Source organism: Cavia porcellus, unplaced genomic scaffold, assembly GCF_034190915.1.
Source record: "Cavia porcellus strain 051 isolate PalLab524CR breed Dunkin Hartley unplaced genomic scaffold, mCavPor4.1 scaffold_9, whole genome shotgun sequence".
NCBI lineage: Eukaryota > Metazoa > Chordata > Mammalia > Rodentia > Caviidae > Cavia > Cavia porcellus.
The window spans coordinates 64,460,604-64,532,692 of NW_026947492.1; the positions used below are offsets into that span (position 1 = coordinate 64,460,604).

Genomic DNA, 72,089 nt, shown 5'->3' on the forward strand with positions numbered 1-72,089 from the left:
CATATTTCTGTAATCTTAATGTATTTCTCCATCCTTTGTCATGTAAAAATATAGCAATATGCATAATGTGCCAATCATTGTGTGTTTTTGGAAAAACTGATGAGCAACATGTTTTTATTCCCTGTTGGGCATTCTAATGGGATATAGAAATATGATCCAGTAGGAATACTGAATGTTATAAAAGCATGCATAAATTAATATTTGTGTTGCACAGTAAATTTTGTATTACATAAAAATTCCTGGATAGGTATCACAGAATAAGAGACCTAATATTTCAATTTGTGGGCCCACATCCATCTGTCTATTTCTTAGATCTTCTCTTTTTGTTATTTCCTAATTCAATTTCACTTGTCACATACTGTGGAATATTTCCCATGCCTTGTGCCATGCCTGAAATTCAAGCATGGACATAGCTATGTCATAAAAGAAGGAAATTCATGAATTTGGAATAATTCTGTAAATTGATGCAACTGGTTCAACCATCAAGAGAAGAATGAGAAACAAGGAAGAGTGCAGAATTTATTCCTGTGTCCTCACGATAACATAAAAGAATGCAATCGTTCATGGTCCCATTGTAAAGTAGCAATAAAGCAGGGTGTGTTCTTCACAGTGAATCATTAAATTCTCATCATGACCTTACCAAAATATCATGACAGAGGTAGAAACCAAAATGGCACAAGGTATTTTGTCTAGACCTCCTGGAACTAAATCAGGACATTTGAAGTCATTTATTCCAGAACAGTATTTGGAAATCTGGATAAGATTTTTTTCAGACAGTTCACCCACAGTAAACAGGTTCAAAATCCTCTCAGCTTAGTGGCTTTTATGTGCTTTTTACATTATTTTCCATTATTTGATCATCCAGATGTGATCCGATTCACATATATAGCTTGGAGACTTAATCAAAAGCCCTATGAGTTTGTTCTTGTGAGAGCCATTTGGCTGGAATATGGGCATCTGTGTGATATAATTCTATAAGCATTTCTTTTTTGAAGTCAAGACTGGTTTGAAATATAATGTTTGAATGAGCCTGAAGAGTCAATGCTTACGAACTTGAAATATACCTAAACCAGAGGCAGTGAAATGGGCCAGAATCTAATAAGAAAATTCTAAGACACTATAGGCATATGTGATAGCTCTAATTACCTAATCTCTGTAGAGATTAGGTCAAAAGTTTTAAATAAAGAGACACAATTGTGTGATTTGGGAAGGATTTATTAAAGGCTTAGGATTCCCAATAAAGCTCCAATGACAAATACTACCATTACTGTGTTTGCTTTCAGGGGTGTCCTCCACTCACCATGTTAATTTTCAACAACACTACATCCTCCTCCTCCAGCTTCCTCCTCACTGCTTTCCCTGGGCTGGAACTCGTGCATGTTTGGATCTCCATTCCTGTCTGCTGCCTGTACACGGTTGCCCTCTTAGGGAACAGCATGATCTTGGTCATCATTGTTACAGAGCGGAGTCTCCACAAACCCATGTACTATTTCCTCTCCATGCTCTCAGTTGTTGATCTGTGTCTGACCATCACAACCCTTCCCACTGTGCTTGGGGTTCTTTGGTTTCATGCCCGGGACATCAGTATTAAAGCTTGTCTCATCCAAATGTTCCTTGTGCACACTTTTTCCTTCCTGGAGTCCTCGGTGTTGGTGGCCATGGCCTTTGACCGCTTCATGGCCATCTGTAACCCTCTGCAGTATGCTGTTGTCCTCACAGACATGATGAGCCTGGTGATAGCACTCACTGTGTTCCTACGGCAAGTAGTTTTCTTTTTCCCCTGTGCTCTGGCCTTGATCAGTGTGTCTTTCCATGGAGGTCACGAACTTTCCCATCCATTTTGCTACCACCCAGATGTGATCAAATTCGCGTATTCCAACGCTTGGCTCACCAATTTTTGGGGGATGTTTCTTCAGCTCTACCTGAATGGCACTGACTTATTGTTCATTCTTTTCTCCTATATCCTGATCCTTCGAACTGTTCTGAGCATCGTGACCCCAAAGAAGCAACAAAAAGCCCTCAGCACTTGCGTCTGCCATATCTGTGCAGTTACAGTTTTTTACGTGCCAATGATCAGCCTGTCTTTAGCCCACCGCCTTTTCAGTTCCACTCCAAGAGTGATCTGTAGCATTTTAGCCAATATTTATCTGCTGTTACCACCTGTGCTAAACCCCATCATTTACAGCTTGAAGATAAGAGTGATCCGTCAGGCCATCGTGCAGCTGCTCCAGTTCAAAAGTTTAAGGGACACCAAAGTGAGAAGACTCTGGGGAAGGTGGAACCGAAGGGGTATAACTTCTAGCACATAAATTATGGTTAAGGAGGGAAGAAATTTGGGACAGTGTCCTCCACAGACATTGTGGGGACTGAGGATGGTCCAACTGGATCACAGGAGTGAGAAGAACTTTTCCTTCAGTTTATGAAAGAGATTAAAAAACATCATAGTTCAAAACCAAACGAATTGCTTACATGTTTCTCAAACTTTTAAAACAAATACATTAAAATCATTTTAATCCATTGGAACAATGTATCTGCTCAAGCAATAATTCTTTGACAAGACACAAATTATAATAATTTTATTTTTATATTCAATTGAGTAAGATTTGTTTTTCCCTGACATTAAATTTTTATTTTTTTAGGAGACAATGAAAATTTTTCCCTGATCTGGTAAAGGGAAAGTTACATGTGTGTGGAAAGACACACAGATAGACATTTGTAATTGGAAACTTGGAAAATCCTGTGCTCTGTTTTTCATTCTTAGAGTCATTTTTAGAGAGATGTACTGACCGTAATTCTATCTTAATCATTTTTTGTAGCAACAGTGGTACTTTTAAAGTTCTAATTGCTGTTTTATGTTTCCAATAGGTCCATTATAGATGTTCATCTTACCTTTTGTTATTTTTTTATTATTTAAATATTCTAATATATTTCTGATTTTAATTCCATAGTTCATTCTGATTGCAAAGTGTAAGATGGAGAAAATAATAGGTTACAGTTATTTCAATAGCCTTGAAAAACCATCTAGAGGAGCAGAAACAGATTATGTCGGACTCGATTGTTTAGGTTTCAGAGCTGACCTGGCCTTAGGACTGGATCGTTTGTCAAACACACCTGCTGGTTTGCATCTCGCTGTTGGCTGCACCCACTCCCATTGTACTTGTTAATGTAGAGTTTCAGGGTGACTTTGATGCTGTTCAGAAACCTTGACACTATCTTTATTAAGAGTATTTAATTTGTGAAGAAGTAATCTCAGATACCGAATTGATATGATGTTAGGGGTAATTCTGCATTTTTCTTCCATATATATTTGTGAGATGTTATTTATACTCGGGATAACTGATGCCTGAACACAGTGCACTTAGTAGGTGTTCTGATTTGAGTGACCCTCCCCATAAGTCTCATACTCCTTGACAGATAGAAACATGACCAGGCCCAGACTGCTTTGTTTGCACCAGATTTTTATTAATCTGCATTGTTCTGGTGCAACACGGTTCGTTTGTGATTGTGTTTTGCTAAAACTACCACATGCTTTTTATCAAATAATTACCAATAGCAATCACTTACTATTCATAATCAAATAATTTTCCTCAACATATGTCATTGGTATTATACAAACATTCCAAATTGTGTGGAGGAGATCATTATTAAATTGAGAAAACCAAGGCAGAGATCAATATAATAAGCAGTGTAGTTGGAAATAAATTTCAGTTTTCCAGTTTCCATGTCAAACACGACAACCAAAAGCATTTTTGATTTTGTGCACTTTGGAAGTCTTTGTAATTCATTATATCACATTTTAGTGTTTTGTATTTCAAGTTTAACTTCTCATATTGCTTCCAAATAAATATCTCTTTGGTTCTGTTCTCTTTAAGGGAAAACAAAATAAAATAAAGCCCAAAACAAGAAAGTATGAGTATTATGCAAAAGTTGCAGTCTAAGACACATCTTATATCTAGACACTTTCTGCAGAAAAAGGATCAAGGGAGGGTCTCTTTTTTAGACTGATACCTGTTAGTAATCCCTGGATAAAACTACAAGTTATTTTTGACATGACTTTGGATAAGAATTTGAGGGGTGGAATAGGTCAGAGCAGACTGTCAAAGAGTTGGGCATTCAGAAGTGCTGGAGAAAGTTCCTTGGCATTATCTGAGGATGGAATGTGGGCTGAGAATGAGACTTCCAGAGACAGCGTCACACAGTGGCAGACACTCTGACCCTGATGGAGTGGCTGTCTCTCATCAGGGTCTCATCTAAGCATCAGACCATGTCTGCATCAGTTCTTACGGATATCTAGGGCATTGTGCTACTGTGTTTGAAGACTTTAGAAGTTTTTTTTTTTTTTAAATATAGATCTATTATTCCTTATTAACATTTCAGAAATTTAAAAGCACTTAGAAAAACAATTCTTTAATATTTCCCTTACAGTCAAAGTTAACTGGCCAAATACTCTAAAATGAGCTCATGTGAATATAATCGTGGTCACTACTTATTCTACATCATGGGAATGTTCACACATTATACTTCAGAAAAATCGTTTGAATACCAAGTAATGTTTCCAAGACTCTATGGGCTTTTTAATGTATAAAAATTCTAAATTTTAGGAGTTTTAGATGATTGCTTGTGGGAGAGTGTGACTGTCCTACTTTTATCATTATTGGTACCTGAAGCAAACTTCCTTACATGTGTTAGTTTTCTACTTCCCCAAGCATAACTTTTTATAACTTTCTCAACATGTAACCTGTCTACTCTACATCAGGAACATTTTTATAGATGTGCTTTGTATCTATCGTAGAAATTATAAATAAGATAAGAATTTGTGCTTTCTTGTAGTTTCTAATCATACGTTTAATGTATTTGACTTTTCTCATTAGGTCACATTTAATATATATATATATATATATATATATATATATATATAACACAAAAATTTGTGACTACATGAATAAGTATAGAAAATTATTAAAAAGATAAGGATTGTTCACAACATTGCTGATGGAATATTATGTATGACTTGATCTTTTAAAAATTTTTGTTGCACTTGATCATATTTTACTATGTGAATGCATAGACACAAATACATACATATATTTCAGTTAGGATAACTGTATAGTTACATGTATATTTTCCTTATTTTTGTGACTCAATAAATTCTATAAAATCATATTTTATATTAGACTTCACTTCCTGAAGGAAACTTTTAATTCTCCTTTAAAATGCATAATTTATCTTTTTATATGTGCTTGAACTTACCACACTTAAACAGTGAATGTAGTAATTTATTTGTTCTCTCCACCTCTATCAGATGCTTGAAGTGAGACCTGTCTTTTGTACTCTTCTTAATATTTATAGAATATATTACCTAGTAAATACTTCTTAATTGTTAATGTGGGGTTGTACGGGTGAAATAAATGTTTTTAATAATATTTTATCATACTTTATAGTTCTATTTACTACTATTTAACATTTCAGTAACTCGATATATATTTGTGTAAGCATATATTTGACAACACCACTGATTATATTCTTAAATTCCTGTAAATATAAATTATTAAATTTGGAAGAAAGAAAAATAATTTTGAATCTAATATTGACTGAATTGTAGGACTAAGCATCATATGGTCTGGAGTTACATTCAATCTCTGAAAACTTTGCGACTCTATATATTTGGGAACTTGTTAAATGCTTTGGAAAACTTTACTATTCCAATGTTCAGAATTAGAGGAGATAATAAAATCTATTTCCTGTGCTCTTGAGAAAGTTAGTGTTAAGAGAAGTAAACAGCTCAGTGCTTGGCATCTTGTAAATGCTGAATGTGTCTTACTAGTTTTCAAGTCACAACTATGTAAATATTATTTATATAGTTAACTGCATTTTAACACACTTTTCTATTGTTACTTCCTTAGGAAAATGTTCCCATCCAAAGACTATTTATGTCTTGCAGTTAAGTAAAACTGAGAGCTATCATTGTACTAGATTATTATTTTAATTCAGTTACTTGTGTGACAAAATATTAAACATATTTTAAATATGTTATTCTTTCTTACAGTATTATTTGACCAGTGGATTTGTTTTGCTTAATGTTCTGATATTTTCTTAATCACATGTTAAATGTTCACATATATGGTGCATTGGAGTGCATCTTTTACTTTTTTCTGTTGTGCTCATTAATTTATTGAACAAATTATACAATTTTACATCTGTTTAATAAATTTTATGATTATATTGACTGTTTTTATTTATTTATATCCCGTATCTTCCAGTACATTATCATTATTTTGACAATTTCCCAAAATGTTATTCCAAACTTAATGAGAAATTAATGAGAAACTTAACGAGAAATGTGTCATAATTCTACAAAGACTAATTTTTTTTATTGTATTCGCCCTTCTGATCCAGAAGCAAAATTTATTGTCACTTTATGACTTAGTCATTTCTGCCTGAATCAGATTTTAATTTTTGGGTTTAGGTGAACACCAAAAAAAGTATATACATTGTTTCTCATATCTTTTATGCTGATGTTTGCATCTTCATTGATTTGATAGCAGACGAACCATTTTTTGAAGGCCAATTGATTCAAAATTACTAATTATGCCTCATGATTTGGACAGTAGGATTTCCTATTATTCTAGATGCTCATTGCCCTTGTAATTTATTATCACATTTAAAGCTGTCAAAGTTAGTTTTGGGGGGTTTTGGTCCAGCTGTCTCCCTCAAACAAGTTAGGAAATGTGTCAGTCTACTAGCCACATGTCAATTTATAAGCACTGTGGAAGTACTAGTGCTACGCCAATAATTTCAGTTTGTACAAACTTTTAGAAACATTGAGAACAAAAAACAGCAGGAAGAACAGACTTGAACTAAGTACTATAACAAATTTTGATTCATTAAGAAAGAACAAACAAGAGGCAATCAAGTTCAATCCTACATAACTTGTTAGATGGTTATCTACTTAGCATAAGCTCTTGAAAAATGTATTTGAATTCACCCGGAAACATAAAATATACTATTATTTAGTCAACAGAGAAAAACTTTTTCAAAATTGTTCTTTGTAACAGAAATAATATTAATTGTTCAACTTATGCAAGCAGTAACACATTCAGAATTATTAGTAATAGTTTTTCCTCAACTCACGTACAAAATGCTAAGGATTGGCTTATTCTGAACACTACTTATACCTTTGTCTAGTAATAAATGGTCATAAATAAAAGACAAATCATAAAGAAAGGAATTTTATAAAACATTTGAGGAACCCAATCGTCATTAGATGTTTATTTTAAAAATATGGAGTCGTACATGCATACACAATACTTTATATTACATCTTATATGTTTTTATAATGTTAATATTATTTCTAGCTTGTTTAGTGCAATTGATTATATCATAATCAAAATGCTCAATACTCCAACAATCACAAAAACTATTAATTTATAACCAACATTTTACAGCACATAATCAAAATTAGCATTTCCTTTATTTTGCAGAAGTCATTGTCTTCCCTACTTGTTACTCACAACACAATAATCCCTCCTTTTCCATATAGTAGATAGTACTTCTTGCATCTTTTAAATATTTTCAAGAAAAAATGATGTTTTATTAAAAAATGTCACACAGTTCATTATCAAAATTCAAGAGCACGAAAGCTCTAAGAGGTAAAATAAATCCTGTTCATTTCTATTTGATTACTAAGAAGAAAGCAAAGGAGACAATTAGTAACCACTCTTACTTGATGCTAGACTTTTACTAAGATAGAAAATCAGAAATTCGTACAAAGTTAACTGGCATCCCCCAAAAGCTACAGCAAAGCTCAGAAAGAAAATTGTCACTACACATTTTAATCTTCCACTTCTCTGTTACACATTATTAGGGACAGGACCTATTTCCACATGTACAATATTTAACTTTTTGTTGTAAACTAAAATGTCCTTAGCAATGATTTCATTTGTGCTGCACATAATTGTTCCTATCGATACTCATGCCAGTTCTAGGTTTTCAGAACCGGAATTAAGTACCTTGACAACAGGTTGTACTGAAAATAAAGATGACTAATGAAGATAATGAATAATTGATAAGAGTTGCTTAGACAGGTGTTGTTTTCTTCCCTGATAGCTTGGTTGAACCGACCTTATATTTTTCCCCATAGGCCTACTTTAGACCCAGTTTCCCCAGAACTTTTTGCCGAATTTCCCTTGTCTTCACACAGTACACAATGGGGTTCATCAGAGGTGGCACTAGCAAGAATATGTCAGCAATGAGGATCATGGCCAGTGGAGACTTGTGCTTGCCAAAGTGGTGCATGGATGCTAAAGCAATGAATGGCACATAGAAGATGAGGACAGCACAGATGTGGGAGGCGCAGGTGTTGAGAGTTTTGAGCCTCTCCTTATGGGATCCAATTCCCATCACAGTCTTCAGGATGAATACATAGGACACAGCGATGAACACACTGTCTGACATCATGCACAGGGCAACAAAGTAACCATAGAAAAAGTTGACTGCGTTGTCAGAACAGGCCAAATTCCTGACATCCTGATGAAGGCAATAGGAGTGAGAAAGTCGGCTTTCCTTGCAGTATGTTAATCTTCTCAGAGTGAAAGGAAATGGGAGCACTAAGAGTATGCTTTTGATGAGAAACACCAGCCCTGTTTTGGCTACGCTCGTGCTAGTGAGAATAGAGTTATATCTCAAAGGGTTGCGTATGGCCAAAAAGCGGTCAAAAGACATGACTAGGAGCACTAAGGACTCCATATATGTGAATCCATGGATAAAAACTCTGGTGCAATGCAGGCTTTTGGGGAGATTCCTGTAGCATTGAACACAAAAATCCGCAGCATAGTAGGAAGGGAAGAAAGGGACAGAGCTACGTTAGAAACAGCCAACACAAAAAGGAAATATTACGTTGGTGCGTGGAGTGAGAGTTCGGTCCCAATCACAAACAAGATGGTGCAGTTTCCCAGGATGGCCACCATGTACAAGAGGAAGATGGGAAGAGAGAGCCATCCGTGAACATGTTACAGTCCCGGGATTCCAATCAAGAAGAAGGTGGTGATCTCAATGGCGGAAGAATTGAGAATGTGCATGATGGATCAGTTCCAAAGTATTTAGGACACTTGGTGAACGTGTTTATTCCCTTGCTTTTAGCATGTTTTTTTTTTCCCAGAGAAATAAAGTACAATTTTGAACAATTTCAATGCCATGAAATGAAAGAATGCTTTTGCATTTGTTAAGGAAGTAAGCAACAGAGTGCTTCTTCATTTGCCAAGAAAGTAGGCAAGAAGGTCAGGTTAGGGTGCTAAGTCTCTTGAGACTTGATCCACCATGTTGAAAGTTTCCTTTAAGATTATGTTGATGTCTGATATGCAGTTGCCAAACAACGTACTCAGTGTTCCCTGAAAGTATATTGCTCAGGGTGGTCTTAAGGTTTGTAGCAGAATTTACGGTTCCAACAGTAATAGGCAAAATTATTATCCAACCTAGATTAGGAATCAATCCTGCAATTACTGCAGGAAATGTTTCCCTAGAGCATGGCTCAGAACTGTGAATTATCCCAAGTGACTGTTGGAAGTTGCTAATATCTGCTACTGAGCACATATGATTGACTTTCAGAAAAAAGTGCTATTTTTATTTTGGTCATAAAAGTGAAATCAGATGTTTAACATTAAATGAAACACTATGAGTCAATGAAACAGTGAAAGTTGACTGTCACTTCCTCTTTCTCATATTCTTCATGTGAAGAGGAAGTGGTTATGATTGGAAAGTGTCACCAACACAGGACGTCCAACCACCACAGTGGCTGGCTGCTGCCTCAGAACACAAGTAAGGACTCCATTTGTTCCAAATAGATTAGGCAACTACTTTTTACGTGGAGGGTAGTTCTTAGAATTTTTCCGAGTATATTTGAAAAATTTAAATTTCCTAAGTGTTACATAATCGTCTTTGATTTAAAAATGAAGATTCAAATATGAATTATAGATGGCAGTTTGCTTGATGGAATCTTATACACTCATATATACTTTGATTCTTAAATATATATTTTATGATAAATGTAACAGATGTATCAATCAATGATAAACTTTGTCCTTTATATTTTTGTTTTCAAAGTCTTATAAATTTTAATTCAACATCAAAGAACCAAATATTTAATTTATTTCTTGGTCTAAGCATAAACTAATGTCACATATCAAGTAGTTGTAACAGTGTTCTCACAGAATGTAGTAGTTGTCATGGTGAATGGTAGCATGCAATACAGTAGAAGCATCCTTTGCTGAGGTATGCATTTCTTTAGCGTTATATGTCTCTTTATCAGTTTCTTAATGCCATATTTTTATGATAAAACCTCTGAGAAATGACTGAGTATATTATTTCTGAAGCTCATTCTGAAAGAATATTGTTATAGTGAAAACCTGAAGTTCACCACAAAGCTAAAGGAATTATTGATTAGAAATGCTAATGAATTATATTTATTGAGGAAGCACTAATATTAGTCACCCAAGTGCTAACAAGCCAGGAGGGAAGGTGGGAAAGCCCAGATGATCAGGCTGTGGCAAAGAGGAGTGTGTAGCATGGACCACAGTAAAGGGCTGCAGAAAACTGTTCACCGAGAATGTCAGCAGGTGGGTCAGAAGTGGGCAGAATGTGTGAGAAAAACTAAAATGGAAAGCAAAATACTGATGTGGTCTAAGAAAGCAAAGTATATTTCCTGACCACACACAGACTTAAAAGGGCCAATCAGAGTATTCAAAAAATGATGTCCATAACAAAAATGATGTCAATAACAAAAGGCTGTGTTGGTGCTTACAGAGGGGATCCGAGTCTGTGCACAGTTTAAAGGGGAGTTGAAGGCTCACAGTGGTTCAGAATCAGTGCTTGACCTACTATATTATAAAGAGTTAATTCTAAAGCATGGATTTTGTCTGTCTAGTTCTTTTTAGAGCTGGAAATGTAGGCATTCAATGAGTAATACCCGGTTTATTCATGAATAAAGTCTCTAAGACAAAAGAGAAATGTGACATTCCTGCTAAACAGAATGTAGAGTGGAGTAATGCTTACAGGCAAGGAGAATGGAGAAGATCTAATATTGTAAGAATTGTCTTGACCAGTCCTATGACTTTTTTAGCCCTCAACTTAGAAAAAAGCCCACGTAAAGAGCACTAATTTTAAATCGATTCTCTTTTATAGATCTTTGTTCCTCTCCACCCCAGTCAATGACAAAGTATATGTAATCAGAATCAACAATAAAGTGACTCCTTTTGTCTGGTCGAAGTGAGTCTTGGTTTTTTTCAAAGGCAACTTCAGGAAGCATAGTACTTTAAGAGATCAGTGACTGTTTTCTTGAATTTCTAATCTTCCGATTCAAATGGTTTTCAGTCAAGGCCTTGAGATTCTAAAGCGAATTTTACACCAATGATTTGCCAAGGAAGCAGTCTAGAAAATGTCATTATTGTATGGTCAACAATATATGTCAAACAGACTATGAAATTTCCTCTTTGTTGTAGGACAGCATATTACAGAATATATTTGCTATATGTAACATACAACACATATTATATGTGACAGAATAATATATGTAGTACAACATATATTATCATAGGTTTAATGTAGCCTGGTCAACTGAAATACAGCCTAGTAAAGATGGGCATCAAGTTTATATATATGCTATTCTTGTGATGAGCAGGGCTAGTATTTTCTGGACCTTAATTCTCCCTTGATACCATAAGTAGAAGTCACAGAGTTATGGAGAGTGTTTACAGGTGATTCAGTTAACATGATTTTTTTTTTTAATCTGGGATTCAACTCACTACCTAACACTTGCCAGACAGATGCTTCCACCACTGAGCTAGGTCTCCAGCCCAACCATGAATGTTTGACACTTTTTTCATTTGTTGAATTAAATTTATCAATGGTAATGAATCATTAAGATAGGATAAGTAGGGTGGAGGATATAGCTCAGTAGTACAGAGACTGCCTTTCAAGGAAGAGGTCCTGAGTTTGGTCCCAGTATATATATAAAAAAAAAATATATATATATATATATATATATATATATATATATAAAATATGTGTGTGCATGTGTGTATGCGTGCTTAAAAGTTTCAAATTTCTCTTGCTTGGCAAAAGAATATTAGAATTTCTTTCAGAGACTGGACTTTGGCAGAGGACTTGATGAATGAGAACAAGGCCATAAACTTTTTATTTGATGAGTCTTTATGACTCATTAAGGACAAATTCTCTGGTCTAGAGGATCTCATGTCTGCAGTAGCAATACCATGATCTGAAATTTAACCACTCTGTTACTTCTAGAGTGCAGAGGTCCTTTAGGACAGTTATTGGTCATTAACAGTTCTCAGCAAGGATACTTAGCAGCAGCTTGTTCCTAGAAGTCTTCCCATGAGATCACTACAAGCAGGGTTTGTGTACTGTTACTGTAATATATTTCACTGCAATTATGTTAAAGAACTTCTATGACCATGTGTTTACATGTCTACTTCCACTGTAGACAATGAACTCATTAAAAAGAGCCTGTATCATAAGGATCATGATATTTTTATCACAAAGGACAATTCCTGCCAAATGGTATCCATTCAAACATTATTAACAATCATATGAAACTGAATTTTCATTTAAGTGAATTTATCTTTAGAATTATTTTCTTTCTTTGAAGGGGTGATGAGTGTTTTCCTTAGGGATAACATTGATTAGAAGAGTATTATTTATAAGATATTGAAGCACTTGAATTTGAATATAACAAATGATATACATGTAAAAATATGATCCCAATATTGTACTCAGACTTTACAGATATTACTTGAAACAAATACATATATAAATAAAGTCATTTTCAAGCCCGTTTTTGATAAAATTGCACAAAATGTGTAGGATAAAAGGCAGTAGAGATTGATAGTAATAAATCCAATATATGAAGCCAAACTTGAACCAGTAAAAGCAAAAGTATATTATTAACATCTGCTTAGTCAAATCAGTATGTGAGGAAGATAAGAGATGTTTTGGATCTTAGCAAGGTGACGATAGAAAAAGAGATGAGATATATTATAAAAATGGGAACCAAAAAATTAGGTGAAGAACTCTTAAAAATATAGATTTATCTGAGGACTCTTGGCTTATTGCTAAAAAGCAGATTATAAAATAGGAGCATTACTGTGAAGATGAATGATAAATTGGCTGCATCAACCTACATCAATCTGAACCACAATAAACTTCCTATTAGCTATAGTTATAATCAAAAGGCATTTATTTTAAGTCAATGCCTTCCACAGCTACAGTATTCAAGTATTTTTTAAATAAATTGATTTTCTTGAGAGAAAAACAAATTTGACTTCCAATAATTGTTCTTCTGTCTCCATCGGTTTTATCATGTTGTATCTTATTGGATTTTATTATATGTGATACTATAAACAAATTTTTTATAGACAAGGAGATAATATAGTAACCATTGTCCATTTTCTGTTAGTTGGTTGTAAATACCCTGTAATACTTTCTTGAATGGTTTTATACTATCTTGTTATGTTTGGTACTATAGTGTGTGAAGGTATACTCAAATATTTCAAGGCATGAGACACTATAATAGCTACTGTTATGTGGGGTTGTTTTGTGGTGAAACACTATGTTGCTTAAATTGTTCTGTTCTGATGTTTTGTTATATCCTTTTTATCTAAATCTTTTAAAATAAAAAAGTTAAAATTTAAGAATGTTCTCTCTTAGATGATACCTTATATTTCTATATTAATAGTTTGACTTAATTTTCAGAGCATCCTTATGAGGAAGCTACAATGGTTAACTTTGTTTTTAAATTAAGAAAAAGATAAATAACTAGTAGATTAGAAACTGGAATTAAAATCTGGGTCTGTCCCACTGCTCTGCTGAATGCCAAGTAATACCTTATACCCTGTCTTCTGTTACATGCTTTCCAAATATGTACAACTCATTTGGTGTAACTGGGCTTTTCTTTTTTCCTTATTCTAAAGTTCTTCATCCTGTACCTTTAAACCATCATATCATTTAACTGCCTTTTCTTCCAAGATTGAGGCTTTTCTTCTCATTTTTGTCTCATGACTGAGACTGTTATTCTGGAGCTCAGCTCTGGACGTGAGATGTCTGCTTTTCTCTTCCTTGCTTAGGGAGATGAGGTTTACTCTTCTGCCGGATGGGTTGCTGTTTCCTAATCCCTATCATGTGCAAAGACCTGAGTCTAACTTTTATTTTTTCTAACGGTGAATTAAGAATGGATGGTTTCTGAGATGATAATAGGTGAACAGTGTCAGTGCCAAAGAATGGCTAAAAGATTTAGTTCCTTTTAAATTTTCAGAGCTGAGTCTGTAAGTTAAATGTTCCTATTGTCAGCAAACAACTCCAAGATAATCTCCTTTCACTCATCATTGTTTGATTGCTTTTCAATTTTGTGTCTTTTTACATCTAAGCTATTCCTACACCAAAATTTGAAGCTTCTGTTAAAATCATCCTTATTTACAGACCTATATTAGTCTCAGCTTTTACAACATTCACATTTCAGGTACACTTTAGGAGTTAAAGCCACAATAAAGAAAAATAGTAATATGACCCATTTCACTTACCATTTAACCTAACAGGGAAACAGAACTGTGTTTAGGCTAGAAGCTTCTCAGCTATATTGTGATATAGCTGCTGGCCAAGACTTAAATCTGTAGACACAGATTTCTTGAGGACTCAGTCCCCTGAGTTTTGCTCTCATGAGGTATCAATTCCTCAAGACTGGTTATCCTTGGTAAACAAATAATTTTTATCAAGAGATCTGGAAAGCTCCAGAATGAAGCCTTGTTTAAAACCATAGTTTTAAGTCATTGGTTTCCATAGGCCAAAAAAGGGTCGGATCAGAATGGACAGAAATTTTTGGAGAAGTGAGATCCTCAGAGTCAACCCACTGCAGAGATTAGGAAAGGTTGTTGACAATAATAAGAAATGATTTGACACAAATAGGTTGGTATATTACTTTAAATTTACATTTCTTTGTTTCTCACAGTCAAGGAATTAGAAATACATTCTGCAGCTATCTAGCACAGTGTGTGATAGGACTTTAGTCATATGTCTCTTGTTCAATTGTTTGTTCTAAGTTTTTTATCATATGAAGTGATGTAGCATGAGAGCTTATAATGGTGGACTGAATTCTCTATAAAGGCTGGGGTATGAAACTTACTAGGAACAATAGAAAAACAAACCCATATCCACCATATCAATCCACTCTCATGAAGTAGATTTGCTCCTCTTCCATGGTAGAATAGTAGTCTATCAAGTGGCCATTCTCTGCTTAAAGGGTAATATTACATAAGGGGACTGGAGTTGATTTCATATAGTGCTGATTTTATATATAGTAGGAATGAAACTTCACTCATCCTTGTTGAGTGAGAATCTGTTCTTTGGGTCCATGAAGAGAATCTATCTTTTTTTCTGTGGCTGTTCTCTTCAAGCGTCCATTGCCCTAGCACAGAGATGCCTTATGGCAGAAACTAGCTGATACCAATTGCCAGATCCATTCTGGTTACTTGCTAGTTTAGCTCTGCTCCATGTTGTATAGAATTTGATGAATAATGATCTACAATATAATGATCTTTGAATTTTTTCTTACTTCTGTAGAACCATACCCGTGCCATTTTGTTTCTCCTAGTCCCAGTGCTAGAAGATTTTTCTTTCTCTTTGCAGGAGACTGGCCGATCAGCCCTTTATTTGCCAATGAGTTTCTTTTGTGTATATTTATACATTGGGCCATTTATTTTGTGTACCAAAAGATAACCAGATCCATCAAATGAACATCTTCCAATTAAGGTAAGATCTTCTAAATGTCATCTTTCATAGCTACACTATAAAGGATCAATACCATACCTACTGTTTGTTTCCAGGATACCAAGTTTGTCTATCCAGAAAACAGCTTGACCTTTTTCTTCTCCATCAGCTGGTCTTAAGAATTGATTCATGTGGCAACAGGTATGAGCTGAGGAAAGGCACTGTTACACGAGTGGTTCATTCACATCTATGGAATCTGACTCATCTTCTTGTGAATTTCCAGTTATACTGATGTCCCCAGTTTGACTTAGACAGAATATTACTCTTTCTTAGGTTGGCTTAGTATTTCAAGTTTGGACTGTACTACCTCCAAAAACCCAATAGGCTATTAATCATTCTGCTTCCTTTTGATGATAAAAGGTTAAAAATGTGTGAATTTGTTTTCAGAAAGATGGCTTTAGTCTTTCCTATATCATTGGGTCACTAAAAGTTTAACTAATGCTGTGGGTCTTTGAGTTTGTGTGTTTATCTCTACTGTCTCCTACCTCTGGGCACCTTGTCTTGCTAAGATCCTCAAGATACTTCCAGTTCATGCACATGCTGCCTGCACTTTATGCATATGCAACTTTCAAGCATGAAAAATAGCATGTGATGATTAGAGTGTGTGTGTGTAACACCAAGCCATTTGGGAGGCTGAGGCAGAAGGCTTCAGTCCAGAATTTCAAGGCCAGGCTGGGCAACTGAATGAGGCACTGCCTCAAAGGAAAAGTACAGAAGTGATATTATGTCCTCAACAAAGCATAGCTATAGCAAATCTTTCCATAGCAAATCTCACAGGTTGGAAGCAAAATCTGTAAAGCAATTCATGGCTTGCTTTTTGATTCTCTGCTTGATATTCACAGGAGAGAAATCAAATTTAAATGTAATCCAACTTACCGTTCTTTCATGGATTTTGTTTTGATGCTTTATTTAAAAGTTCATCACTAAATTTAGACTCCATATGCTATCTTCTAGGATGTTTTTAGTTTTATGTTTTATATTTATTTTTGTGATTCCACTTTAATTTTTGTGGAAAGTACAATGTCTATCCCCAGTGTCATTTTGCATTTTCATTTGCTTGTTTATCATGTGGACGTCCAGTTTTTACAGCATCGTTTATTGAAGACTTTTCTTTTCCACTGTTTTGTCTTTGATCTTTTGGTAAAGAGTAAATGACTGTATTCATGTAGGCCTGCTCCTTTCCTTTGGTCACCTTCTTTATCCTTTAGCCAGTAGCAACCTGTCATGGTTACTGAAGGTTTATGGTAATTCTGAATTTGACAAGGTTTAGTTCTCCAAATGTTTTCTTCTCTATTGAGAATTATGTTGGCTATTCTGAGCCTGTGGTCTTCGTGTTTAAACATTAGAATCATTTTTTAAGTATTCTCAAAATAGTTGCTGAGACTTTAGTTTGAATTTTACTGTATCTATTGAAGAAATTAGGAAAAATGACATCTTAACAAAATTCAATCTTCTGATTCTGTAATAGACAAATCTGTTTTTTATTTACTGCATCAGAATTTTATGGTTTTTATCATGTAAATCTTGTGCATAGTTTGTTAGGTTTATGCGTATATTGTGTAAATCCTGAGGGAACAATGTGAATGATGTAGTGTTTTATATTTTATATTTCACTGGTTCATTGCTGACACACAAAAAAAGTTGGTTTTTGTATATTAAGCTTGTAAGATAAAACCTTGTAGTAACCCGTGATTAGTTTTAGGAATTTGTTTATTCTTCTTGGTTTTCTACATGGACAATCATGTCAATTGAAAACAATACAATTTTATTTTTGTTGTCAATCAGTTTATTTTCTTTTATGTGGAAATAGAGAACATCCTTATCTGGTGCCTGGTATCAGTGAAAAGCTTTGCATTTCTCATCATCAAATTATGATGTTAACTGTTGATTCTTCATAGATATTTTTGTCATTGTGAGTAAATTCTTCATTTCTTACTTACTAAGATAAGTGTATGCTGTTGTTCTGAGAAGATTGTCAGTTAATTTCTTTTGCTTTTTATAGGTGCCATTCTATCTTCTTATAAAAATAAATAATAATGTTTATTTCAATGTTCATTAGATAACATTTGTATAAAATAGACTACAAGAATCACTGGTAAACAGCTTTATGGTCTGTAAGAACTTTTATGAATATTTGACACTCACATATCTCTGTCTCCATTATTCAAATGATTATATTGAGGTAAAGAAAAGGTAAGTGCAGTGGGTGGGAATTGAGTCTGAAATGATTTAATTACATTTAGCCTATTGTATTAACTATATTTCTCAACATGTTTGAAAACCATATCAAACTTTCTCATGAAGTCTACTGCTTACCATTGCCCTACAATTTGTCTGTTAACTTCCAGGGGAGTCAGGATACCAAAGAGTTGATGTTCTAGGCCAGATCTGTTCTGTATAAACTTACTGGAAGTTCCCACAAGAGTTTTTCTTTTTAATTCTCAGAGGTCTGCCATCAAAGGAAAACAGAAGTAAATAGCATTTAGATGAAGCGGAGATGTTTTCCTTCAAGGACTAGGGCATCTGGTTCAGGTAAGTTTAGGGAGCTATAAATTTCTTTGGAAACATGAAGTTTTGTTATGCTACCTATATCTTAATAGATGAATATAATGTAGAAGAGGAAGTGACTTTAGGGTGCTTGTGTGTGTGTGTGGGGGTGCGTGCATGGGTAGATGGCATGATCTGCAAATTAAGTAGAAAGATCAGCTGTCCCCTTCAAAATATACTTGCCCTGAGTTTGAAATTATGTAGTGGGAAATGATTAAGAGGATCAAAATGCCAATGATTTTTTTTTTTTTAGTTTAACAGATGAAGCTCCATTTATAGGCTATTGAATTTTTTTTTCAGTAAGTATTACTTAGGAAAGGTAAAATCTATCAATTCAGGGATGCTTGTCACAATATTTGCCATACTTATCCTCCAGAGATTTACAAAATATAATATTAACTCGTATTCAAAGATTTCAGTTGGGAGGAAAGAAGTTAATTTCAAACGTTCCATATTTGCTATGGAAAACATGATTTTTTTTCTGCTGTACTTTGTAATTTAAAACTTATACAATGAAGTTAACAAGTCCTAGTAGCTCTAGTCTTCCATGGAATTTCCTTTATCTTTTACATTTTTTCCTATTTTTAAAAAATTGACTTTTATAGGTAAATGGATGCAACTTCAGAACGTACTCATTAGTGAAATAAATGAGACACACATCTAAATATAGTATTGTTTAATTCATGTGAGAAACTGAAAGGAAAAACGAGTATATATATATACATATATATATATATATATAAGAATACACATATAAAGTGAGTTAAGATAGTTACACTACTGATTTCTCTGAGCTCACTAAAGAAAGGATTTGTGCTGGTATTATGTGGACAATTGAATGCAGATGTCTTCACTCTGGATGAATGAGTTGGGGATGACAATGTGCAGTGTATGTTTCATTGTTGCCCCGGACTCATGTGTTTTGAAATTTTGTTGTAGTTGTTTTTTCTTCTACTTCTTTATTTTTTCTTTTTGTCCTGGAAAAAATGGATTTAGAAAAAAAATGACATTATTAATTTTATAATTCTTTCTTTCTTTCTTTTTTATTTTTTTTTTTTGGTCTTTTTCCTTTTTATGGGTACCAGGGATTGAACTCACGACTGCCTGCTTGCAAGTCAGGCGCTTATGCCGCTGAGCTAAATCCCCAGCCCTAATTCTTATTTCTTTATTTATGAGTCTATACAGAAGTCATACTCAATATGGAGAAAGTTTGTGTTGGTTAGGTTTTTGTATTTCTGGTAATTTATGCTGTTTATTCAACATTGGGTCGTATTGAAGCCTGAAACCATAGATAGAAGTTCCAAGGATGCATGTCCTGTCTCTGAAAATATAAAAAGTGTGCTTTTAAAAATATAAATTCTAAATGTAAAATCTTGTTTAATTTACCATGTGGGTGATTTTTAATGTTTGCATTTCAAAAGAAAATTGAGTGGCTTAGATTTTTTTACATTTATAATTTCTTTAAAAATGTGGTCATAGTGATAAGCAATAAAATAGTAACCCAATCTAGATGGATAAAATGAACATGCATATCATACTACAATACAGCTTTAAATTGTACCTTGGAAAAGTAAGTGCCTAACTTTGGAAATGTCACATATAATGCAAGAGTAGATACATGAAGAAATAAGGATATCTACCTTAGAAGAGTGTATTCACTGGTTTGGTGCTATCATACATTCTGTTAGTAACTTTGCATAATCAATATTAATATTTATAGATATTGGTTTGTAATGATACATTTACATCTGTTTGACACTGTAAATATCCATAAACATCAAAATCTGAAATTATATTAATTTTGCAAATCAAAAATGATGTTCATATAGGTTAAATAACTTGAAACTCAAAAAGAAGTGGCAAGCATGCACACAACAACATTCAGTTAATTTTTATACAATCCTTGATAGAATGCATGTATTTTTTTCTTCTGAGATGTGTGTATGATAATAACTTACTTCTCCTTAGATTTAAGAGGAATAGGTTCATGAATTTATTTTCATGAACCAATCTTTATCAAGTATTTTCAGTGACAATCGTTTCAGATTATTATTTGCAATTTTCATCCATGCAATTCAGGAATTTTGTGGCAAATAATATTGTTTGCAGAAAACTTCTAGATATCTCTATAAATTCCATGAGAACAGATTTACTTTAATATTTTTTCTATATGTGATCAAAAAATGTGAAAAACCACCAAGTTAGGACAAATTTTGGGAATGAAATTGTTATGTTGGAAAATATGATTGTGTTTAACAATATATAGTATATAAAAATAAAACAATTAAAAATATATATGGTATGTTTGGAAGATTGCAGTTAATTAACATGCCATATAATCTCATGCACATGACATATGAAAGAATTCCCTATCTTGAAACTGAATTTTACCCAAGATTATAACTGCTGTTTGTTGATATGATTTCAGATCTGGCTAATGAGTCCATATTCCCTATCTCATGCTGATTCCTAACAACTCAGAGATTAAGTTTCTCCTTCTGATTCGAATCCCAGGATTGGATTATGCCCACATGTGGATTTCCATCCCCATCTGCCTCATGTACCTCGTTGCTATCACAGGCAACTGCATCATCATCTTTATCATAAGGACAGAGCCCTCACTTCATGAGCCCATGTCTTATTCCTTGCCATGTTGGCTGTCTCTGATATGGGTTTGTCCCTCTCCTCTCTTCCTGCCATGCTGAGGTTCTTCTTGTTCAATGCAACCGGAATTTCACCCACTACCTGTTTTGCTCAAGAATTCTTCATCCATGGATTTACTGTCATGGAATCCTCTGTGCTCCTAATTATGTCTTTGGGTTGCTTTCTTGCCATCCACAATCCTCTGAGATACAGTTCTATCCTCACTAACAAGAGAGTTGCTAAAATGGGACTAATCTTAGCCATTAGGAACATCCTTTTAGTACTTCCGTTCCCTTTTACTCTAAGCAGATTAATATATTGACAAAAGAATTTCCTTTCTCATTCATACTGTCTTCAGGATATCATGAAACTGGCCTGCTCTGACAACAAGACCAATTTTATGTATGGCTTCTTTGTTGCTCTCTGTACTATGCTGGGCCTGGCATTTATTTTCGTGTCTTATGTGCTGATCTTGAAGACTGTACTCAGCACTGCATCCCTGATGGAGAGGCTGAAGGCCCTAAACACCTGTGTCTCCCACATCTGTGCTGTGCTCATTTTCTATGTAGCTATCATCACCCTGGGTGCCATCCATTGCTTTGCTAAGCACAAAAACCCCCTTGTCACAGTCCTCATAGCAGATATGTTTTTATTAGTTCCACCTCTGATGAACTCCATCGTGTACTGTGTAAAAACTAGACAAATCCATGAGAAGGTTTTGAGGAAGTTCCTTAACATATGTGAGAGATAAAAACTTTAATATACTGTATAAATATTATATTACCAAGCAATGAGTACCTTAGAGCTTCTGTTATGTGTTCAGTGCCGTGGTTCTCAATATCTAGTGGATGACTGGAGCAGGAAAAGTGGAATGTAATTCTGCAGGAGCAGAGAACTTATAATACAACTAAAAATAATGTTTAAACAATAAATGAGAAATAGGAGAAAAATGATATAATTTATAGAGGTTTAATTGGTGCTATTAAGAGGAGATGAAATAAATCTCACATATGATGGAACAGTTATATCAGAGTCAGCATTTGAGCAATGGATAAAGTATGAGAATATAGATAGTATTATTCTATCAGCATTTACTAAGCTTCTTTCTGTAATGTTTAATCTCTGTATTATTAAGGGAGGGGAAATTAGCAGAGCACACAACAGCTATGTCAGATGCTGTTCTGGTAGGGCTAGAGTATGTAATTTGGCAAATATCGAGTGAGTAGATATTGGAATATCTAAAAAGATTTGAAAAATTCAAATTTAAGAAGTATTAGAAATCCATTTGAGTCTGTAAATAGACACCTAGTATGATAAATCAGATTTTAAGGGCAGTGTATGGAACCAGAAGCAAGACAGACTGAATGTGGGAGACAGAAGGAGCCTTCTCTAGGGGACAATGCAATAATCCTGCTGTGAAGCTCTGACTGTAGGGGTGGGTGGAGAGACAACAAAAACACTCAGCTTTCATTGTTATTTTTGCTGTTATCAAATAAACATGCAACTTATAAGAAATTCAAGTTCCACTAGATTGCAAAGAAATGATTTTAAAAACTGATTATAATTTCATATTTTCTATTGTATAGTGTTTCCTGTGTCTTTAAAATAAGGATCCTATGTGTAAACATTGTATTGTCTCCCTAGTGTAAAAAACTGAAAGGTAAATAAGATACAAAATGTACCATAGATATTGTGAAATTAAAAGAGAAAGAAACTGCTCAAAAGGAAAAAACAATTGGGCTGAGAATGAAGGAAAGGAGAAAAGAAAGACAGGAAAAGATTTTATATACATATAAATATAATTGATTTTATACCTATATATTGTAATATAAACAACTAATTTGAAGATAACAATATGCAATACATCAACCATTGTCAAGTTATTATTTTGTTTTGTAATTCTGAATCATAATTTTTAATACTTTTGTGTTTTAAAATAAAAACAAAAACAGAATCAAAAACAAGTACAGCTCTTCTAATATGCATTTTGAAATTAAATTTTTCTTTATTAGTACACATTCATAGTACATGAAGTTTGCATTCACATTGGGAGGAGGCACTTGTACATAACACAGTTAGTTATTATTTTCTTTTAATCCCCTTCCTGTTTCACCTCTCTTTCCCTCCTCCTGTAAGTCTCCTTTCTCCATTTTCATTTTCGTTAATAGTAATAATCTTAGCTCATGTTCATAATAGATACAGTTTCTGTCCGTTTAAGAGTATCAGCTTCCTATGCACAGCATATCTGGGTGTGGCAGCACATGCTTGACTGGAGATGTGGAAATAAATGTGTTTTAAATAAGGTTTGGCCATAAAACAGTGAAGATGCAAACGTATTAAGAAATGTCTCTACTGCAATTTCCTCCCATTGGTTTGTATTGCTGTACATTGTTTATATTTAGAACATCTCAGTGATTCTCAATCATTCTGCACAATGAGACAAAAAATTTCAGTTTTCTAAATTGTAAATTCCACACACTTAAAAATCCCTCAATAGCTATATTTGATAGCAAATCATAACTGTAAGTCTATGGACATGCAGAAAACCTTTTCATCATTTAACACTTGCCTTGCCCCCTGCTTCTGTCAATATTTACTGCCTAGCATTTTAATTAAACAATATAAATCCACCTTGCTGTTCATTACACCAAAAATTTTGTTGATAGTGTGTTTTCTGTCAATAGTATTGGATTAGTGTTTTATTGATGAATTACAAGTTATCTTAAATTTAGTAGTTTGAAACAATACAGATTTATTATTTTCTAGTTTTACAGATTAAAATTCTGACATGGGTAGCACTGGAACCTAATCACAGCATGGGCTGGGATGACCGTGTTTCATTTGGAGGCAAAAAACTGAATCCATTTCCTTGCCTCACCAGCTTACAGAAGTCACTGCATTTCTTGGCTGATGGACCACTTCCTCCTTCTTCAAAGTCTGAAACATTACCTTAATTCCTTGGGCTTTCTTCTGTAGTCACATTGGGTGGTTTAGAATAGAAATGATTAGTGAGTGACCACTAAAAAGGCTGTAAAGATAGGAAATAGAATAATGTGAAAGTTTGTCCTCTTGCTGGTGGTTCTTAATGAATCAGTAATGCTCAGACCTTAGCTGGGCTCATTGGGTAGAACACCTGAATGTGGTTTCCCCATGCTGTCTACACTTGGGGAACAATATGGTAACACATTCCAAAAACAACAATGAGTAGGACAGAAATACAGATGGATTATCCTGCAGAAAGGAGAGGAGAGAAGAGGAGAAGAGAAAGTGAGCTAAAGAGAGAGCAAAAAATATATCAGCTTTTGTAAACCTGTTTCAAAAGAGAGGGTTATTTCTACAACCTTCAATTTATTTAGGCAATTACAAAGCTTTAGTTAAGGGAGAGAAAAACAGATTCCATTTCTTGATGTAGAGTGACAATATTGTGAATTGTGTGTCTATTAAGTAAAAAAGTCACCTCTGTTTCACACATGCAGGATATCATAAAGATAAGTAACTAAGAGTACACATCAGGAGGTCGTATCTCCAAGACTTGATCTCTTTAGAAACAAAAGGCACGGATTACCCGATCTCGGATCTGCTTAGTCTTCACACTGTAGACAATAGGGTTCATCACAGGAGGAACTAGAAGGTATACGAAACCCATGACCACCTGAACCAGATGAGGTGCCTGCTTCCCAAAGCGATGAATGACTGACAAGCCAATCATGGGAGTGTAGAAGAGAAGCACAGCACAGATGTGGGAAGCACAAGTGTTAAGAGCTTTGAGTCCCTCCGATCTGGAGGCAATGGATAGCACAGTGTGCAGAATCAGGGCATAGGAGACGAGGATGAGCAGGGAGTCTACACCCACTGTGGAGACAATGACGAACATGCCATAGATACTGTTGGCCCTGATGTCTGCACAGGCCAATTTCATCACTTCTTGGTGGAGACAGTAGGAGTGTGATAGCACTGGGGAGCCACAGTAGGGAAATCTTTTGAGCATAAAAGGCAGTGGGAAAATGAGCACTACACTGCGGCCCAGAGAAGCTAGACCGATTCTGCCAATGACTGTATTGGTAAGAATGGAAGCATAGTGCAAGGGGCGACAAATGGCCACTAAACGATCAAAGGCCATGGACAGTAGCACGGAGGACTCCAGGAAAGACAGACAGTGAATGAAGAAGAGCTGGGTGAAGCAGGCATCTTGGCCAATACCTCGTGCTCCAACCCAAAAAATGCTCAGCACTGTTGGGAGGGTACAGAGGGATAGACCCAGGTCAGTCAGAGCTAGCATGGACAGGAAGAGGTACATAGGCTGATGCAGGGAGGAATCTGTTTTAATGATGAGGAGAATGGCGCAGTTTCCCAGGATGGAAACCAGGTACATAAAGCACAAGGGGATGGAGATCCAGATGTGCATGTGCTCGAGCCCAGGAATGCCACTCAACAGGAAGGTGGAAAGCACACTGCTGCTGTTAGCCAGGGGTCCAGGTGTCATTGATGGAAAGGTGGGGTAAGTTGGATTCCCTCCAAAATCTTGAGATGAAATGTGGAAACACTATTAATTGCACATAGCAACTGAAAGAAAAAAAGTTAAAATCAAGTAGACCTGTACTGTACTGCTCCTTCAAGAGGATAATTAACTCTTGCCCTGCTTGCTTTCAACATTTTTTTGGAGTAGTCTCAGAAATTGAACAAGAAACAATACATGGAATTTTAAAGTGATTTTCTAAGACTTTGAAACTTGTAAAAGCTAAATTTTTGAACTGGGTATTTTACATCAGATATATATTTTTTTCCTCTGCTCTGAATTCTGCATCAAACCAGCTCCCTTATGCTCTGTACTCGCATATTTTTTGAGGCCAAGTTAATCTTCAGATCTAGAACTCAGCGTACTCTCTTGCCTCAGCCTCCTGAGTAAGTGAGAATTCAGGATCTGCCACCACGCCCAGGCTTGGATTTTGATTAGATTTGATGGGCAGCACCTAGAAGAGGATCACAGGAGGAAGGAAATACAGGTTCTCTGCCCTGGCACTGTGTGTCAGCAGGCATTCCACCACTGAAGACCTGCGCAGCAGTTTTTCTTCTTGAGTTAAAGTAATTGCTCCATCTGCTCCTTCTGGGTAGGAAAAGGGAACTTCTTCATTACTCAAGTTCATTGTAATAACTTTGCCTGCAGTCTATGAAAAGATCATCAAACACTCTTTCCATTCCTCTTTCTACTTGACCTCTTTATTGTTTACCAATTTTTCTTTAATCTCGTCTTCTTTTCTCTTTTTTATCTTTGATATGTTTTCATTACTTTTATTTTCTGGTTTTTTTTTTAACTTCATCATCTATATACAACCTTTAAACCACGATATAGGTCTTTCCCTGCTATTCTGACACGGAAGCCTGGACTTCTCCAGATGATTTATGACTCTGCTCTTCTCACTCTGACTCCAGAGAGAAATAGAGGTTGTGTAGTGGCTCTCTATGAAGCTGTTTCCTAACTGCAGGAGTAAAAATCAGAGCCCTAGTTCTCTAATCAGGCAATAACTGATGTTCCTCAGAAGCCCAGGAATCCAACTGTTATGCTATCTAGGTGGCAGGAGAGACTGGGGTACTATTGGTATGACCACAGCCTCAATCTTAAGACTGAGTCCGTGAGAATCCATGAAACAAAAAGCAATGATGCTAGCTGGGCTCCTTCTGTAGTTGAAGAAATAAGGTCCAGAAGTTTGGTCAGTGGGCTAAGACAACCCGGTTATTAGGGCTTCCTGATTTCCAGACTGATCTCCCTCCTCCCTAGAGACAAACTCAGTGGACACTGAACCCACAGAGAGCAGGGGCTCTAATTTGTTTACCTCTGTCAAGCCAATGCTCAGAATATGCTCAGCATTTTTTCTTACATGAAAGTTTAAGCATTTTTTCTTACATGAAAGTTTACATGAAACTTCAAGTTATTTAGTTGACTATTATTAAATAGACACATATTTTATCTCCTTATAATAAAACCCTATGGATGGTGTTCTACTATAATGTCATGTTATAATTGAGGAAGCTGAAGACAAAATCATTAATATTTCTAAGATCAGTGAGACAAATACACAAAATGAAATTTGAAATAAGAACAAATTCTGTCAAAGTCCAGGCTCTACATAGCTGTTATACTGAAAGCTCAAGGTCAAGTCATAAAATTTAATATAAAAATCAAAGACTTACTAAGCCAATGAATAAAAATTCTCATTCTGGCTAACATTGCAAATAAACTGAGGCAAAGGCATTGGTTCACTGGTACAGCACATGCCTTGCATGAGGGAGGATTCAACACAGCACCACACATACACAATTATCACCCTATCAAACAACACAGCAAAAAAGCTTATAAGAATGTATGTTCTTCTCTCTCACTGCAATACCAGTGACATTAATAGCTAGTATTACCAACTTACTGTCTAGTTGAAGTTCACTTGGCCTACAGTGCTGCTTCTCAACTTATGCTATGGTCATGGCCAGTGGTTACTATTGTCTTCATCTTAATCAAGAAGATAAGATTATCTGTTTGGGAGAGATTTTAATAATAAAAATCATCAAACCAAAGTAGAAATATGTTTTTGACATTAAAGTAGAGTAGTAAAAAAATCTTGCAACTTACTGTTATTATCTCAATTTGCAAACATGGAGAGAGAAGTTTAGAGAATTTGCTAATGTGCTTAGAGTCATCCGACAAATCATTGGCTGAGCAGGCATTCAAACTTAAGTTTCTGGAGCTTCTGAGGACATAAAGGAAATAGAGGGAAAAAGTTCACAATTTTGGCACCTGTTTAAGATAACCAGAAGTGGGTGGGTGTTAAGTGACAAAGGGTAGAGAGACATAGTAATAGCCTTTCCTTCCCACCTATTGTTTGTGACAAGCTGATGCTACAACTTTCCATTTGGAAACTGAGCTTCTTGTTTTAAGAAAAAAGACAGAAGAGGAATCAGAGAGGGGATGATAATTAAGGTTGGAGCAGGGGATTTGAAGTTAAAAGTCAGAATAATGAGTCAGGCAACATCTGCTTGAAAATTATCAGCTTTAGGCTGTTGACTGGAGAGATGCTAGTAAGGTCATTTCCGAAAGGCTTCTTACTAAAGATTTGCAGAAATTCTATTAAAAAGTTTGGAGAGTATGTCTTTGTTCCTGACCACTACTGATGTGATAATCCAGAGTGGAAGGCGAGACTGTAAGATAGATTTAGTGCATGTTATTCCTGCCAAGATGCACTGCCCAGAGATTTATCTTTCCAAAAGACTTGTGCAAGTTTTATGACTACTGATTCTAATATTCATACTCTGTGGTCACTCAGAGAAATACTGCTTTATGTTATAGAAAAGCTTTTCTTCCAGAGGGTCAGGTTGCTTCCTGTCTTACTATCTCTTTACTTCTTCAGAGAAACTGTGGATTCTATTATCTTCATGCTTTAGGGTAAGGAGTAGAGGTCAAGCTTTTAACTACTGAGTTCATCTCATTTTTACACCTTTGCTTTCTGTGCAGCCAGGTTGTCTCCCTGAATCTCTGTGTTCTGAGCTACTGCTGAGAACTGAAGTCAGCAAGCTCTGACTCCAGCGCTGACCACCATCAGCAGGCATCCTGTTAGTGATTAAAAAGGTCCGTTTCTCTTCTCACCCTCCAAAGCTCAGGTTGAGTCTTCTAGCATCTCTTGTTGGTTCCCCACAACTGAGTGCCAAGCAGCCACCTACTGAACTTACTCATACAACACTAAGCACAAAAGGGAGAAGAAATCCTGAAACCAGAGGATGGGAGGTATAAAAGGGAGGTATTTAAAACCCCTGACCTTATGCAGTTTCCTGATGCACCACTGAGATCCATTCTCAGATCTTTAATCATTTTCCTCTTAGGACTGGAGCCCTGGGCCTCATCACCCAGGACTCCAGGGAGAAAAGACAAAGAGAGGAGGAGAGTAGTCCTGTGGGTGTCTGAACAGAGACCCCAGCGTAACAAGTACTTATAGCTACTGCTGAAGGATGCACAGACACATTTAAAGAAACTTCATTTCAGGATAGCAGAGAGTTGTTATGTTTTATGTACGATGTAGCTCTATGATAATTTATGTGCCTTGACTGTTGATGGTGTGGGTGTTAGGCGTATGTAACCAAATGTGGTATTTATAAAGTGTTTTTAGTAAGATGCTGTTATGGCTTGGATCTAGAATGGTCCCCCAGACCTCAGGTATTTGGAAGTTGCTTGGATTATAGAGGAATAACTGACTTGCTATTGAGCCTCAGGGTCTGGTCAGAGGAAATGTATCACTGTGGGTGTGGCCAGGACAGCTTTACTTTTCTTTCTGAATCCTCCTCCTCTTTCTCTTCCCCTTCTACTCTACCTTCTCCTTTTTTTCTTCTTGCTCTTCTCTTTCTCTTCCTCTTCTTCCTCCTCCTTCTCCTCCTCATCTTCTTACTTCTCCTCCTCCTCTTCTTTTCTTCTTCCTCCTGCTCTTTCTCCTTGTTCTCCTCCTCTTCCTCCTCCTTTCCTTTCTCTCTCATCCATGATGCTATGGTGAGCTGTCCTATTCCATGCCTTTCTGCTACTAGGCAGCTGACTGTAGGTTGAAACATGAGCCAAACGAAGCTTTCTTCCTTTAAGTTGTGAATGCCAGGTATTTAATTCTAACAAGGAGAAGGGAGGAAAATACTGTCTGATCTCACTTATACATGAAAACTAAAGTGATTGGTGTTGTAGAAAATAACAGTGTAATACAGGTGCTATGGTTTGAAAACTGGTGGTCAACTTAACGCCAGCTAGATTACATCAGCATGCATTGAGAGAAGATGCTCCACCTGAGGAGGGTTGCCAGGATAAATAGGTGGAGAAGAAGAGAGGTGTTGGGAGAGATTGAGGCGTTATGGAAGCATTGTTGGTACTCCTACGAGTTGCTGTCTGAGCTCTTGGTTCTCCTGGAGAAGCTTTGGTCTTCACATCTAGCATTGCTTCCTGGTTCCAGAGGGGAAGACATGTGCTGCCTGGTCTCCAGGATGAACTCGTCATGCTGCTCCCTGGCCCATACCCGACTGTGCTTGTCTCGGAGGAGCTCAGGGCCTCTGTGTCGCTGAGGACAGCTGTGGTGCCTTTCAGGAAAGCCCCACTCTTTGTTGTGTGTGTGACTTCTCGGCTCCAGTGTAGAACCCTCATCCCACTAGCACAGCTCCTTCATCCTGCAGGCATAGACTTTCTGGCTTCCACCGCTGACCCTTGAGTCTTCCCGGCACGAATCCGTAAAAGAGACTGGTGTGAGTCCTTTTTGTTGGCTCTGGACTTCCAGTTGGACTCGTGGAGGCGTTGTCCTGAGCTCTGGGTTTTTATCTGGACTCATGTGGGACACTGCCGTGGGGTTTAGACTCTTGATTAAATAATCTATGTTGTTGGTGTTGCGGATAGATTTCCTGCATTCTCCTGTATTCTCCTTTGTTAACTTCAGGTGACCATTAAAAAATATTATAAACTCCATGTCCTGATCTGAATTGTTCTCTGTGTACAACCCCTGACTACAACAACAGGGATGGATGAAGGAAGTTTGTTCAATGGTTGCTAAATTATAATTAGATGGATTAAATGAGTGCTTGTACTCACTACACAGTAAAGTTACTAACTCTAACAGAAAAAGATGGACTGAAGGTGTAGCTCAGTACCACAGCACCTAATTAGGACACTTGAGGCCCTGGATTCAGTCCCCAGACCACCTTTCCACCCCACAGACCACACAGTGAAAACCCCAAAAGGGTTGTATATGTTGATACAGGGACATAAAAAGTTAATCATTCATTTTTGGACTCTAGAAAAGCTGATGGAGAAAACTCTTTAGAGAAAGGAGTGGGGAACCATTTTAATGCATTTTTTACCTAGATAATTGGTATCTAGCCTATTGGTTGTCTCCTGGACATGTAAAAGCATGTGAGGTGTGATTGAAACATATAATGAATGTTTAAATTTAAAAGAAAGTGACTGCAGTAAAAGACACAGTGCTGTTCGTCCCCCTCAAAATCCATACTTTGCGTCAAACACACTTATCTCATCTTTTTTTTTTTTTTTTTTTTGGTCTTTTTCGTTTTTTATCGGTACCAGGGATCGAACTCATGACTGCCTGCTTGCAAGGCAGGCGCTTATGCCGCTGAGCTAAATCCCCAGCCCCTATCTCATCTTTCTTGATATTTCCTGAAAAAAGTTCCGAAAATTCTGTTTCAGTCTTTAATTGTACTCCTGGCCCAATGTCTTGAATTCATTTAAAACATTTAACCTCCACAGTCACTTTGTTTTTGAGACAGGGTTCTACTATGTAGTTCAGGTTGAACTAAGCTCACTTCGTAGCCCAGGCTGGTCTCAGTCTCTCCGCAAACCTCCTTCCTTGCCCTTCTGATTGGGAGATTACATGTTTGTGACACTACAGCAGCTCCATGGTCATTTTGACTTAGGGGAAGAACAGATTTCACATGCTGCAGATTCAGTGATTAAGGTGGATGAAGACAAAACATAATTCTTTCACAAGCCTGTTTTTCTATTGGATGACACGGGCAGCACCATTTATCATATTTTTATCATATTCTCTAAGCATACTCATGAATGAGCACTTTCCAAATTGCTCTAGAAAATAACAAGAACCTGAGATAAATAGGTTCAAATTAAAGGGAAGTGCTAGATTTTCAAGAGGGTTGATGACACTGTGTCTTTCATTGAAATAAATTTTAAAATATTTATGGTATACTTTCATCATATCTCATATATATTAGGGAATATACTGGTATTTCTAAAGCAATCACAAGGTCATTCAAGTCACTGACCTTGCTGATCCCTTTGCTTGATCCCCTTCTACTTGGGGGCCACATCCCAGGAAGCTTTGGTTCAGTGCTCTGTTCACACAAATGATTTTGACAAATCATAGTCTACAAAGTTCTGTATCCAAAACTTTTATGATTTTTATTAAAATACAGATTCCTGGGCTTCATTCTTTCCAGACAGAATTAGAAACTTTGATATTTCTGACAATGATAGGGACATTAAAAAAAATCAAGAACATCAGCGCTCTGTGTATATGTATATGTATATGTATATGTATATGTATATGTATATATGTGTGTATCTGTGCTCCAAATGTGTAATGTGACCAACACAGACATGACCAAAACATTTGTAAAGTTAATAAAATAAAGCATGTTTTTCTACCTATCCACAAATATATACGTGTATATATATATATGTGTGTGTGTGTGTGTGTGCGTATCTCTCTCTCTCTCTCTCTCTCTCTCTCCATATATATATATATATATATATATGAAGCAACCAATTCACTTATTTACTGAAATAGTGGGGGCCAAACCCCAGTCTAAATTACCTTTTTTGTAGATTTGAATGAACATTGTTTCAAACTCATATCTTTCTTCAAATTCCCAGGGCCTTTGCTACTTTTCTTAATTTCATGGGTGGGTAATTAGCGGAAAACTCATGAAAAGGCATCACCTGGAATGTGAGAATGAATATATGCAAATACATGTGGTGTGCATAAATGAAAATTATGATTATAAAAAATATGATACAAGTTAAATGTAAAACAGGAATATGATCAGTCAGTTAAATTACTTATCAGAGAATTGAAAGATGAAATGTACTTTTGAGGACTTTCTCAAATAATAAACTTTAATAAATATTGATAATTTGATATTCCTCAAGCACTGTGTTAGTGATTTACATGATTATCTTCTTAAATTTTCACAACATCCCTATGAGAAAAGAAGTTAGTATAATTTTCTTCATGGTCATTCTTCCTTTGAGGACATTAAAGGACAGCCAAGGAATTGCTTTTTTAAGCCTGTATGTTCCACAGTTCACTATTTGCTGTTGATAACTGGCAGCATGCTACTTTCTCACAGCATAGCTAAAGCCAAAGGCTTCCCTCAACAAAAACAAAAGCAAAACAAAAGCATGGTGGGCTTCATGCTACAACCCTCCTTCTTTTATACCAGTTTAATCCTACTGAAAACATCTAAGTGGCTTTCCAAACTCAAATTTCTTGGCAATCCGTTCTCGAATTTGCTTAGTCTTGATGCTGTAGACGATAGGGTTCATAAGAGGTGGAACCAGCAGGTACACATAAGACATCAGAAGATGTACCATACGTGGCAGATGCTCCCCAAAGCGGTGCACCAGCGACAAGCCAATCATGGGGATATAGAAGAGCAGCACAGCACAGATGTGGGAGACACAGGTGTTGAGGGCCCTGAGGCGCTCCTGGCGGGAGGCAATGCGCAGCACAGTGCGGAGGATGAGAGCATAGGAGAGGAAGATGAGCAAGGAATCCACCCCCACAGTGCAGGCCACAACAAAGAGCCCATAGATGTGATTGACAATGATGCTAGAGCAGGCCAGCTTCATGATCTCTAGGTGCAGGCAGTAGGCATGGGCCAGCACATGGGAGTGGCAGTACTGGAAGCGCCTAAGGAGGAATGGCAGGGGGAGGATGAGGAGGGCGCTTCTGAGCAGGGAGCTTAGCCCCATCTTGACGATGCATGCAGGTGTCAAGATGGTGGAGTAATGCAGTGGGTTGCAAATGGCCATGTAACGATCGATGGACATGGAGAACAGAACTGAGGACTCCACTAGAGATAAGGTATGGATGAAGAAGAGCTGAGTGAAGCAAGCAGAAATGCCAATCTCTCTGGCACTGAACCAGAAGATGCCCAGCACAGTGGGCAGTGTGGAAAGGCAAAGGCCCAGGTCTGTGAGGGCAAGCATGGCCAAGAAATAGTACATGGGTTCATGGAGGGTGGAATCAGTATGGATGACATGGAGGATAGTGAGGTTCCCAAGAATAACTGTCAAGTAGATGGAGCAGAAGGGAACAGAGATCCAGCCATGGAGATTTTCCAGACCTTGAAATCCAGTCAGAAAGAAAGTCACTTTTTGAAGACTGCTGTTGTAAGGAAGGGCCACGTCTTTACAATCTTGGACTCACCAACCTGTGATACAGAATGAGATTACAGAAGAGTGACAGGGCTGAATTCTCTCACATAGCCAAGACTAGTGAGCTTTAGGACCACAGTTACCATGAGAGAAAATGGGCAAAGCTGGTCAATTAGCTTTTTCCAGATGGCTTTGGAGGGGCCTTTCTTAATCAATTATCATAGCTCATGACCGCCACGAGATATAGCCTTTTAGTGGTATGTCCACCTGTGTCCCTCTCTTAGAGGATTAATAAAGGCATGTTTCATGTATTTTACCTTAAAAATTACACACTTTAGTAACTAAAACACTTTGAACTAGATTATATGTATGAGAAATTGATACTACACACTTCTTCTCATTATTGCCTACTAGAATCAATATAGACAGTGCCTTTACATGCATTTATAACTTGCTTATGTACTTTTTTTTATTCCATGGTGCCTGTGGAATGGGAAAGATACAAAAAATGTTTAGCTGAACTTCTTGAACTTGGAGGTTGCAACTAGAGTCCTTCATTTCCTCTATCTGCATAACAGCTTTTGGTGAGGAGATGAATGTTGTATGTAAATCTGAAGCCTGGGACTGAGTCACAGGAAAAACTCAGCTCCCAGAAAACACAAGATTAGAGGAAAGTGGGCCTTTGGCAGAGTCCTTGGATACATCAGAGAGGATATGCCAGACCTTCGTGTAATGATGGGAGTGCTGAAGAGGCATGCAATGGGTCTGGCATACAGGAACAAAGGAGAGAAATTTGCGAAACCTATTAAAGCCTCTAATCTTTAATTTGGCATCAGGAAACTAAGCCTGAAGGCAATCAGTGTGAGCTCTGCCTCTGGGCTTTGGACTGTTATGAGATGCAGTTATGAGTTCCTTTAACATCTGAACTGGGTTGCCCTTTGCCTTCAGAACTTCTAATTATATTACAAAATGCTCTATTGTATTCTAGGCAAACAACAGTGGTATGACTACTATGTTATTTATCACATGAATAAGAAGTTTAAAATATAAAACATTTATTAAATATAATATTTGCCAGTTATTTTTCTAAATTCCTAAAATATACTATGCCATTCAATTCATATCAATGCTATCAGATAGGCTGTGTACCTAGAAATATAGCACACATGAGGTAGTTGTGGAGCATAAAGGTACATATAGTGACCCGGGCATAGTTACTTAGCCAGTAAGTGGTGAGAATGAAATTCAACCCTTGATGGTAGAGTCTACACTATTGTCTCTACACCATATTTTCAATTTCTATTGTGTAGCCAACTAGCTGTTTCATGAGTTGGCCAATTAGAAATAAACCTAAAAACTCAATGAGTTTCTTATGTCAGACAAGCCTGTGGATAGCCAAATCTATGATAAGAATAACAATAAACAATGAGGATGATAGCAATAAAAATGAAATGTATTAGGACAGGCTAAATACAAGTTAAACAGAAATACTTGCAGAGAGTATTGAATATTATTATTATTATTATTATTATTATTATTATTGTACTGATCTTTGGTTTGGGTGAGAGCGGAGTTAAAGAACATCTGCCAGGAGTGTAGGGAAAATTATTAGAAAATGCAAAGTGGAAAGTCGGGGGTTAAATTATAACTCTGGAAACAGTTTAAATGAAGATAAAGAAGAAGTAGAAAGAGAAAATGGTGAATCAGGAAAATAAGACGACAAACTTTTATGCCAATAAAATCAAATTACTGTGTTGACTACAAAACTGATGAAGTAAATGTTTTTTTAAAATGATACTGTGTGTAATGGTGAGATTATTGCTGATTCTTCAGAGACTGCTTTAATAAACTGAAGAAAATTTGCAGGCTTAAATTATAGAGAGATGAGTAGGGATAAGTGAAAGGTCTAATTTGTATAATTTTACTCTAAGAAAACCTACAGATTATTGAAAATAGAATTTTTAAAAGAAAAAATAGGTCTCAAAGATATTCTATCAACAGATTTTCATTTTCTTAAGTAGAGAGGTATTAAAGAGTTAGGGATAAAAAAATTTCTAGTAGGTATTTGTCATTGATATTTCAGAATGGAAATAATATGTATTGATTGATTTGAAAATATGATACTCTGTGTCTTTTGATTCCAAAAGAGAACCAAGGAAAAGATACAAAGAGGAAAACCAAAGGAAGATGAAGAAATGGCATAAGACCTAAGGACTCAGAGAGGAGATGAGCTAGGAACAAGAAAGTGGCACTCAGGATTTGTAGAGCATGTTTATCTAGGTTCTGAAACTGAGAACACTAATTGAAAGATTGAAAAACAGAATTTTCAAAGGAAACCTAAACTTACGGAAAATTCCTATACCTTAAGGGAACACAGAAAGAAAAGTTTAAGTATTCATGCGAATTTTCAGCCAGCACTCAGAGTTTACATGCTTCTTACTCTGAACCATTTCACCGACTTCAAGAAACAAAGAAAAATATTGTGAGGTCATCCGTATAAACTCTATATCCCCAGATGGGGAAGATTCACTGTGTCTGTTGAGTGAGTGCTTGAACCCATAATATTCATGTGCAGCTACTATCTATCTCAGTTATGAAATATGTTTCTTGGGTGTTATATGAAGAGACAAGTATGCAAGTATGAGGAAACAAACACAAATATAAAAGAAAGCTATAATTAGCACCAGAGAGATTAATAGGTTGCATCACTAAAGCTCAGAACCTTGTCATGGATTGAAATCTAATAAAATTTATTGAATATATGTATAAATAAATGCTGAGAAAAGAGATGAAATGCCATAGAAAATTAACTGAATAATTTTCAGTGCAACTCCTCTACATTTCTTTCTCAGTGTCACACAGCTCCAGATTAATGGATCAGAGAAAAGCCAGCTAATTCTTTCACTAGACTCTGTGATATTCCCTAAACCATCTGTTATCCCTAACTTATTAGAATGAAAGGATGCCAACTTAGTGTCTATGAAAGAGACTAGGAAATGGACAAGCAATGATCCTGTTTTCATTCTGAACTTCCTGTGACTTGTATTTTTTGCATAATTTAATACAGAGTTGCTTATTGGTATGAATGCTTGTGTTGACAGTGATCCATAAAATTTCACCCTTGTACAAACATAACTTTACATTAGAATAGTTGTTGAGTGTTTCAAAGCACTATAAAATCTGCATTAGTATTTGGATTATGATAATACCAATTTAAGGTAAGAAAGAGATAGCAGTTCCAGTTTTATAGATGAGAAGAGACAGGAATGCAACAGTTTCCTATTTCACACACAATCATAGTCCCAGTTACAGAATCTATACACACAAATCTAGACTGCCACTGTAGGTCTCTCCCAAGTCCATCTGCCACTCAAAATTTCCTGGACGGACCTGCTGTGAGGATTTCCCAAGTATGTAGGGTTGAGAGTTTAATGGACAGCCTGGTTCCACATCTCTGAATTACTGCCTATTCTGTGTGATTCTACTTGCAATACATACCTGACCCCTAACAGCTGAAAAGAAAGGGGCTCATACGGCATACTGCAATCCAGAACTCATCAGATGGTAGCTGTGCTACAAGAATATTTCCTACTGAAAATGCAAAGTCTTTTTGAAATGTTGGGGAGCTTCTCCAGAGGGATCACTGCTGAGACTGAGAATTCCATGGAGACTTCCTCAAGTCTCTTGGCTGAGAATAGCGGCTATGAGAGGCTGAGAAACCCAAGGCTCGACCATCAAGAAGAAAGTCAGGTGTGAAGATCAGAAATGTCTCTTGTCTGTGGGCAAGAGTTATCTTCAAGATGTTAGGATGTTTATGGGTTTCATACTCTAACCTGGATATGAAAGACTGTGAAGAGCAAAAGTCAGAAAGAGAAGGGGATGGGAGGGGAGGGGAAAGGAAGGGAAAGCAAGGGAGGGGCTGAGTGGGAAACAGGGAGAGAAGAGGAGAAGGAGATTTGTTTTGGTTTAAGATAAAAGAAAAGGCTGATTCTTACCTTTTCTCTGAGTCTCACATGTAATTGTGTGATTTAGGACAAATTACTTAATCTCTCTGAGATCTGTTCCTCACATTCTAAGCTCGAGCATCTCCCGTGTTCCTTATTATTCACACAGATTTTGCTAACCTCAGACATTCGCATCTGATTTAGAGTCAGCTGCTGGATTGGTTTGGTTTGGTCTTAGGGAGAGAGAGCGCTTCTCTTGTCTTTGTTCTTAAATTATGGCTTTCTTTGTTGCTGTTGGTGATTTCCTGTGTTTTCTTCCTGGTGCAAGGTGGTTTAAATCACAATTCATAAATTTATACTCCAAATACTTTTAAAGTACCATTGAATGATTCTTTTCATTTTAGCTACCAATATCTGAATCAAGAATATTTCCAGGGTCAATGTTGACTTCTTTTTTTTGGTACTGTGGATTGAAATCATGACCTTGTGCTTGCCAGGCAGATGCTGTGCAGCTGAGCTATATATCTAGACCTCCAGGATCTACTTAAATGATTAGAATACAGGGTTGAACAGAACAGCTGAGTAGCTGAATAAAAGAGCAGATATTTTGTGGCTACTTATTGGGTCCTTACCTAGATCCCCGATCTCCCAAATGAGTGTACAGTGGAGGTTTAAATAAAATGAGCCAAATGGTATGATTTTAGGGCTCCAGGTGGTCAAAACCCTTTAGTTGAGCTCAAGTCTCTGAGGGCTAAGACAAAGACTTCTCTGGAACACCCGTTTTAAATAGGTCCAACAACAAAGGGCGGGGAAACTGAGGAAAGTGCAGGCAATGAGCAGGACCTTGGGAGTCCCTTCAAGGATGTCTCCAAGTAGTGAATCAAGTCAATTAAGTAGAACTGTCTTATCATGAAGACATGGTAGAAGTGACGCAGTAGGAGGAATTCCTGCAGCTGCAGTCTCTATCTACTTAATTGAGGTTTGAGCCAAGTGTCCACACTTGTGGCCTTATCTTGCCCTTCGAGGTATCTCTGACCTCACAGGCCTCTACAGGCCTCAGCAGGGCCAGTGATTCATAGAGGTTCACTCACTGTGAATCAGCTCCCATCACGATGCAAGGGGTCAAGGCCTAGGGCAGACTCCCAGATAAACATAGAAAGCCAGTTAGTTAATTTTATATCCTGCTCAGAGCCGCTTCTTGGTGGTCTCCAACAGCTACTCAGTAAACACTATTAGTAAAATAATTCGTAAACTGAACATAACTCTAATTTTCTACCTAAGCCTAATTTATACACGAAGCCTTGGCTTCCCAACCAGTTTGGAATCTGTATCAGGTTTTCCATTTTTATAAACCACTATAGAGGATTTTATTAAAGCTGGCCAGGAGGGGTTGTTAGGCTTCCACTTCATGCTTCAAGATTCTGCTGCAGCCTCATCATAGGGCATGTTAAGTTCATGTGCAATGATTATAATTATCACTCCAACCCATTTCTACACCTGAAAGAAGACCAGAGATGGTCCATCTCTTTTCCTCATCCATTTTCAGTGTAGCACTGAATTACTAAACAGGCGGGGTGTTCTCCAACAAACTGGAATGTATGGGGTACAAACGTCCAGAAAAAGTTAACAGTTTTCAGCTTCAGTTGATGGTGGTAGATGTATTTCCCTATCCTGGTTTTTCTAGATACTTATAAAAAAATCAACTGCTTGTGTTATTTCTTGAGCAAAACCTGTGATATAAATGAAACTAAAAGTCTTCCTGTAGTCTTCCGTCAGTAGGAGATTATTAACTAAGGAATCAGAAGTTTTGCAGGAAATTAACACCAACAGTTCAGTGTTAATCACATATTAAAATGGATGATATCTTTCACTGTTTATGCTTCTTAGGAAATTTGATCACAAACTAATTACTTTCACAAACTAATTACTTTGCCAAAATGAGTGTCAACATGTTATTAACATGGCTGTTGAATTGATACAATTTATTACATGACAACCAGATTTTAAAAAAGTATCTATGGAAAAAATTTGTGAACTTTTTAAGAACATATCATATTCAATTAGTTAGCATACTGAAGTTAAATTTACATAGTATGCTATGAATTAATACTTTTAAATATAGGTTAATAAGCATTTGCTAAATTTGGTTTTATTCTTTTTTGTTGTAAGTTATTTAATCATCATGGAAGGAGATGATCATTGTATTAACTTCACCTAGAGAGGATAGATTATGTTAATTTCAAATCATTATTCAGATTGTGCAGGTAAAAATTTAGTTACTATACTATACTTTACTACGTTATTTCAGTTCCTTACTCAAAACTTTTGAACATTTATTCTGAATAAATTTCATTCTGTAAAACAGTTAACAATATGCAGAAGTCTATGTTGAATTCAATTAAGAAGTGCAGCATTACAGATACATATACATTTCTTTTTTGATGAAGCAATGATACAAGAGGTTTTGTTAGGGTGTAGCCATGTAGCTAAATAAAAGGGTGAGGGACAATGGGGCTGGGGATTTATTTCAGCTGCACAGCTCCTGACTGGCAAGTGCCAGGTGGTGAGTTCAATGTGCAATATGAATAACAAATTAAAACCAAAGAGAACAGAACAACAACAACAACAACAACAACAACAACAACTTTGTTTTCAAAAAGATACTTGGAATGATTATGGTACAAGTAGAATCTTTTTGAATATAATTAATGATTGTATTCAGGTAAAAATTCTTCCATTCTATTTCTTTTGTGTACATTTGGAGTAATGAAATTGCACATTTTTGCCCTAATCCTTATACTTCATTTAAAAAATGAAAATGGTTAGACTGGAATACACATTTTCTTTCTTTCTGAGATGCTAATTAGATTCTAAATAGTGGAGCCTCTATGACACCAGTTAGTAAATCGGCTCTTTTTGTGTGATAGATGTGAAGGTGAACTACTCAGGTTCCACTTAAAGAAAAAAATTGTTACTCACCTTCTGTGAGTGAGGTTAGCTGAAGAGTGTTTCAGTCTTCCTCAGATTTTCAGCCAAAGTCAACTCTTCCTTGGATAGTTCAATAATGAGCAAGGAATGTGATCCCCTTTCTTACAAATGAGTTTCCTCCACAGTCTTTGGCTCAAGAACTCTTGTTTAGATGAACAGACACTGTTGCCTGCCAATCTTTTCTCTTTTTAGTATTTATGCTGATTTTTCTCCTTCATACATCTGCTTTTCAGAGGTCATGACCTTTTAACTTTTTGGTATTTGGCTCCAAACAGGTTAGATATCTTTTATCAAAGTATTGAAAAGGTAGAGTATCACAAATCTAGCTTTGATATTTTTAGCATATTGAAGTTATTTGCTAATGTTTAATTTACAAAAAGGAGTTGAATATAGGTTTATTTTACATTTAGAGATCATTTATCACAGTGTTATTTCATGAAAACTATTTTAGTGGGCAACAAATATACTAAACCATTAAAATTATGATGTATAATATTTGTAGGCTTGTTTTGCTCAAAAGTGTCTAATTATGAACTTATGTATAATAAGTATTGAAGGAATTCTAAAATGTTTTAAAAAGTTAGAAAGCACATAATTTCAGTACAAGCAAAGTAAGGATAGTTGATAAAGTTAAATTGGATATTAACATTGATATTGACTCTGTTGTCAGAGCGCGCCAGCTTCAAGACATCTTGGTGGAGACAGTAAGAATGAGAAACTAGGTTTTGATGGCAGTACTTTAACCATTGCAAGAAAAAAGGCAGTGGAAGGATCTAAAGTTCATTCTTGGAAGTTAGAAAGACTCTGATCTTGACAACTCTGGAGCTCATTAAGATTGTGCTGTATCTCAGAGGGCTATGAATGGCCATGTATCAGTCAAATGCCATTATAGATAGCACAGAGGCTTCATTGACAGCAAACATGAATAAAAATCTCCTGGGCAAAACATGCAGATTCACTGATTTCATCAGTGCCAAACAGGAATAGCCCCAGTGTGGCAGGGAAGGAAGAGAGGCACAGGCCCAGATCAGAGATGGAGAGCATGGAAAGGAAGTAGTACATGGGCTCATGGAGGCTCCTCTCTGTCTTAATAAAGAAGAGGAAGGAAAGATTTCCCAAGAAAGAAAAAAAGATACACAAAGAGAAAGGGATAACTATTCAGATGTGACTGTTCTCCCGTATGGGGGTGCCACTAAGGAAGAATTTAAGAGCTTTGATCTGAGTGTCATTAAGAGGAGACATGATGTCTTGAAAGGACGTTAACTAGGTAATTACTTTAGTGCAGCTGAGAATTTTCTAAATGATTCTTTTCTGGTACAACATGTGCCATAGATAAGGGGACTTCTGATGGTCCAATACCTGCGATTCTGCTTTCACTTTAGACTGCAACAAAATAAATAAATAAATAAACACAATGATATGACAATAACATGATTCACTTCCTCATTTAGTAGCTTGTTGAATTGTATTAAAGTGGCAGTTCAGACTTAAAATACTAATAATTCCAGAAAATTCTTTATCAAATGAAAGTATAGCGGTTCATTCTCATGAAACCAATTTTATGACTGTCACCACAGTTTAATTTTTTTAAAAAAAGAAAGGCAATGTTTAATGCAGATTTTGGTTAGATTCTTAAATCATTTTATTTCTTGATTCATACCTGTATATCTCTGTAGGATGAACAGTTTAAGTAAAAGCAGAACAGATGATATATATCCAAAAATTTTAAAGGAGTTTTAGAAAAATGTGTGATCTCATTCTCCTGCCAATTCAGAAGATACTCTGGAATGTCTTAAGTAGGTTATTACCAGCTAACGCATCCCATTTTATTCCCAGTACTAGTGTATTGTCACCTACAGCTTTCTACATTATGGTAGAGTATTCATATTGCTTCTTAAAAATCTATATTGCTTATTTTCCTTGCAAATAGTTGTCTTAATTGCACAAAATAGGTTCTTTATTATTTTCCTTCTAGTTATTTGATTAATAACTAATCTTATCCCACTGCATGGATAGCAGGTGGAAAAACATGTTTTATTGCTCACTATTGGATTTCCAGTACCTAACATAGTTAGTAGAATTTAGCTGTCGCTCCAAAATTACCTACTTAACAAATACAAATTTCATATTAAGTTGAATAATTTCCTCCATTATTCATTGTTCTATAAAGTGATGTCATGAGATTGTGTTCATTTTCTTGCTTTGTTTTGGGTTATTTTGTGTTTCTCAAAAAGAAAACAACAGACCCAATAGACCCACTAAATATATCAAAACACAAATTTCAGAGGCTTTTTGTCCAACAGGTGATTATCTTTACAAGTTCTAGCTCTGTTTTTCATTTTCTTAGTGACCTAAGCATTAATAACTGTCCATTTCATCCTTCACGCAAAAGAATGCTGAGAGTTTGAGAGTAACTCAGCTTTCTAGAAAAATATGCTTTAGTATTTCTATGTCCTATCACCTGCTTTTGCTAGATTTTTCTCTTCATAAACTTTTAATGGATGAGATCTCACAATGCTGTTCAGTGTTCTGAATCCTGTAGGAACCTGTGTGTGACTAAGCATAAATGTTTGGAAATTGAGAGAAAATGAGATCAAACTTTCAGATATCATGAAATCTACCATTTGTTGAGTTTTATTACTCAGCTCAAACTCTACACTATAGTCCCAGGACTTGGTTTTTCACTGTTATATTTATTGATAAAGTAATCTTACTTAGGTAAACTGTGTCTATTTATGTTTGGGCATTTGTTTCCTCAGTGTCTTCAAGGATGCATTGTTTTTTGTTTTTGTTTCTGTGTTTTGAGAAGGGTCTTGATTATATAGTTCAGGCTGGTCTGGAACTCACTATGTGGCTCACACTGGCTTTGAATTTGGTGAAGTTCTCCTGCCTTGGGCTCCAGAGTACTTGGATTATAAGTATGAAGTACCATGCCCAGCTAAAGCAGCATTTTTTTTAAAACTTAGTTGGTAATAATAAAACAATAAATAAAGCTAGTTGATGTTGATATTTGATTCAAATGTATAATTTGAATTACAGTTCTAATTTTATATATTATATTGTAACTTCTACATAATAATGATCTATTGCAAAATGACTGCCACAGATATATTTATATTCTTGAAATTTACTTCATCTCTTCTACATAAAAGAAAATAAAGTCTTAAACAGTAACTTGTCCAATTTCAGGTATCTGCCTACCATCACAAATAAACGAGTACCATGTGATATTTGAGATAGATGTGCTTTTCATGCGTATCATTTGGACTGGGAAGTTTTAAAACTTCCAGACATGCCTCCTGATATGTTACTTGCACTCTCTTTGAAAGTTCTAGAACACGCTCTACATCATAGCTGGCTTCTGATTTACCTTTGGTAATGTGACATTTAGTCCATTCCTTAGAATCCAAACAAAACTCACTTATAATCTCACACTCTAAGAGCCTGAGGCAGGAGGATCACAAACTCAAATCCAGCCTACACAATTTAGTTACTAAACAAGACTATCTCAAAATAAAGAAACAATGAATAACTTAAAAAGCTTAAGCATATTGTTCAGGGCAGAGGTCTCCATACTGGAAAAAAAACCGAGCCAATTATATCGGCTAATCTGAATGCACGTGTATCTTATCTTTGTGGTGATTTTTAAAAAATCATTGTGACCTTTTTCCATGAAACCAACAGTACAATGAGATAAGAAACAGGGAAAAATCCTTTAGACTAGACTTCCCTTGTCTTGTAAGTGTTATCTTGTGAAGCCTGAAAGATACATGGGAATACTCACAGGAAAGAACTACTTGAATAACAACACAATACTTCATAGAAAATCTTTCAATGATTGACTCACAGACACGGATAGGGGACTGAACTCATAAAACAGCTCAGTCTGTGGAACAGTTGTTCATCAACCCTTGGCTTTTGCTCTTTTTTTTTTTTTTAGATACGGTTTTCTAGTTCATTCAGAAAAATGGTATTTGTATAGTATCTTAAGTTTTAAGAGAAATCATATCACCTGTGATTGTTGACCATTAAGATTTAAGATTTCTTCTTTTTGAAGTATCTAAGTCTTTCATCCATTTTCTATTGGGCTATGCCTTTTCCAAATAGATTTGCAGGAATTCACACACACACACACACACACACACACACACACACACACACACACACACACAAGCCTCTTGTGGGTTAAATCTAGCAAATATTCTCATACTTCATCACTTGCTTCTAGAGTCTCATGATGAATCCCATCTATTCTGTCAACAGCCTGCTAGCCTACACACATGTGAGCTTCACTGAATTATAGGCAGAGGGTGCTCTATTTTTTGCAACAAATATGAACAGAGTGTGGAACAGCAAACAAAAGTAGTTTTCATGTCCTATCTATCATCTGTCTATCTATTTATCATCTATGTAAAATTTATCTGTTTAATAATTTTATGATTTAATTACATAAGAGGAAAGAATCAAAAATGTACTTCATTTTCACTTCTTTCCTGTTACCTTTTAGGCCTTTCTAGTTCTATTAACACCAAAACACACGCAAGTTTTTATAATCCTGGCAAAAAATGCAGTACTTTAATATAGTGCTTCTTAAAATTTAGTGTGCAAAGAAATCATAGAAGATTTGCCTTACGTTGGGCTGGGAATTTAGTTCAGTGGCATAAGCGCTTGCCTGGCAAGTGCGAGGTCGTGAGTTTGATCCCTGCTACATTTAAAAAAAAAAGAATTGCTTTTTTATGCATTTTCATTTGATAGAATTTGAGTACTTGAATGAGTTGTAAGTCTCTATATGACTACTACAAAGGTTTACTTGAAGTACAAGGATCACATCTAATTAACACTTTCTGAAGTATTCCACTGTTCTAATAAATGGAAGCAAATCTTTGACTCATGTTGATTTGCTTGCAAAATGCCTAGCTTTATCTGAAAATGAAAAGCATGTCTATAAGTAAGGCATTTTTGTTGAAATTTTTAAACTTAAAACCTCACAGTACTGCTGCCAAGTAGCAGAATATGACTAATGAAAATTGTCTCCCTGCTTAAATCATATGTATGCTACATCTAAGAAATAATTCTCTTTTTGATCTATGCAAATTTTATAGTGGTCCTTCCTTTGCAGTGTTTCCCCATAAACTGCTCACAAACGACCAATGTAGGGGCCTGGGGATTTAGCTCAACGGCATAAGAGCCTGCCTTGCAAGCAGGCAGTTGTGAGTTCGATCCCCGGTACCGATAAAAAGGAAAAAGACAAAAAAACAAAACAAAACAAACAAACAAAAAAACCCAAATGACTAATGTCCACACAAAATCAAATAAAATATAACATAAAACAAAACTAGAACCATAAAGCTCATCAAAATTTAAAAACAAATTTTAAACTATTGTTCATTGTAAGGTTTATATGCAATCTCATAAGTCATTTCATTTCTTAAATGGACACTTGCTTTTGTAGAAGTTTTCCATTATTTTTTTTCTGAGTAAATTTTCTGGTGACAGATTGCCTCTAGGTGCTGTGTAATTTAGATAACATAATCTAGATAATACTGACTTAATTCTGCATTGCTTGATAATTATATTTAGATTAGGTTGTATTTGCTTGATACTAACAATGAGACCGTTTTTGTTTTGTTTTGTTTTGTTTTGTTTTGTTTTGTTTTGTTTTGTTTTGCAAAGTGCTATACTGAGTGTTGAAGAATGGATAGCATTTATCCTACACATGATGTCAGTACCAGCATCCCAATTTTACAAGTTGCAACAACCAAAAGCGTCTCTAGACATACCTGAATGTCTTCAGGAGTGCAAGATTGCCTTCAGCTGAGAATCATTCTTTTAAAAGCTAGAGGTGAGATTTTATTCCTTAAGCATAAGGCTGTACATTGTAGGAACTTGCAGATATATTATGTTGATCAGAAAATCATCTTTCCCATTGGCTTTTTGTTTCCTAATTTTGCTTGCATTTCATTTTAATGGGTATCAGAAAAAACATATGCATTTTTCTGAAAACTTTTCACAATATCCTCCAAAAATTAGACAGCTGGCAATGTTGCTTAATAAACTGCAGTGTTAGAGAACATTGAGGAATACTTCAGTTTGTGCTGCCTACTCTTACACTGAGTCAATGTGAGTCTCCATTTCCTTCAATTAATAAAGTGCTTATGCTAGTGCATACTGTGCTACAACTCTGACACTCCTCGGTGGACCAGAAGGGTTGAAAGACAGAAAAGACAAAAGTTTGTGATCATTCACTTTAAATCTAGAAACTCTTCTTGCCTGAGGAAAACAGAGAGTCTTAAATCTGAAACCTAAAATATAACTAAGGGAAAAATATCTAGGTATAAATTAAGTGATTTGAATTGCAGCTTTTTACATTTGTCTGTGTGAAGTTAATTAATTCAATCTCTTAGGGCTTCCATCCCTTCAACAAAAACAAATAGGCACTAATGCCTCTGAGCAACTGTGAGAATCAGATAAATATCTATGGAGTATAACAAGATATTTAGGATAATTACATGATTAGTTTCTCTTAGGTCATTGGAAAGAAAGACTTGTGCTAATATTGTCTGGACAATATTTCATGCCTATGTCCTGTATTCAGAATAACTAATGCAAAGATAGCAATGCACAATGTATTAGTTATTGTTACTCTCATACTAATGTGTTTTAGAAGTGTTATTTTTATTTGCTTTCTTAAAATAAGAGAAAAATAGCAAAACATAATATACTTGACCTAAAGTACCTACAAGCATATCTCGTATATATCAGTAGCTTAAAAACATGTTCATATCTGTTAATTTTTTCATGATTATGAAAAAATTTTTCCAGTTTGGTGATTATTATTATTCCCTAAGTATTTTACAATTTTAGAAGCTGTCTATTAATTTACCTGAGGATAGAAATGTAAGGGCCTTTAGTTGATGTCATTTTTGGAAAAGAGCTAATGCAATGAAGTATAACAAAAGGCTAAAAGTGCTTAAATGACATGCAAGATTTTGAGATCCTCTTAGATGGACAAAGCACATTTTATAAAAAACAATATAGTTTTTGTTTAATCCCAAATGCTACTTATGAAGAGGAATTAAGAGTTTTAAATAAAACCTGCCAAGGATGCCTTTCAATACCAGGTGGACATGTTCATGTCTGGACCAGGCTGATAACAGAACATTCTTTCTTTTGTGTGAGCTTGTCTATCTGATGACGTTGCAATGTAACTTGAACTGTAAGAGGCCAGTTCTTCCTCTGTATAAACCATGCTTAGTGTAACTTATGGCCTTAGGATATAACCTGAAATGTTTAAGCTCTATTAGTTACCTGAAGATGTCACCTAAATCTTCCAATCATAACTCACTGAGCCTGCCTTTGTACCTGCCCCATGCCTTCCTCATAAAAGCCTGGAATTCCACCAGGCAGGGCTGACTTTTTGGAGAAAAATCCTAGTCAAACCCTCTGGTGTAATAAACTGCCTCCTAAAGACTGCTGGTGCCATTTCTTTTCACGTATGGTTTGTTTACTGTAACATTTTTGGTTCGCTGAGTGGTAAGACAGTACTGGCTGCTTAGATCACTAGCTGAGGCCTAGCAACTGATGCAGGGTCCTCAATGGGGAGTCATATCCTGCAGAATTTTTGGTGCCTCCACCAAAGGCACCAAAGGTCCCAGACTGGAGGCCTCTGCTTGGCGATAATGACTCTCATTAGATGCAAAGAGTGGGAAAAGACAATCAGGGCCAGTCTTCAGATAATAAGACTTCCAGTATAGTACAGTTCAGTCTGTTAGTCCTGCCCAGTATGGGGCAGAGGAGAGATTGTTCTCCTCTTGTTACTTTAGGCCACCCACAGGAAAAGGGGGTGAACTATATTAATCTCTGAATGAATGTGTGAGTGAATGTACACCATGCTGTACATTCCAGCTGCTGTGGAGACTGGTTCTCCACAGCTTTTAGTCATGGAGTTTGAATGAGTTTGTCCTGCAGTTTTCTAGGCTGTCATTTGGCTCAGTAGTGACTCAAACTTCTGTAATTGGGGGTCTCTGACCTGGCTTGGAATACAAGTGTGCCTCTTGTTAAGCTAGACCTTTGACCCCAAGAAGGGAGAAGCCAGGAAAGCATCAGACTGATTCTCTATCAAAAACAACACCCCTCCCTTTGTCTGTCTCTTGCATCTCTGAACAAGGAAGGCAAGTTACATACTGATTAGTTAAAGATCATAATTCTAGGATATATCCTAAAGAATTGTTTTAAAAGGGATTTTTTTTCTGGTGATTAAAAAAGGAAAATGAAAATGAAAAACAAAACTAGCTCTGTTCTTTAACAAGATTCTCTGACAAAAACCCCATTCTTCCTCAGGATTCCTACATGGAATATTGCATCACCCATTACTGGTCACCACGATTGCTGCTGGAACTCACAGTTCCATGGGACCCACCCTCCTCCCACCAACTCCTGACTCCTCTATTTTCAGTCAGCTGGGCCAGTTCCATACACCAGTCCTTCTGTTGCCAGCCCTCTGCAGGTCATCTGATCAGTTCATCCCACACCTGCCTGCCTCTCCATCCTCAGCTCTAGAGAGTCCAGTTAGCCATTGCCTGCACTCCATCTATCACCAGGGCCCTCCACACTGAGCCTTCTGCTTACAGCCCTTACCTGCCTGTCCTAGTCAGATGGCATCATCTAGTGCCTACTTGGGGTGACTGTAAGCAACTGGTTTAACTTGGTTCAACACTGAGGAACACTACTGAATTTAATAGAAGCTGAGAAGTAATTAGTGGGAGAAGTCCCTACTGTCACTGTTAAGCCCAGATAGGTAGTTTCAAATTTCCAAATGACCACTCTGCCTGGGATTACAACACCTAGCAGGGCACAAAGCAATTCACAGACACCATCAAGCACTTATCAAAGGTGAAGGGGGGGGGAGTCTAAAATCCTTTCAATATGTAAAAAGTTACTACTGTTCTCCAGAAGTCTGATAAAAACTCCTCAGGCTTTAATGGGACACCCAGTAAAACCTACAAGTTTACACTCCATTTGACTTTGAAGCCCCAGAAAATCTGCAGATGGTAAATGCAAATTTAATTGCACAGGAATCAACTGGTTACCCCCCAAAATTATTCAAGCCCATAGATGAACATATCCTTTGCTCAAAGATTAATCCATAAGATGATGTAAGGCTATGAACATTAGAAAACCAATGCCCATTCAGACTAAAAGACAGGGATTCTCAAAGGCTTCAACCTAAATCAGACAGTGATCATTTCATTAGTCTGATGGGCTCAGACTAGGCCAGACTGGGCTCCCTTCTTCAGCTGTGTTACTGGGAACTCAGAGTCCACATCCATATGGGAACCAACCTATGACTTCCTGGTAGTCAGTGGAACTGAACACTCCATCATTATTCAAACTATTGCCCCTCTGTCAGTAAACAGCTTACTCTCACTAGGGCAAGGTGGGATTTCTGCCTCTTGTCTCTTCTGTCAGGCATGATCTTGTAGCCTGGGAGGTCATCAGACTGCTCATGAGTTCCTCTTCTTGCGGAAGTGCCCTAACCTACACTTGAAGAGAGACATCCTTTCTAGGCTAGGGGCCACCATCACATTCTCTCCAGGGAAATCTGATTCTCTGTCCTGCTTGCTCCACAGTCACATTTCCTGCTTGATATTATGGTCCCTTGAGTAGGAAAACGACAATTGAGACACATATGTAGATTAAATCAACCCAGAAATTATCAAGACTCTCTTTCTTTGAATTTGGGCCATCAACTACCTGCCTCTACTTGTGAAGTTCCAACCTGGGGCCATCCCCACCTGCCTTAAACAGTACTCCATTCTCCAAAAGGCTCAAATAAGAACTCAAGGAAATATCAGAGACTTCAGAACTGTGAAGTCCATTTAGATCATAAAATTCCTGAAACATAACTCTCCTCCCTGTAGAGAAGCCCAGTGAAGCATGTCATGCAGTTCAGCATCTCTGAGAAGTCAGTGCCACAGCAGCTACCCTCCATCTTGCAGTCCATGCCCATGTACTCTCTTAGTCTTCTGCTAGGAAGACTGCTGAGATACCAGCCTGGACCTAAGGGATTCTTTCTCGTGTGTGTAGGTTTTACCTGCCAGCCAGCCTATCTTTGCTATTAAATTGAAAGACCCAGAGATGGGACAAAAAGGCCAATTTATCTGAATTCATTATCCAAGAGCTGGCCCTCCTTCCTGAGGGCACTTACAGCAATGGTCCTTCTGGTCAAGTGTCTGACAGATTAACTTAGGGACAGAATCTGACCATACAGGCACCACATGCTGTTCTAGAATCACTCAACAGTTGGAAATATCATTGGCTCTGAGGCAGCCGTGTCACTGAGCACCACGGACTGCTTTATGGAAATCATCAAATTGCTTTCCAACTCACCAAACCTCTGAATCCAGCTACCTTTCTTCCCACTAAGCTTGCCTAGCCTCCAGCAAAACTTTCTCAGTTTTACTGATGAACTTTTTGATAACCAGCCAGATCTGCAGATGGAAATCTTGTCTGATGCTGAATATGCCCTATTCACAGATGGAAGTAGCTCCATCAAGAATGAAAACTGTGAGGCCAGATACACTTTTGTTACCACAGAGGCGGTGCTCACAGCCAGGCGTCTTCACCAAAAGTGGTCTGCTCAGTGGGCTGAACTGTGGGCTGAGCTGTGGACCCTAAAACAAACTCTCAACTGGGAAAAGCTGGGAACATATGCACTCACTTGGGGTACACTTTTGCTGTCATTCATGTCCATGGAATGCTATACAAGGAATGCGAACTTTTCACAACAGAAGAAAAACAAATTGATAATAAAACTGCGATTTCTTTAAAGGATAGAGACACTATAGTAGCTATTGCTATGTTGGGTTGTCTTGTGGTGAAACACTACGTTGCTTAAATTGTTTTGTTCTGACCTGTGTTATGTCCTCTTTTATCTTAATCTTTTATTTTTAAATAAAAAATGAGATTGATTAACTTCTGATTGTAATTATTAATTGTAAAGGACACCAAAAAGAAAAAGATACTATTGTTCTTTGCAATCACAAATGGATGATACTGCCAAATTGTCAGCAAAAGGCTCCCGTGGGGATCAGATGACTTAGTACCAAGTCTGGAAGTCCACCATGGAATATTCCCTAACAGTATCCTCAGTCTCTAAAGGGAACTCCTCCACTACTCAAAAAAATGAGTTAAATGGACACAACAGAAAGGGCCTACATGAGTCCAAATGGTGCTTGGACTTCTCCAGATAGTTAAATGATAGTTCCTTAAAATTTGGCTTATGCCGTGGTAAAACACCATCATGACATCACAAATGGAGAAAAATTGTCATGAATCAGCTTCCAACATGCTACTATTATGTTACAAAGTTAGCCTTCATGTGGGCCTTTGTTAGTCAGAGATATCAAATCTTTGCAAGGACTGAGTACTCATCTAGAACTAAACCTCTACCTGGTATCCAATATGCTGGACAATCCCATTTTGAAGATCTACAAATGGACTTTACAGAAGTCAAATCATGTACAGGTTATTCATATATCCTGGTATTCATCTGTACTCATTCTGGGTTCCTGGAGGCATTTCACACTAGAGCAGAAAAAAGCCACTAAAGTCTGTAGAATATTACTACAAAAATTATCCCCAGATACGGTTGTCCATGACTATAGCCTCTGATAATGGGCCTACATGTGTGGCACAAATGATCCAGAAGCTGGCTAAGTAATTAAAAATCAAATGGAAATTGCATGCAGTATACATGCCTCAAAGAATAAAAGTTAAAAGTTAATAGGACTTCAAAGTTAATACCGACTAAATGTCACCAAGACACTCAGGCACCATGGGTACATTTGCTTCCCATGGCCCCCCTCAAGATCTGAAGTTTACCAGAGCCATGGGATATTCTTCCTTTGAAGTTCTATATAGGAGACTCCCACCCATAATTACGGGTAACCAGGGAGACCTAACATCAGCTAGGTAACATATCTCTATAGAAACAATTTACACAGTTAAAACAGACATTTTCTCAAATGCATAAAAACATAATTGAGAGTCCTGCCATACTCACAGACACACCTGCCCACATATATAATGGTTTGGATTAAAGATTGAAAAAGGAGCCCTCCAATCTGTCTGGAAGGGCCTCTAGGTAATTGTTTTGACCACCTCCACAGTGAAAAGGATCCAAGGTACGGCCATGGTTTCATCTTTTGGGTATTAAGAAAGTTCACCCAGATGACTGTTGGAAGCCCATGTGGATGAGTCAACTCCCTGAAGACAACCCTGAGGAAACAATGTGTTTGAAGTCCTGCTCTTGTCACTCCAGAAGCTGACAAGTTTACACATGGCTGAAGCTGAACAGACACTGTGCACTGGATCATCTGCCTTTATTGACTCATGTTCTGCTCTTCAGTTTGGTTTCCAGCCCTTATGCCTTGTTAGTTTCAGTATTCACCTAGGGTTCTGAACTGTGTCCCCATAGAATTCGGAAGTTCCTGATAAGGACACATTCATTCTCTCCTACACTGGTGTAACCACTGGACTCAGTACTCTAAATTGCCTTTTGTAATCACAGGTTCAAAAATATTGCTATAACCAATCTGTATCTGTTCCTGTGTAGCCTGCTTGGCCCACATGTTTGACAAGCAGACTCAGGCCAAACCCAAGGACTTCCAGAGCTAGTTTAGAAAGTGACAAGAAGGATGGGAATGAGTGGGTTTGGGAGTGAAAGGAAGTATTTTGATGGGAATTAATGAAAGTGTTTCTTTTTCTGTAATAATGTTTTGATGCAAATCTACAAGAATTTGTAATATACAACATCAGTTTTTGTCAAATATCAGGTTTTCTCAGATTCAACTTAAACCACCTTACCAAAGACCCTGCAGTCTTTCTTTCTTTCTTTCTTTCTTTCTTTCTTTCTTTCTTTCTTTCTTTCTTTCTTTCTTTCTTTTTTTCTTTCTTTCTTTCTTTTTTAAAATGAGTACTGGGGATCAAACTCATAACAGCGTGCTTACAAGGCAGGAGCTTACGCTGCTGAGCTAAATCTCCCGCCCCTGTTTCTTGTTTCTTGTCATAGAACACTGTGAGATCTACTTATGATACAATTTTGCTGTAACTCTTACTCTGCTCTGTCTAGTTTTCACACAGTAGATAATTGGGTTCATCAGCGGAGGTACAAGTAACAGAACATTTGCCATGAGAACATTCATGAGGGGAGAGACATGCTGGGCAAAGCGATGGACTATGGCTAGGTTGATGATGGGCAGATAGAAGATGATCACTTCACAGATGTGTGAAATACAAGTATTGAGGGCCTTGAGCTGCTCCTTTTGAGATGCAATTCTGTCAACCGTCTTGAGCATCAAGATGTAAGACACTGTAATAAACATAAAGTCTACCATAAAACGGAGTGCCCCAAAAAATCCATAGATGACATCAATTCTGTTATCAGAGCAGGACAACTTCATGATATCCCAGTGGAGACAGTAAGAGTGAGACAATTGGTATTTACTGCAATATTTTAAGCTTCTCAAAGTGAAGGAAAAGGGAAGAAACAGGAGGATGCTCTTAGGAGACCATTCCTATTTGGGCAACTCGGACTGATGTAAGGATGGTTCTGTATCTCAGAGGATTGTGAATAGCTAGAAAAGGTCAAAAGACATAATCAGGAGGACTGATGACTCCAGTGCTGAGAATCCATGGATGAAGAATTCCTGGGAAAAGCAAGCATTGGCAGAAATTTGAAGGGCATTAAACCAGAAGATCCCCAACATGGTTGGCAGAGATGACAGAGACAAACCCAAGTCAGATAAGGCCAGCATAGAAAGGAAATAGTACACAGGCTCATGTAAGGAGAATTCTGTCTTGATGATAAAAAGAATGGTGCAGTTTCCCAAAATGGCAACAAGATACTTACTGTAGATGGGAATGGAGATCCAAATGTGTGCAGATTCCAGCCCTGTCATCCCAACCAAGAGGAAGTTAGTGATTTCACCATGTGATGCGTTGACAGTAGACATTATTTATTCATCAGGCTGCAGTGAAACATATAAATACTTGTGCTATTAAAATGAGTATCTATAAGATTGATAGGGAAAAGGAATGTTGAAATTTATAGTTTCTTTCAACTGTGTTTTGGCAAATGAGCAAATTCATGTTGCAATTATATCAAGAAAAATGCATGTCACTTGATACAAGAGTCTCACTAAATCATAATTTGCAGAAATTACTTCTATCCATATTTTCCTAGAAAAAAACTAGATTTAAATTTTGCATTTAGACATGCATCTGATTTTATTTTCCCTATATTCGTAAATTTAAAGTAATTAACTTAGAACTCTTTGTTATTTCTTGCTTTAAGATACTGTCTACCAGGTGGAATATAAGTAATTTCTAGATTGACAGTGTATGTGGGTGAAGGTATCTAGGTATCTTCCTATTTCTCATGACTCTTACAAATGTAAGGTCTCAAAGTTAAATCATTTTGTGTTTTAAATTCAGGCATGTGAAATTGTTGATATTTAAATCTCTTTTTAAAAAAAATCTCATATTCAAGTCATTTATATAATGGAAAGAGTGGTAACTATGGAGATTAATGACAGATTGTGTTTTATTTTTCCTTGTTCTAGAATTTTGACCAGTTGGTCAGTGTTCAGTTTAGAAAAAATAATGTACAGTGCTCAGTATCATAATTTAGGAGAATTTGAAAGCTGTTGAAAAATGAACTCCCAAAAGTTACATGGATTATTTACACAGTCACTATAAAAATATTGTTTTGCTTTGCTGCATGCTTTTTGGATGGCCCTTTTTGCTCTGAATGAAGCTCTGCATGACTAATTGCTGAAGCTGAAATAAAATGAAAGTCAAAGAGACAATATTTATCTGAGTACTTACCAAAATGTATATTTTGTTGGACACTTTTGAGAGGAGTTGAAAATTCTAGTATAAAAGTCCAAGATATCATTGAATTTATCTTCCACCAAAGGCTCCTCCTGATGTGCAAGGACTTCTTTTTTTTCCTAATCACTTGCTCTACAATCACTGAGTTCTCCAGGGATTTCAACCAGACTAAATGTGTCCTGAGAATAATAATACACATTGAAAATGCAGTAAATCCATAGAGATAGTTGTGACCAAGGAAATAAGTGAGCACTTGGACTCTATAGAATATCCTTTGAATAACACTAAGCAAATACCTTTTTAAACCAATTTGTGAAAGATAGGCTTCATTTTCTTCTAGCTCAAGTCTCCCTTTTCAAGAAACATCTCAAGTAAATCAATCCTTATGCAGGCATAAGTCTGGGTCCATTGGAGTCATCCTTACTTTTCTACTGTAAATGTGTACTTTAGTGTTGTAGTAGCCAACTGTGTGTCTCAGCACTTTTCCTTGAGGGTAATAAGATGCATTCAATATGTTTATCTATTTTGCTTGAGGAATGACAAAGGGTGCATGTATGTGCAAAAGTGTCAAAATAGAATTTGGATACATCTTCAAACTCCCCAACTAATTTTGCGTATGTTTATCTGAACAACATAGAGGATCCAATAGATGCACAACACTCCTGGATTTTAAAAAAAAAGTTTCTTTTGATTTTTTGGCAGAAGTATCCCAGTTTAGTACAAGGGCATAAGAAAAACCAGATTTGCAAGTTTTGGAGGTCAAAAGTGAATCATAAGACTATTCGTGCATGGATGATAAGGATGATCCATTATGGAAAAATATATACTTTCATAACAGGAAAATGATGTGGGTATGAGGATGAGGATGATAATTTTGATGTTGGCCATGTGATCAAAGTTCCTATGACAGTACAATACAGCAAGAATGGATTGACTGAGACACAGGAAATGCAGGCCTCCTTCAGATGACAAATAAAACAGCACTATGAGTACATATTTGATCAGTCAAAATATTGCAAAATATAATTTAACCAAATGGAATGATCCAATGTTAGAATAAGGTTTACAAATGCAGTAAAGTTCTTGGTAGGATTGAAACCTATTGGCCAGCCCTACCATTTGGTGCTATAAATGTAACAGACACAAGGCTACATGATGCTGTGAAACTTGTAAAGGCTGAAATGCAAGTCAAATGCTCTGTATGTTTCCACGTTAAAATGTGTTTATTTTGACACCTTATTAGCTGAACTGAAGCATTCATAAGTCTACTGATTTATCACAGATTATCACAGATTTCCCATAGATTGTAGAAATATAAAAGACTTACGGAAAAACGATGGGTCAAAATATGGCATAAAATTAATGTCCTGATTGATGCAATTACTTATTTCACCTTAGATATTTATCTTGGAATTCAACCATCAGGTCCTTATTTGTATAGTAATAAACCAAATGTTGTTGTGTACAGACTTGTTGTTTCCATCTCCCATACTAGTTAGATGTGACATTTGACAATTGGTCTGTTGGTTTCTAATTGATTTACATTTGTGGCAGAGCACAAGTTGACCAACACAGGAACCACATATGGGAAAAAAACCAGAAATTCCAAATGAAATGTTTCAATTTTAAAACAAAGATTTGTACAGTACAATCTTTGAATTTCAGTAAGGTATAACATTGGCCTCATATATGGCAAAGGAAAGCAAACTAGTACTGCTGATGTCAACATTTCACCATGGTGGAAATATTAATAGGGAAATCTCAACAAAACAGGAGCCTGAGATGGAAAGTTTCAACAAGAAAACGTAATGTGGAGAAATTAGCTTTGACGAGTTATGCAGCAAATATAATAGCACTCCAAAAAATGAAACATTGGCAATGATTGTATTATAAGTGATCTTAAACATGTGTTGCATAAATAGTTTGATGGTTTCTAAAGAAATTATATTTCTTGTGAAATCAGATGGTAGCAGACATAGACAACGCATGCCCCAATTCTGGCAACAGATTCTCAAATTTAGGATTATTTTATTTCAGGGATAATTATTTTTAAATCTTGAAATACCTTTAAACATTTTCAGTGTGGAGCATAGAATCTTTCTTATCTTTTTAAACCTGAGCTCAAGGAAGAATAGGAATGCTCACATCCTGTGTTATATAGGCTAGTGACTATGTTAAAGAAGCATTTATCATCTCAATGCTTCTCCCTTTCCCTATAAACTCAATATTTAATATAACTATGGAGCTAAATATTGAACTACGGAGGTCTGTCAGGCCATTCCAAGGGAGAAATTTCATCATTTAGGGGAAACTTAGACAAATACCAAGAGGGTAGAGACTAGTTCTTATCATTGCTTGACAACTGATGACTTATAAAACCAGGTATAAGTTTCTTTCTCCTCTTATCACACTATGAAAATTGTTAATTGAGAAAACTTGTCAAATAACTTGAACCTACTTGATACTTCACATCCTGTGAATTTATAATGCCTTTGACTTGAAGGGGAGACAGTAATTGGAAAGAGAGGAGAGGATCACACAATGCTGTAAGGCTGAGTTATAGGCTCCCATTCTAGAAGGCATGTAGTTCTGGTCAATAAAACAACAATGCCTCTGCCGATTCAAAAAGAGTACAGCTGTTGAAGAAGTAATCTGGGGCACTTGGGTCTAGGGAAACACAGGTGAGGGGAGAAGGGAGTGGAGACATAACAGGTACATATTTCATCTTTTTTTTCCCTTATATGAGGATAAGGGATCTTGGAAGTGATTATTTGTAAGTGAAGGTGTGAATAGAATCACTGACGTCTCTTGGGAGGCTGAGGAAGGAGGATCTAGAGTCTGAGGCTGGTGTAGACTACATAGTAAGTTCAAGATCTGCCTGAACAACATACCAAGTCTCAAAAAACCAGGTTAAAAAAAAAAACTTAAATAGTGGAGCCACAGAAATGATAAGTGACTAAAATATTGTACAAAAAATATAAAATAGTGGTACTAAATACTAAAAGTTGAATAAATTAAAATATATTATAGAATTGTTTTATGGGAGTCTTTGTAGGAAGGAAAAATGTTTTACAAATGGAGAATAATACTTATATTTAACACTTAACAACTTATAATGAAAATGCATTTACCAAAAAGGCATTTATTTTTTTAATTCTCTTGGCTATAGTGTGTAGCTTTGACTCTTAGACTTTCATGTATAGACTACACAGATATATGTAACACTTTGGACATTAGAGGAGATATATATTGACATTGTCAATATAAAGATAGGTTTTCATATGTGAGCTCTTCCACTTACTAGATACACAGAGAATGAGTTTTCTTTTTATGTATTCATAATGCACATAAACGCAGTGATAACTTCTGACTTCCAGGTGTTACTTTGTGCAGTAAACTTCACTTCCCACTGAGTCCTTTCCTTTTCCCTAGTAATCTGCATTCTAGTTTCAAGGCATCATTTTTTTCTTCAGACTCTAAATGAGAGAATACTTGCCACATTTATATTTCAGATTCTGTTTTTGTTCCCTTAGGCTGAATGTCTCTAGTTTCATCCATTTTTCCTGTAAATGGCATGATTTACACTCTATTTCTGGGTAAATTATGTTCCACTGTGTATATATGCTACATTTCTTTATCAGTTCCTAAGTTGAAGTGTACTTGGACCGTTTCCATAGCATTACTGGCTACTGATCTGTGAATGATGAAAGAGAAAAGTGAGAAAAAGAAAAGAAAAAATCAGGAAAAACACCACAATGTACAAATATTCACTGAAGCACGTGTATGCTGGACACAGTTTTGGAAAGAATTGGGATCAGGAACATGCCTGAAGTAAAAGGCCACAGTGCTTGTTAGGCTGCCACAAGGCAGCAATTGTCCAAGAAATTATCCTAGGAGAAGTGAAGAATAAAAGGGGTGGGAATGAGCTATGAATGTGTCTGAGCTGGGCTGCAAGTCTCAAGCACGTGCTCTCCTTGAATATCGCACATTACTCATAGATCATAAACTTAAACATTTTTTAAAATTCAAGAGACCAATAAAAATGCATTGACCTTCAGCCATCTGACTACTATTTGAGATCAGACCCTAGGATATTATACTGGTTACACTTACAGAGCACTCCTCTGACAGTTCACATTTGGGGTATAACAATGGTTAGTTGTTTCTGCAGAAGAAAGGAGAGAAAAAGTCTGTGTATGGACAGTTAAACTGTACATTTAAAGATTTTATTGTCCATTAAATAATTTGATTTATTTGAAACAATGAAAGAACAATGCTACCAGTTCTTGTGAATTGTCTCTGAGCAGGATTTAAAATTAACTAATTGGCTTTCTATTTTTATCTGGTATCCTGTCCTAGGCCTAGGCCCCTTGCCTGGCGATGGGAGCTCATTCCTAGTAAGTGAATCTCTGTGAATCACTGGTCCCGGATGAGGTCTGTAGTGGCCTGGGAGGCCAGAGACACTTCAAAGGGCAAGATAAGGCCATAGCTGAGGACACCTTAGTTTCAGCCATAATTAAGTAAATGAAGACTGCAGCTTCAGGAAACTCACTCTTATAAATATCATCCTGGAGATAAGACGGTGTTCCTAAATTGGCATAATTTACTACTTGGAGAAGTCTTTGAAGTGAATCCCAAGGTCCTGCTCATTTCTCATGCTTTCTGATATTTCCTACTTTTGCTTTGGACCTAACAAATATGGGCAGTCCAAAAAAGTCTTTGTCTTAACCCTCAGAGACTTGAACTCAACTAAAGGATTTTTACCTTCCCAGAGCCCTAAAATCATACCACTTGTCTCATTTTATAACACATAATTATATATTAATATATTTCTGCATATCTTATATATTTGAAATATACAACTCAATTTGATTTATTGAAATTTACAGGTATTTGACTATTTAATTTTATGAAGGTTAAAAATACCCATTGAAACAATCTCAAGATATAAATAATCTTTAAGCAACAAGCAAAATAGATACATAGATGGATTTTTATTTGATTGTTGTATAGTACATAGGTAAAATGTAAATAAACACATGGAATATTTATTTAGGTGCCAATACTTTGTTTTGGTTATGAAAATCACATGACAAAATACTACCTTATTTCAATTTTCAACTTACATGTCTTTATGTTTTATGTATGTTTAAAATGATTTCATTTACTATATGTATATATACATATAATATTATGTACTATATATATACAAGTGTGCATATATTATACATGGTATATTATTTTGCAAAATAGTAAGTTAAACTGTACTTGATTTCTTTTTCTTTTTGAAAATTATGTCTGTCTGAAGAATTCAATAACTATCCCCAACTTTGACTGATTGATGTATATCTTTTTTTAAAGACAATTTGATGTTTCATGTGGATAAATTAATTCAGCAGGATCTGCATAATCCTGGAGAATTTGAATAGTCATACATGTGTAACTTTATCAGGGATGTTTTTGAAAGGAAAGTGTCCCCCTAAAAGTAGGGCTCTTTGTGCAAATTTCACTTGTACTCTTATCTTTGTAACTGTTCTGAAATGAGAACTCACCATGTTTCACAGCTTGGCCTTGAACTTGTCATCCAACACCTCAGGCACCCAGTGGCTGAGATGACAGAGGTTTGTACCATGCCCAACTAATCTAACCTTTTTGGAACTGTGTATTTCATTCAGAATAGATTTTACTATGTGAAAACTGGTTTATGTAATATGTGAAACTGGATAAATAGGAGTTGCTTCTCAGTAAAATATTGTAGTGTGGTTATATTCATAACTTCTTACAATTAGCAGCAAAATTTTATGTGGTTTCATAAACTCAGGAAGATGAAGCCTGAAATTGTTTTGTTAATTCATAGACTTTACACAGGGAAGATTACTTTATGTACAACTAAATTTTTCCTGAAGCCATTAGGTCATTATTATACCTACTAAATATGTTCAATTTTTATAATTTCAATATAAGGCTTCATAAAATTATAATATTCACTATCTTTAAGTTGAATAATAGATCTAAAACTCATTTGAACTTTATCAAGTTTTCTGTTTTATCTTATTTTGTGCATGGTAATTTTGTTTGTAAAAATTGAAGTTTTAAATTGGAGAGACAGACAGACAGACTAACAGACACAAAGGCAAAGACAGAGACAAAGACAGAGATGAAGATAGAAAGGAAGGTGAAATAAAGCAAGGAAGAATGGAAGGAAGAATGGAAGGGAAGGAGGAAGGTAAGGGAATGTTGAACAATCAGTGTTTTTGCACTTGGATTAAAAATCACCAATATTTGATGAATGATCAGGAAAAAAGATACCCTGGAAAAAGGCTGGAAAGAAAACTTAAAAAGTAGAAGGAAATTGCAAAATATAATACTATAGTATTTGTCCTTCTAAAACCTGTACATTCATATAATTTACAGTTGTAGGTGTCACTCTGTGAGAAGACAACATTGATAGGGAAGCATTTTGATTACATTACTGAGAAGGTCTGTGCACCCGTGAATCAAAACGTCTAATCTTGAGAAATCACACTTTAAGAGTAAATTTTATGATTAAAAAAAAACATTGGTAGAGAGTTTATATTGGTGGAGAGTTTATATTTCTAATGTGGTATAGTAGAAGTCTCTTTTAGAAAACTGTTTTTGGTGAGTCTCCTCTTTTATAAACACTGTTTCAGGTACTCTAAAACTTCTGTTTGTTTCCCTGTTTGTACTGGTTTAAATTGTAAAATATCTGAAAATAGTTGCTGACAAGAAAAGACAATCTAGTTAGTAATGGAAGCATGAATGAAACTGTTAAAAATAAGGTTATAGTACAAATTGTATATGGTTTAGGAACTTTTTATAGCTATTCCTCACTTTCACATAATCTACTGGACTTGTGAAATGAATTCTAATAAGTGGTATTGATAATACAGAAATAGATGACATGCAACCCAAGTGCCATTGAGCTTCATTTATTCTTTAGTTACTTTAATAAATTTTCATAAATACACATTATAAATATACAGCTCAATTAATTTTGCTTAACGAAACTGTAGTCCCTATATTATATAACTGCTGTATGCATCCAGAAGTAGACATTATAAGCAGCTCATAATTCCTACTCAGTTTTTTTTTATTATCCTAAAAGCAGCACCAATCTTGACTTATTAGGTCATATTATGTTTTTCTGGTAATAAACTTCATGTAAATAGCTGACATCTCTTTCTCATCATTATCTGGTGAGAATCTTCCCTTTTGAATACAGTTATAGACTCTTCATAAATATGGTATTTCACTATTGTATTTTTTAACATTATGAGTAGATAGAAGGTGTTCTACATTTTCAATTATATCCAGACATGTAAAAATTGAAATAATTTTATAATACTAGAATATGTAGAAATGTGGAAGAAACGATCAAGATTACATGAGATCAGTGAGAAAATACCAGGATATGTCCCTGTTAACATCAAATTAACAGAATGTTTCAAACACTTGATAGTACCTATCTCTTGATTTGGAAGATAAGGATCAAGATTAGTAAAAATTCCTTTAAAACATCAATTTCCTGAAACCTTTCTCCCTATGGTCATTTGCAATTCCTGAAGTTCTTGTCAACAGATATACTGAAGCCCTTACTATCTCATCTTACCTTCATACATGCATTCATAATATATGTCATTAGGTTTTTAAAAAATTACTCTTTAGAAATCTCTAAGAAAAACTAATATCCACAAAGGTATGAGGATTTATATGACGAAGAAATCAAAAATTTTCTACCACATTAACATCAATTTCTTTTTCAGTATTCCACGTGGTTTGTTCATTACTTGCCTAATGCTTAGACACTACACTATTTATTACTTTCGAGTATCTTCAAATAATTCAAAGTGATTTACATTTACCAGAAGATAACTAAAGCTTTGCTATCACTTACCCATACAATTTTATAATCATAGCACATTAAGATAGATAACAAGTATTCTGAAAAAGAATCAATGAATGTAATTTTCCAGTGCTTCTCATTTTCTTCCTTCTCTGTATTTTACTTTATTATTTTATCAAGTATCTTAAATTGCAGAGATCGTGATTTTCTTAGCAATGAACTGGAGATAACAATATGCATTATCTAGATGAATGTTATGAGTTTTTAAGAAGATTTTATATTTCTATAACATGTGTAGATAATTACATGTTTGTTATTCCATGTACGAAACAGGTAAACATATATTATCTGTGTATTTCTTTCCATTTTTCATGTCATTTTCATTTGTTACACTGCACCGTTGCTTAATTTTTCAGATTTTCTATTCAAGTGATATTAACCTTATCTCCAAACTCTTAAAAATTTCACTTCTGGATCTGGGGATACAGCTCAGTTGCCTAAGTGCCTGCCTGTCTGGAAAGCACAAGGTCTTGAGTTCATTCTCTGGCACCAAAAAAATTCACTTTGTAGACCACATATTTTAAAAATACTGAAAATTAATATTCTTAAATTTTAAGGATTAGACATGATTTTGTCATGATCTAATATAAAGCCTTGTAAATACTTCACAATTATTCCACCATGCTTTGTAATTGTATGCAATAAAATTATAATACTTCATGATGATTTTTAATATTTTGGCATAAATATAATATGTTCTTATTGAATAGATATTGACTATCTTGAGTGTTGCTTTATATATTATCATTCAAACAAAAAGAATTAATTAATGGCATTATAATGATAATAGGCTAGTAAAAACCTATGCTGGTGAAAATTCATTGGCATTTTGTTTGTGATGACAGTGACTATAAAAGAAGGTAGCTAGTGAGGAGAGAATCACATAAAGATAATTTGAAATTGGCCAACTACTGATAAGCTGTCAAAGACAAGAATATTAGCAAAGCTGTATCACGCAGAACATTTTGTTGTAATTTAGTCTGTAACCTCCTTCAGGATCCTATTCTTAAGATTTTACTTATCGGGGCTGGGGATTTAGCTCAGCGGCATAAGCACCTGCCTTGCAAGCAGGCGGTCGTGAGTTCGATCCCCGGTACCAGCAAAAAAAAAAAAAAAAAAAAAAAAAAAAAGATCTTACTTATCACTCTGTATACAATGCATCTCAAATTGATGGACTACTTGCAGAAGAGCATATGAAAACATTACATTGTTCCTTTATCTTTAGGTGTAGCTGCAAAAAACCTGCTGCACAGGGACATCCAGACTGGATAAGCATGTAAATCAGGATGTTCTCACCCAACATCTCACTCCTCCTCCTTGTTGCTGGGGATCTCAGGTCTACAATCTCTTCACCTCTGGATTGGCTTTCCTTTTGTGCTGCATACATGATTGTACTCATAGGGAACTTCACTATACTATTTGTGATCAAGGCAGAGAGCAGCTTACATGTGCCCATGTTCTATTTCTTGGCAATGTTGGCTACCGTTGACTTAGGCCTCTCTACTACTATCATGCCTAAAATGCTTGGGATCTTCTGTATTAATCTCAGAGAGATTAGCTTTGGAGACTGTCTCACTCAGAAGCTCTCCATCCACAAATTCACACTCACCCTCTAACCTAAAATGAAACTCATAGACTGAAAGTCAAAGGATGGAAAACAATACTCTATGCAACAGGAACCCCTCCCCCAAAAAGCGGGAGTAGCTATTCTGTTTGCAGATGATGTGAACTTCAAACCAAGAGTGATCCAAAGCTATAAAGAAGGTCATTATTTACCAATTAGGGGAAAACTTCAAGAGGAAGAGATAACAGTCTTAAACATATATGCACCAAATTCCAGAGCACCCACCTATACAAAGCAAGTACTAACAGAAATGAAAAATCAAAGAAGCAATAACACAATTATAACAGGAGACCTTAACACACCATTGACACAAAAGGACATCAACCAGAGAGAAAAACAGAAAACAAATAACAGAACTTAATCACACATGTGAACAAAAGAACGTGATAGACTTATACAGAATGTTTCATGAAACAACATTAGAATATACATTCTTCTCAGCAGTACATGGGACATTCTCTAAAATAGACCAAATACTAGCCAACAGAACATATTTAAGTAAATTCAAAGGAATTGAAATTATTCCATGCATGTTATCAGATCATATCACCATGAAACTAGAAACTAATGATAAAATAATCTGAAAAAACAACACAAATGCGTGGAAATTGAATAATACACTCTTGAGCAATCAGTGGGTAACAGGAGAAATTCAAGGAGTTAAACAATATCTACAATCAAATGAAAATACAAATACAACTTACCGATCTGTGGGATGCAATGAAAGCAGTCCTTAGAGAAAACCTTGCTGCACTGAATTCCCACATCAGGAAAAGAGAATGAACACAAATAAACAACTTGAACTACACCTCAAACATCTAGAAAAAGAAGAGCAAGTCAAGCCCAAGGCCAAAAGCTGGATCAAGAAGGTGTAAAACTGCTGAATAACCCAATCTCTATTGATGAAGTTGAAAATGTAATTTAATCCTTACAAACAAAGAAGAGCCCAGGGCTAGACAGATTCACTATGGAATTCTACAAGAAATACAAAAAAGACAATGCTGATACTCCTCAAACTCTTCAATAAAATCGAGGGGAGCAATTCTTCCTGTCATTCCTGGAAGTAAATATTACTCTAGAAAAACCTGAGAAAGATCCAACTAAAAAAGAGAACTACAGGCCAATCTTCCAAATGAATACAGATGCAAAAATTCTCAATAAAATATTGGCAAACAGGATGCAGCAAATCATCAAGAAGATTGTACACCACAGTCAGCTGGGATTCATCTCCGGCATGCAAGGGAGGTCAAACATAAGAAAATCAATAATGTAAACCACCATAACAATAGAGCCAAAAGTAAGAATCACATGGTCATTTCTCTACATGCAGAAAAAGCTTTTGATAAGGTTCTACACCCACTATAAGAAACTTACAGAAAATTGGAATAAATTTCTTTACCTCAATATAATAAAGGCCATCTATGACAAACCAACAGCATATTAAATAGCCAAAAACTGAAAGCCTTTTCCTTAAAATCAAGCAGAAGACAAAGATATCCCTTATCACTGCTCCTATTCAACATAGTACTGTAAATCCTAGCCAGAGCAATTAGAAAAGAGAAATAAAAGGAGAAAAGATAGGAAAAGAGGAAGTTAAATTATCATTATCTGCAGAAAACATGATATTCTACACAGAAGTCCCCCAATAATCCACTGAAAGACTCCAAATTATAATAAATAAATTCAGAAATGTAGCTGGATACAAATACCATACTCAAAAAATCAGTAGAATTCCTATACACTAACAACAAAATCATTGAGAGAGAATTAAGAGATGCCAAACCCTTCACAATAGCATCCAATAAATGAACTACTTAGGAATTAACCCCACAAAAGAAGTAAAAGATCTATATAGATAAAATTATAATATCCTAAAAAAAGAAATCGAATAGGATCTCAGAAAAAGGAAAAACACACCTTGTTCATGGATAAAAAGAATAAATATTGTGAAAATGAGCATTTTTCCAAAACCGTTATACAGATTCAATGCAATCCCAATGAAAAAAAACTTCAACATACTTCATAGATCTAGAGAAACGACTCATAAAATTCATCTGGAACCAGAAGAGACCCAGAATAGCAAAGGCAATTCTAATCAGGAAAGACAAGGCAGGAGGCACCACAATCTCTGACTTGAAGTTGTACTACAAAGCTACTGTAATAAAATCAACGTAGTACTGGAATAAAAACAGATATGAAGATCAGTGGAATAGATTAGAAGATACAGCCACAACTGGAACACATTCAACCACCTTATCTTTGATAAAGGGGCCAAACGTGTTCACTGGAAGAATGATAGTCTGTTTAATAAATGTGCTGGAAAAACTAGCTCTGCATATGCCAAAAACTAAAATTAGACCCATACCTATCACTATGTACTAAACTAAAATCTAATTGGATCAAGGATCTGAATATTAAAACAGAAACACTAAATCTCTTGGAAGACAAATTAGGTAAAAATCTTGAAGACACAGGAGTAGGTAGAGAATTCATGAACAGAAATCAAACGGCATGGGAAATAATTCCCAGAATCAGTAACTGGGAACACATTTTATTAAAAAGTTTCTTCATGTCAAAATAAATCTCCAGCATAGTGAAAAGAAAACCCACAAAATGGGAAAGTATCTTAGTGAACTGTCCCTCAGACAAATGACTTCTGTATGAAACATATAAAACATTAAAAAAAATCAGACCCCCAAAATTCAAAGACTCAATCCAAAAATGGGTGTCCAAGATGAATGAATACAGAGTTCTCAGATGAAGAAATACAAATGGCAAATAAATATGAAAAAATGTTCAGCATCATTAGACATTAGAGAAACACAAATTAAAACCACACTGAGATTCCACTTCAGTCCAGAAAGAATAGCCAGGATCAAGAAAACTACCAACAAAAAATGCTGGCAAGTCTGTGGGGAAAAGGGAACTCTCCTGTACTGCTGGTGGCAGTGTGGACTGGTTTAATCACTGTGGAGGTCAGTCTGGAGATTCCTCACAAAACTAGGATTGGAAGTCCTATTTGTTCCAGCTATTCCACTTCTAGGCATATTCCCAGAAGAACTGAAAACATCATACCACAGTGATATATGTACACCCATGTTTATAGCAACACGATTTGTAATAGTATGATCTTGGAAACAACCTAAGTGCCCATCAGCTGAAGACTAGATCAAAAAGTTGTGGTATTTTTTTACAATGGAGTACTACTCAGGCATAAAGAAGGACCACTTTGAGATTTAAAAAATTGTATTTAAAGAGAAAAAAAAGCAGAAAAAGAGTACAAGTAATACCAAATTTCAGAAAAATAAACACTAAGTAATCACTAGTTAACAGATTACATATTATCATCTTAGAAATAGTTGTTCAAGTTACAAAATTAAAGCATACAAATTGGATATTCAAACAATGAGACTGCAAACAGTTCAATGATCCAACAAAAACTTAGTAATATGGTACTCTATCTTACACACTTAAATATACGTGCAGTTAGATCCTTTAGAACACTATGTTTTCCTCTCTGTTTTACAATAACAATTACACATTTGGGTTTTATTACTCCCACAGTTCTTATTACTTTTTTTAAAGAGGATAAAACCAAATGTGACAAAACAAAACAGAGTCAGTCAAAACAACAATAGACATAGTACATGATGTAAAATCAGAATACAAGGTTATCAACAGTGGTTATGATAATGCCTCTTGCTACCTTAAAAAGAATTGCCAAATCATCAGGTATAATACAATTGAACAAAAACAATACAGAACAAAACCAATAAAACCTAAACATTGGAGACATTACAGGACTTCAAAAGAAGATAATAGTCAAACCAGAATGGGCATCCTAGTGAATCATATTGTCTTCAAATTAGTTTCCTATACACTCAAACTCAATACTATCAAATAAAATAGAATAGAGTAAAATCAGTCAAAACAAGATGGTGAGAGCAATACAGAGCTTCAAATCAAGTGAATAGGAAATCAAAATGGTTACTATAATATATCCTGCTATTTTCCCCTTAATTAAAAAAACGAAAAAAATATTAAAATTAAAAAATATAAAAAGATTGATATAAAAGTGGACATAATAACAACATACAGTTCATAACAGAACAATTTAAGCAACACAGTGTTTCACCACAAGATAACCCCAAATAAAAGTAGTTATCATAGTGTCTCTTTCCTTGAAATATTTTTTTTTGTCTTTTTCATTTTTTTATCAGTACCAGGAATCGAATTGACGACCGCACACTTGCAAGGCAGGTGCTTATGCCACTGAGCTGAATCTCCAGCCCCCTTTCCTTGAAATATTTGAAAATAACTTCATATAGTATAGCATCAAACATATCAAGACAGTGTAAAACCATTCAAGACAATGAAAGTATTACAGGGTATTTAGAACCAACTAACAAAATGAAAAATGCTTTCTATATTATCTCCTTGTCTATAAAAATTTTTGTTTATTCTATCACATATAGTAAAATCCAATAACATACCACATGATAAAACTGATAGAGACAGAAGAACAAAAGCTTGATGGAACTTCAAAACAAGATGATATTAAATCAGCACTAGCTATTAAGATGCCTTGTTTTCTTCAAAACAGCTGTTCATATTATCACACGTAATAAAATCAAGCAAAACAGAATAAAACCATTCCAACAAATGAATGAAAATTTTATCAGGCTTCAAAGCAATATAATGGGAATCATGATTATCATAAAATCTTATGTACTCTTACCATTTCTTACACTAGGGAAACTATTCGATACTTATACATGTGAGTTTGATTTATTTCACTTATGAGTATGGTCTCAAACTGCACCAATTTATTTATAAATATCTCAAAAATAAATGGATGCAATCTCCCTTGCTTTGTTGTTCTTTGTGAAAATCATCCCTTTCTTTAGAAATCCTTAGTTGTCTCAAACTTTCATTGACTGAAGTATGTCTTTCTTCACACTTTGATGTTCAGTATAGATAAGTTAATTTAGGAAGAGCTGTGTATTCCTGGAGATTTCTCATGATGATAGACATGTAACTTTATCAGGTATGATTTTGAGAGGAGAGTGTCTCCCTAAAAGTAAGAGTTTGTGTGAATATTTTACATTTACGTTACCTTTGTAACTCTGTTTTGAAATGAGGGCTTACTATTTGTCTCAGGATGGCCTTCGACTTGTCATCCAATATCTCATGTCCCCAGTGGTGCGGATGACAGATGTGTGCTACCACTCCCAACTAGCCTAGCCATTTTAGAACTGCAATTTAATTCACAATGGATTTTACTATATGAAGAGTGTTTTATGTAACATGCAAAACGATAAGCAGCATGTATTTCTCAACAAAATGGTGTAGTGTGGGTATGTTTTATATCTCTGGCAATCATTAACAAAATTTTATGTTGAGGAAAATTGAGCCTGACATTGCTTTATTTATTTATACACTTTTCACAGAAAAACTATGTGCAACTAAAATTTGCTTGTAACAATTCAGCCATTATTTTATCTACTAAATATGTTCGATTTTTAAAACTGTAATATAAACTTGCATAATGTTAAGTATTCACTATCTTTAAGTTAGATAATAACTCCAAAATTCTTATATTTTGCTCAGTTTTGTTATTTTCTCTGATTTGGGGCATGGCAATTTTCTTTGCAACAAGTGAAGTTTTATATTAGAGACAGAAAGAGACAGAAACAGAGACAGAGACAGAGACAGAGACAGAGACAGAGACAGAGACAGAGACAGAGACAGAGACCCAGACAGGAAGAAAGAAAGCCAGGGAGGGAAGGAAGGAGGCAAAGAGGGAAGGGTGGAAGCTGGAAGGCGAAAAGTCTGCCTTTAGGTCTTTGGGTAAAAATCATCACTATTTAAGGAGTTATCAGAGAAAAATGCGTTGCAATAAGGCTGAAAAATGCAAGATATAGGAGGACATTACAAAATATGTTACTGTAGAATTCATCTTCTATGGCCTATATAATAGTACAATTCTTCAGTTACAGATGCATGTGTGTGTTGCCCCTGGATGGAGACAGACCTCAGCCAACTGCAACCTGGAAAATAAGAAGTACTCCCTACTATGATGCCATATGTGACAGGCTTATCCAGAGAAACGCAGGCTGTGATGATTGCTATGAAGGTGAAATACTATTGGATGCCTGTAGTGCTTTGGTGTCCCACTAACAATGCATATCTGGGGCCGGTGGTCTGATTGCAGTTTCAGAGGACCGCTGCAGGCAGTGTGGCATCTAAAGGGGATCTCCTTCTGAGGGTTGCAGTCATTATTGACACCTTATGGTTTTGTTTTGAGGTACTGTATCAGCTCCATTGTTTTGTTGGGTTGAGTTTTATTTTCCTTTGTTTTGTTTATGTCAAATCTGATGGTAGGAGCAGCTGTTTCAAAGATACCAAGGTATATTATGGTAGCAATTTTGAGTTTACGACAGATTTTTTTTTTTTGAAATTCTTTATTGCATTCATTATTCTGTTTTACTGTTCCCATTCTAGTCTATTGTTAGATTTTTACTATGTTCAAAGTTATCTACAGCTAATTTGAGTCATCAAAAGGCATTATGGTAATTATTGTTAATTTTGTAACGTTCTGAAGTTCTGTATCACTTAAACTGTTTTGTTTTAATTGGTAATATCATGTTTTATCTTCTTTAAAGTAAAAAAAAAAAAAAAAAAAAAAAAAAAAAGATTTCCCTTACCACTCTCTATATAATGCATCCCAAACTGATGAAATCACTTGCAGAAGAGTACATGCAAAAAGTTACAATGTTC

General features: G+C 35.8%; 5 protein-coding genes and 1 pseudogene across 5 annotated transcripts; 2 read left to right on the forward strand and 4 right to left on the reverse strand.

The window, feature by feature from the left end:
* Positions 1-1,277: 1,277 nt before the first annotated feature.
* On the forward strand, positions 1,278-2,309 carry LOC134477570 (olfactory receptor 51T1-like). The gene has a single exon (XM_063255662.1). It carries the CDS (start codon positions 1,302-1,304, stop codon positions 2,307-2,309), a length of 1,008 nt encoding a protein of 335 aa, XP_063111732.1. The 5' UTR covers positions 1,278-1,301.
* Positions 2,310-8,142: 5,833 nt separating this feature from the next.
* Positions 8,143-9,092, reverse strand: LOC134477571 (olfactory receptor 51A7-like; annotated as a pseudogene).
* An 11,742-nt stretch (positions 9,093-20,834) lies between these two features.
* On the forward strand, positions 20,835-21,769 carry LOC100723074 (olfactory receptor 51A7-like). Its single transcript, XM_023563122.1, is given in 2 exon segments — positions 20,835-21,009; positions 21,012-21,769. Coding segments are annotated over 2 exon segments (933 nt in total).
* A 2,790-nt stretch (positions 21,770-24,559) lies between these two features.
* LOC100713901 (olfactory receptor 51G2) lies at positions 24,560-25,501 on the reverse strand. Its single transcript, XM_003465306.1, has one exon. The coding sequence runs from the start codon at positions 25,499-25,501 to the stop codon at positions 24,560-24,562; it is 942 nt and encodes a 313-aa protein (XP_003465354.1).
* Positions 25,502-33,004: 7,503 nt separating this feature from the next.
* On the reverse strand, positions 33,005-36,384 carry LOC101788692 (olfactory receptor 51G1). The gene is made up of 2 exons (XM_005001699.2): positions 36,375-36,384; positions 33,005-33,975 (listed from the first exon to the last, which is right to left on the reverse strand). Exons 1-2 carry the CDS (start codon positions 36,382-36,384, stop codon positions 33,005-33,007), a joined length of 981 nt encoding a protein of 326 aa, XP_005001756.2.
* A 17,567-nt stretch (positions 36,385-53,951) lies between these two features.
* On the reverse strand, positions 53,952-54,881 carry LOC100722240 (olfactory receptor 51A4-like). The gene is given in 3 exon segments (XM_013147590.1): positions 53,952-54,435; positions 54,437-54,512; positions 54,515-54,881. Coding segments are annotated over 3 exon segments (927 nt in total).
* Positions 54,882-72,089: the final 17,208 nt, after the last annotated feature.

Coding starts and splice junctions, on each gene's coding strand:
- LOC134477570 (XM_063255662.1), top strand. CDS start 1,302: ATGTTAATTTTCAACAACACTACATCCTCCTCCTCCAGCTTCCTCCTC.
- LOC100713901 (XM_003465306.1), bottom strand. CDS start 25,501: ATGACACCTGGACCCCTGGCTAACAGCAGCAGTGTGCTTTCCACCTTC.